General features: G+C 36.9%; 5 protein-coding genes and 1 long non-coding RNA gene across 11 annotated transcripts; 5 read left to right on the top strand and 1 right to left on the bottom strand.

The window, feature by feature from the left end:
- Positions 1–8829: 8829 nt before the first annotated feature.
- LOC130429782 (uncharacterized) lies at positions 8830–11576 on the top strand. Its single transcript, XM_056758565.1, has 4 exons — positions 8830–8964; positions 9374–9685; positions 10446–10733; positions 10999–11576. Exons 1-4 carry the CDS (start codon positions 8919–8921, stop codon positions 11148–11150), a joined length of 798 nt encoding a protein of 265 aa, XP_056614543.1. The 5' UTR covers positions 8830–8918; the 3' UTR covers positions 11151–11576.
- Positions 11577–12175: 599 nt separating this feature from the next.
- LOC130429863 (uncharacterized) lies at positions 12176–13689 on the top strand. Its single transcript, XM_056758688.1, has 5 exons — positions 12176–12306; positions 12482–12799; positions 13006–13290; positions 13371–13496; positions 13613–13689. The coding sequence occupies exons 1-5, from the start codon at positions 12237–12239 to the stop codon at positions 13687–13689; spliced, it is 876 nt and encodes a 291-aa protein (XP_056614666.1). The 5' UTR covers positions 12176–12236.
- Positions 13690–14434: 745 nt separating this feature from the next.
- LOC130429781 (SLAM family member 6-like) lies at positions 14435–32233 on the top strand. 3 transcript variants are annotated; one of them, XM_056758563.1, is made up of 5 exons: positions 14435–14502; positions 25241–25333; positions 30496–30739; positions 30945–31214; positions 31468–32233. In XM_056758563.1, exons 3-5 carry the CDS (start codon positions 30496–30498, stop codon positions 31668–31670), a joined length of 717 nt encoding a protein of 238 aa, XP_056614541.1. In that variant the 5' UTR covers positions 14435–14502; positions 25241–25333; the 3' UTR covers positions 31671–32233. The 3 variants fall into 3 exon arrangements, with proteins under 3 accessions (XP_056614541.1, XP_056614542.1, XP_056614540.1); XM_056758564.1 differs by having other exon boundaries at positions 30422–30739; XM_056758562.1 differs by having other exon boundaries at positions 25241–30293; positions 30422–30739.
- Positions 32234–33003: 770 nt separating this feature from the next.
- Positions 33004–37435, top strand: LOC130429780 (natural killer cell receptor 2B4-like). The gene is made up of 6 exons (XM_056758561.1): positions 33004–33126; positions 33394–33705; positions 34650–34937; positions 35063–35167; positions 35245–35312; positions 37166–37435. Exons 1-6 carry the CDS (start codon positions 33081–33083, stop codon positions 37211–37213), a joined length of 867 nt encoding a protein of 288 aa, XP_056614539.1. The 5' UTR covers positions 33004–33080; the 3' UTR covers positions 37214–37435.
- A 6359-nt stretch (positions 37436–43794) lies between these two features.
- Positions 43795–45100, bottom strand: LOC130429783 (uncharacterized). 2 transcript variants are annotated; one of them, XR_008907688.1, is made up of 3 exons: positions 45085–45100; positions 44123–44216; positions 43795–44018 (listed from the first exon to the last, which is right to left on the bottom strand). It is a non-coding gene; the product is annotated as an uncharacterized LOC130429783 (long non-coding RNA). The 2 variants fall into 2 exon arrangements; XR_008907687.1 differs by lacking the exon at positions 45085–45100 and adding an exon at positions 44530–44716.
- A 3020-nt stretch (positions 45101–48120) lies between these two features.
- LOC130429386 (SLAM family member 5-like) lies at positions 48121–52823 on the top strand. Of its 3 annotated transcripts, none has more exons than XM_056757919.1 (6): positions 48121–48248; positions 49396–49713; positions 49921–50202; positions 50283–50408; positions 50537–50659; positions 51662–52823. In XM_056757919.1, exons 1-5 carry the CDS (start codon positions 48179–48181, stop codon positions 50602–50604), a joined length of 864 nt encoding a protein of 287 aa, XP_056613897.1. In that variant the 5' UTR covers positions 48121–48178; the 3' UTR covers positions 50605–50659; positions 51662–52823. The 3 variants fall into 3 exon arrangements, with proteins under 3 accessions (XP_056613897.1, XP_056613895.1, XP_056613896.1); XM_056757917.1 differs by having other exon boundaries at positions 50537–50663; XM_056757918.1 differs by having other exon boundaries at positions 50537–50663; positions 50773–52823.
- The last annotated feature ends 5500 nt before the right edge of the window (positions 52824–58323 follow it).

Genomic DNA, 58323 nt, shown 5'->3' with positions numbered 1-58323 from the left:
TGTGTGTGTGTTTGGTGGTGGAATGACTATCTGTAGGTGACCAGATTTATAGATATGCTAACCGTGTTGTGCCTAAACTAGGGCTTCTGTTGTCTTACAGTATTGAAGATATGCTGTGAACTGGACATCCATGTGTACTGTAGATATTATCTAAATTATCTTTGGCTTATTTGTATCAGTACCTATTGTGTGATTGCTCCTGTTTGACATGTCGCTTATTGCTCCCTGACCTCTCTGTAATACTCTTTGGATAAAAGAGTCTACTAAATGACTAAATGTTAATGTAAATATATAGTTCTATCATTTTGGTTTTGTAACAATTTCTGAACCAGCTCATGCAGACCGAATGAGAAACCCAATTATAAAGCAGAGTTATATACACTGCCCGTTCAAAAACAGTCAACAACAGCATGAATTCAACTAAGCAAATAGGTAAGAGCCTCCCATTGGATTTGAGGTCTAGGTTCAACAACGTTATGTGCCCAGAGAATGAGGTCAGTTGACTGAATGACTCAAAGTTATGCCATCAATGGATTCTTTCCTTCCTGATGGCACGGGCAGATTTCAACATGACAATGGCAGGATTCATCGGGCTCAAATTGTGAAAGAGTGGTTAAGGAAACATATACATCATTTTCACTCATTGGCCACCACAGAGCCCACACCTTGACCCTATTGAGAATCTTTGGGATGTGCTGAAAAAGACTTTGCGTAGCGGGTAGACTCTCCCATCAATACAATATTAGTTTTATCGTTTAGATTTTGTAACAATTTCTGAATAAACTCATGCAGACCGAATGAAAAACCCATTTATAAAGCAGATTAGTTTTTGTTGAGAAAAACCAGCACATCTAAATTTTCAGGTGAAAGTCGAGTCTGTAAAGTACCCTAGGTATCGACAGAGACACTTACATACAGATGTCACGGTTTGTGAAGCAAACACTCAAGACAAGCAGATACTCCAAACTGGTATAATTTAATCCATAGAGACACAGGAAAAAGCACAACACCATAAACACATTCAACAGCGGACAAATAACAAGACCAAAGGAATAAGACAGTAAACAAGGGGTAGACAAGTGATGGGAATAGTGTCCAGATGATGGGGATCAGAGTTATTCTGCTATTTTTTTTATAATTGAGGAACATAAATTGCTGAATTGACGAAATGCATGCAGCAGGCAGTGAGTAGCTGGACTGATGCAACTCTGTCAAACACTCGCAATGCCCCGTGAAAAAGGATCTTTGTTAACGTTTTTACTTATGCTATTACACATGTATGTTTTCTATGTCTGCGTGTCAGCAGAGACCTTCTGTAGTACTTTGAAGAGGTCACATTTCTTATTCTTGACTGTCTGTGTCTTTTAAGTGTTTATTGTAATGGGTGACTTTTGTTGGAAAGATACTATATCATCATAAATCATCATAAATTACTGTATACAGAGGGATCTTCAACCCTGGACCTGGTGAACTACCGTCCTGCAAATTGCAGCTCCAACCCTGCTTCAGCACACCTTTCTGTAATTATCAAGCAACCCAGGTGTGTTTGATTGGGGTTAGAGCTGAAATCTTAAGGAGAGTAGCTCACCAGGAGCAGGGTTGGAGACCCCTGGTATTCAGCATACTGCATCTCTTAAATGTCGTACATTGCAACAGATATGTCTGCTTAAATATCACGCACTGTTAACAATAAGCAGTGGTTCGCGCCGACATACTTGCAATAACTTAAAAATGAAGGACTAGAGGTGACTCTTATTCTGCCTGGCAGAATTAAGACCGTACAGGATGGTGAGCGATGTGACCAATCGGGTGAAAGGGGCGTTACAGCACCGCCCACATGTACGAATCCCATATTGAGTCCGAAATCCGTTTTTTCATTTCGGACCGTTTACGTTTTATTCATTTGATATCCTATATTAAATAAATTAATGGAAACTGAAAGATGACTCGTTTTTTCATTTTTCGTTTAGTTCAACAAACGAAAAATTAGATTTCGCCCCGATTTTTCATTTTTCGTTTGTCGTTTAAAAAACGGATTTCGGACTCAATATGGGATTCGTACATGTGGGCGGTGCTGTAACGCCCCTTTCACCCGATTGGTCAAATCGCTCACCATCCTGTACGGCCTTAATTCTGCCAGGCAGAATAAGAGTCACCTCTAGTCCTTCATTTTTAAGTTATTGCAAGTATGTCGGCGCGAACCACTGCTTATTGATAACAGTGCGTGATATTTAAGCAGACATATCTGTTGCAATGTACGACATTTAAGAGATGCAGTATGCTGAATACCAGGGGTCTCCAACCCTGCTCCTGGTGAGCTACTCTCCTTAAGATTTCAGCTCTAACCCCAATCAAACACACCTGGGTTGCTTGATAATTACAGAAAGGTGTGCTGAAGCAGGGTTGGAGCTGCAATTTGCAGGACGGTAGTTCACCAGGTCCAGGGTTGAAGATCCCTCTGTATACAGTAATTTATGATGATTTATGATGATATAGTATCTTTCCAACAAAAGTCACCCATTACAATAAACACTTAAAAGACACAGACAGTCAAGAATAAGAAATGTGACCTCTTCGAAGTACTACAGAAGGTCTCTGCTGACACGCAGACATAGAAAACATACATGTGTAATAGCATAAGTAAAAACGTTAACAAAGATCCTTTTTCACGGGGCATTGCGGGTGTTTGACAGAGTTGCATCAGTCCAGCTACTCACTGCCTGCTGCATGCATTTCGTCAATTCAGCAATTTATGTTCCTCAATTATAAAAAAAAATAGCAGAATAACTCTGATCCCCATCATCTGGACACTATTCCCATCACTTGTCTACCCCTTGTTTACTGTCTTATTCCTTTGGTCTTGTTATTTGTCCGCTGTTGAATGTGTTTATGTGTTTATCGCTGCACGATAGAGAGCATCCTGACCAACTGTGTCACAGTCTGGTACGGGAACTGTTCTGTTGCTGAGTGCAAGGCACTGCAGCGGGTGGTGAAAACAGCCCAGCGCATCACAGGAACTACACTCCCTTCCATTGAGGACATCCAGAAGAAACGCTGTCTGCGTCGAGCTCGCAGCATTCTCAAGGACTCCTCTCATCCCGCTCATAGACTGTTTACTCTCCTGCCTTCCGGTAGGCGCTTCAGGTGCCTCCGGGCAAGAACCAGCAGACTAGGAAACAGCTTTTTTCCCAGAGCTGTTTCATTATTGAACTCTGCTCCCCACTGATTTCACTACCCTCATAACTTTAACTTAATGCTGCTATTACAATGTTTACATTGCACTACAGGGCTGCCATGCATGACGGAACTGTACACACCAGTACTTCATGTATCTGCTCTACCGGACTGTTTACACGCATCATTTGCACTCTATACTGCTCACTTGCACACCAGGAACATTACACTGAATGCTCATTTGCACTAATGGACTACTCTCATAACTGCATTAACTCATCTACTGCACTGTAACTTTCATAACTGCATTAACTCATCTACTTCACTGTAACCTTAATAACTGCATTAACTCATCTACTGCACTGTAACTTTAATAACTGCACTAACTCACCTACTGCACTGTAACTCATCTATTGCATTATTGCATCTATCGCATAACTAACTGCATCTACTCATCTATTGCACTATAACTTCAATAACTGCATTAACTCATCTACTGCACTGTGACTGTATATCTGCATCTACTCATGTATTGCACCGTACCTTTAATAACCACATTAACTCATCTACTGCACTGTAACTTTAATAACTGCATTAACTCATCTACTGCACTGTAACTGTATATCTGCATCTACTCATGTATTGCACCGTACCTTTAATAACCACATTAACTCATCTACTGCACTGTAACTTTAATAGCTAATGTCTGTAACTAATGCACACTCAAGTCACTTGCACTATTGTATAGTCTATATTGTTATCTGTTCATAACCTCCTGTACATTAATGTTCACAGTATATAGCCTTCTGTTTATATTGTTCATAGTACATACCGACTGTCATATTTTCATAGTACATGCCCATTGTATAGTATTTTCCTAATATTGTATTCTGTATTTATTCACACTGTATATCCTGCACTTGCTAATTGCACTTCTGGTTAGACCTAAACTACATTTCGTTACACTGTACCTGTATATGTGTAATGACAATAAAGTTGAATCTAATCTAATCTAATCTTATGGTGTTGTGCTTTTTCCTGTGTCTCTGTGGATTAAATTATACCAGTTTGGAGTATCTGCTTGTCTTGAGTGTTTGCTTCACAAACCGTGACATCTGTATGTAAGTGTCTCTGTCGACACCTAGGGTACTTTACAGACTCGACTTTCACCTGAAAATTTAGATGTGCTGGTTTTTCTCAACAAAAACTAATCTGCTTTATAAATGGGTTTTTCATTCGGTCTGCATGAGTTTATTCAGAAATTGTTACAAAATCTAAACGATAAAACTAATATTGTATTGATGGGAGAGTCTACCCGCTACGCAAAGTCTTTTTAAGCACATCCCAAAGATTCTCAATAGGGTCAAGGTGTGGGCTCTGTGGTGGCCAATGAGTGAAAATGATGTATATGTTTCCTTAACCACTCTTTCACAATTTGAGCCCGATGAATCCTGCCATTGTCATGTTGAAATCTGCCCGTGCCATCAGGAAGGAAAGAACCCATTGATGACATAACTTGATCATTCAGTCAACTGACCTCATTCTCTGGGCACATAACGTTGTTGAACCTAGACCTCAAATCCAATGGGAGGCTCTTACCTATTTGCTTAGTTGAATTCATGCTGTTGTTGACTGTTTTTGAACGGGTAGTGTATATAACTCTGCTTTATAATTGGGTTTCTCATTCGGTCTGCATGAGCTGGTTCAGAAATTGTTACAAAACCAAAATGATAGAACTATATATTTACATTAACATTTAGTCATTTAGTAGACGCTTTTATCCAAAGAGTATTACAGAGAGGTCAGGGAGCAATAAGCGACATGTCAAACAGGAGCAATCACACAATAGGTACTGATACAAATAAGCCAAAGATAATTTAGATAATATCTACAGTACACATGGATGTCCAGTTCACAGCATATCTTCAATACTGTAAGACAACAGAAGCCCTAGTTTAGGCACAACACGGTTAGCATATCTATAAATCTGGTCACCTACAGATAGTCATTCCACCACCAAACACACACACACACACAAACACACACACACACACACACACACTTCTCCCTCAAACATTTGCAAAACATAGTGATATGTAGATTCTCACAATTAGATAAAGCTGTTATTTTAAACTGGAAACAAAGAGTCAATGCCTAAACTAAAAACTAAAACAAAAGACAAATGCTAAAACTATTGTTAATCATACATACAGTGAGGGAAATAATTATTTGATCCCCTGCTGATTTAAGTTTGCCTGCTTACAAAGAAATGAAGGGTCCATCATTTTCATGGTGATAGACTGACAGATAGAGACAGAATATCAACAACAAAAAATCAGGGGGAAATGTTATATAAAGGTTATAAATTGATTTTCATTTCAGTCAGTGAAATAAGAATTTGATCCCCAAGCAAAACATAACTTTGTACTTGGTGGAGAAACCCTTGTTGGCCAGCACAGAGGTCAGACATTTCTGATAGTTGGTCACCAGGTTTGAACATGTGTCAGGATATATTTGAGTCCACTCCTCTGTCAATCTAGATAAGATAAGATTCAACCGATTCGTCAGGTATGGTGACCCATACCCGAAATGTGACCTGTGCTTTTAACCCATCCAGTGATTAGTGAGCACACACACAGCAAGTGGTGAACACACGTACACCCGAAGCAGTGGGCAGCTATCACTGCAGCGCCCGGGGAGCATGTAGGGTTAGGGTTAGGTGCCTTGTTCAAGGGCACCACAATCATTACCCGCCGGCCGTGAGGATCGAACCGGCAACCTTCTGGTAACGAGTCCGACTCTCTAACCATTAGGCCACGATTTATATCTTTAAGGTTTCTTGGCTGTCGCTCAGTAAATTGTAGTTTTAACCTCCTTCACAGATTTTCTATAGGACTAGGGTCTAGAGACTGGCTAGGACATTTAATGTGCGTCTTCTTAAGCCACTCTTTGGTTGACCATAGTGGTGGAGAGGTTGAAATGGGAGATACAGATTCTGTTGGCAGGCCTCTCTTATATACATAAGATGATTTAGGAGTACTGTCTTAAAGTGACAGGACTAATCTGTGGGCCATGTAGGCACATAACCAATCTTTGGGGCCAGAATTCTTGCTTGTTGGTAGGGGATCAAATATTTATTTCACTGACTGAAATGCAAATCAATTTATAACCTTTATTTCCACTGATTTTTTGGTTGATTTTCAGGTTCTATCAGTTAAAATAAACCTAAACATTATAGGTCCTGCATTTATTTGTAAGCAGGCAAACTTACAAAATCAGTGTTGGGATCAAATAATTATTTCCCTCACTGTACATACATACATGCATACTGTACATATAATTTACTCGGATCACAATAATTATTGGGGAGAAGAAAATTGATTGAATTTTTTATTTTTTGAATATAACTGATGGGGCAATTACGGTTAGTAGTAGTCATAATGGCCTAATGGTTAGAGAGTTGGACTTACATTTAGTCATTTGGCAGACGCTTTTATCCAAAGCGACTTACAGTGCACTTTATCAGGGACAGTCCCCCTGGAGCAACATGGAGTAAAGTGTCTTGCTCAAGGACACACTGGTGGCTGCTGGGATCGAACCAGCAACCTTTTGATTACCAGTTCAGTGGTTTAACCCACTAGACCACCATCTCCTTGTGACTTGTGACCAGAAGGTTGCCGGTTCGATCCTCAGGCCCGGCGGGTAACGATTGCGGTGCCCTTGAACAAGGCACCTAACCCTACATGCTCCCGGGCGCTGCAGTGATATCTGCCCACTGCTCCGGGTGTACGTGTGTTCATCACTTGCTGTGTGTGTGCTCACTAATCACTGGATGGGTAAAAAGCAGAGGTCACATTTCGGGTATGGGTCACCATACCTGACGAATCGGTCACTTTCACTTTCATGGCGTGAACTATTTCTCCTTAAACATGAATCGATGAATGTTCCCAATCATCTTTACAGAATGCTGTTTTAAGTTCAGCAATGTTCATAAACTTGTACTATAAAATTGTCGCTGTTGAAAGAAAATTATTTGTGATAAATTGACTTAAATTTCTAAAACATTTCAGGTCACATTTAGTTTGGTTACATGTGATGTTGTGAGAATAAAATAATTTTTTGCAGAATTAAATTTTGTGTTTTACAAACTAACATACACATCTGCATGCAGTTTCCCAACTGTGCAGATTCATGATGTTCCTTATGTGTGATGTTTGTTCTCAGAAATACAGCTACAACATATTCATACTTTATCTGTATGGAGAGTGGATAAATTAGATTGAAAGAGTCTGACACCCCCTCTTGTGGACAGCATTAAGAATTATGGCCATCATGGAATTTTTGGAGTTTGATCTAAATGATCTGTATCAAAGTTCGTGATATAGAGCCTATTCATCCACTTTTTTATAACAATAAACATTAAAATAAGTGAAAATTGGCCCAACTTGCATCAGGAGTAGACTTTGAACTTGAGCTAGCGCATAAAGAGAGAGCGCATTTAGGCCACGCCCACACCGGGGAAACAATCCAACCCACTTTCTATTGCGGGAAAATGCATCCTTGTCATTTCTGATTTATAACAAAAAACATAACAATGCCTAAACTGCTGTGAGACAAGGTGCACAGAAAACAAGAGAAAGTCCAGTGAGCACGTCCCTCTTAACCTAGCGGGTCTAAGATATGCGAGGCTGTCTGGTGGTTCAAGTAAACATATTTTAAAGTGCAAACACTTGTCAGTATCGCACTCGTACAGACTCTTAATCTGCTGGGTAGGATTAAGTCCGTACAGAATGGTGAGCGATTTGACCAATCGGGTGAAAGGGGCGTGACAGCACCGCCCACATGTACGAATCCCATATTGAGTCCGAAATCCGTTTTTTAAACGACAAACGAAAAATGAAAAATCGGGGCGAAATCTAATTTTTCGTTTGTTGAACTAAACGAAAAATGAAAAAATGAGTCATCTTTCAGTTTCCATTAATTTATTTAATATAGGATATCAAATGAATAAAACGTACACGGACCGTCACTGTTACTGACTGTCTGTTTGGGTACAGGAACATGAACAAAGTTTGTTGGAGGAGGCAGTGCACTACAGGGGAAAATAACAACCACTCATTAATGTTGATGTACGGTGACTTTGTCACACGATGTTGCAGTATAAATCAGGATAAGAAGTGTTTAAAAAGTGACTCATTGTTAACATGTTGTGTCAAGGGTTGTGTGTTTTTTCTTTATATTTGTTTCCTGTCTTCACAACAGAAACAAAAAATATTAATGGTATGAATCTTTTTTGTTCACTTGTGTTACAGTATGTGAAAGTCCAGTTCAGTTATAATATGACTGCAAGTCTGCATGATAAACCTAATTGTAAAAATATTGCTCTTGAGAAATTATATGTGTATTGTCCCCCCGGCTGTTAAATGAGATCTGCGCCCATGGGAGGGTAACCGAATTTTCATTTTTGGGGGAACTGTCCTATTATAATATATTAACACACAATAAAACATAATCGTGTCTATACTTTTAGTTTCAGTCATTGCACAAAATTGAACTTTAGGTTTTCTGATGTCAAAATGAGAGTATCGAGCAGACACACATCAGGTCTGTCTGCAGCCTGATATTATTTGGAGGTTTCAGAAAAGAGGCGTGATCACGAATCAGACTCTCAGCAGCACATAGTTATGATAGCACTTCTCACCGCTCATTTACTCTCTTAACTGTTCTGCGAGCTGTTGAAGAAAATGTATGCTGTGATTTTGTTCTGTTTCTCCTTGTGGAGTCTTTTTGGTAAGTATGTATTTTTTTAATCATAGTGAAATTGCTTAAAATCAAACATTTGATTATGTTGTATAAATATGGACGAAAACTGGCATTCAGAAATAGCAACTACCACATGAAGTAGAAAGTGAAAAATAAAAAGCAGATTTAATCAAAAGTTATATTTCTTCATTTTTATTTTTTTCTTTGTCATAAGCTGTTTTCAACAGGTTTATAATTTTTTTAAATTTCATGAATTTGCGTGTTTGACTTTGTTGTGGATAAATATTTTATTGACAAAATAGACAAAATGACTGCATACAGTAAAGAAAGCTTCTTAACAATTTCGACTTATTCATAAAGTATCGGTATGTGAAGAAAATATCTTGCGCTGATGACCACAAAGTGAACTGAAAATAAATTGTTGTGTATTTTACAGGTGTGTTTAGTGAGTCTGTGTCAGTGACTGAAGGAGATTCTGTCACTCTGTCTGTGGATATCACTGAAGTGAAAGATAGAATCTACTGGAAGTTTGGAGCTCAAGATGTTGTCATAGCTGAGATCAATGCAGTGAACAATAACAAGAGTTTATATGAAGACAGAGCTGATGGAAGATTCAGAGACAGACTGAAGCTGGATCACACTGGATCTCTCATCATCACAAACATCACAAACACACACTCTGGACTTTATAAAGTCATCAACACCAACACAGAGAAACAACTCAATATATTCAACATTACTGTCTATGGTGAGTAGAGAAGAAATGATAAATATCTAATGTATATATTCACATTTTAACATGTTAAAATACCTGCCATAATTATTCAAAAATATGACATTGGTATTATTTATTGGTGAATGTGTTGGAATGTATTTATGTAGTTCATTTTGTTAAAAACATTTGTTTTTTCTGATGCATTGATTTCATTTTAATATGATTACAAATGAACAGAACATTAATATGATATTTGTCCTGATATCTGTCCTGTGTGTCAGGATTTGAGATCATGCTCTGGGTTTTGTGTTTTATTGTTGTCTTCTGACCTCATGGCCCTATTGACTGTTTTCTTGGAGTCATGTTAGTGTGTCTGTTTGTGTGTCTGTGTCATGTTTGCGTGTCTGTTGTGTGTCTTTTTGTGATGTTTTGGTCTGGATTTTACCACTTGTACTGTATAGGTTTCCATTGCTTTCCATCTTCTGGAGCTACATCATGAATAATGTACCAGACTAGTTTATTTTTTGTTGCGATTCTGTTACAGTTTCCATTTCTGATATCAAAGTCAAGTTTATTTACATAACACTTTAAGAGCAACTTGTATCGACCAAAGTGCAGCACAATCAAACACTAAAAATGCATTCCAAAAGTGGACTCATGTGCACTGCTGTCTAAACTATGGCACTTTGTTTCCTCAATAATTACATTATTATACTTATTAATATTATACTTGATTTGGTTATTTACTGACCCTCTTATTTCTGGTAAACTTATTTGACTGAAATGTGTTCAGCTCGTCTGCCTGTTCCTGTCATCTCCAGAGACTCTTCACAGAATTCTTCTTCATCAAATTGTTGTGTGTTGTGTTCAGTGATGAATGTGTCACATAATGTGAGTCTCTCCTGGTACAAAGGAATGAGTTTATTGTCCAGCATCAGTGTGTCTGATTTCAACATCAGACTCTCTCTACCTCTGGAGGTGGAATATCAGGATACAAACACATACAGATGTGTCATCAACAATCTCATCACAAACCTCACACAACATCTCAACATCAATCAACTCTGTCACAAGTGTTCAGGTACATCAGCTGTGATTTTTGTAATTTATTTTCAATTTAATGTAATTCTGTTTTGTGGTACAGAATAGTCATACTTGAAATCTATAAAAGTCCACAATAAAGGCATTCAAGCAATGGAGTAATTTCTTGAGTAACTCATTCAGTATATATGTGTGAATCAATCAGATTTGCAGAATGAGTCACTTTAGTTGAGTTAAACCAGAGCAACTAACCTAGTCTGTCATAAGATTGTGATGAATAATAATATATCATTGTTTCTCTAAAGTCCTCTACTGCTGTTGTGGTTTTACTGAAGCTGTGATCCGATTGGTCATCTCTGCTCTGGTGTGTGTGGCTACTGTTGCTGTTCTGGTTTATGATGTCAGATCCAGAAGAGATGAACAGAAGAAGAGATCACACACTCAATTAAATGACTGATTTATTTGTCTGTCTATGATCTAAAAGAAATAAAGTTACATTGAAGTTGCACACACGCGCACACATGCACACAGATAAGTATAACATGAGTATATTCTGCTGTAGTTTTGTTCTCTATATATCAGGGGCTGTATAGAGAAACATCCTATGAATCATCTTTAGTGACCATGATGATTTTAAATTTGAGCCCATTTAAAATATTGAACTTCTCCAATCCTGACATAGAAGTCTCTGTAAGAGGGCCCCAGGTCCTTTATAACAGCTCTGCTTGCTTGCTCATGTGTTTATTGATCTCTTCCTGAAACCATTTCAGATTATTGTTATAGTGAGCAAATGTTATTGATTGTATCTGTGCTGAAATGTTGCATTGCTATTTGTGAGTTTTAAATATTTTATTAATAAAAACACAATATCTCAATAACAAGATTCAATGGTGTTTAAAATACAGAATAATATTCTAATATTACAGATAATATTCTGAACACGAAGAAACATATTTGGAAGAAAGCCTGTGACCAAAACATTCTAGGTCACTTTTGACTACTATAGTAAAAAAAACTATGATTAATAATAACCCACAACTATTTTCTAACATTTTCTCAAATATATTGTTTTGAAAGCCTGGAAAAAATGTCAACGGTGAATTTATTTTGAATCATTCAGAGCAGAGAAAAATATGGTTCATTCGTCACAGAGGCAAAGTGCAATAGAAATTAGTTTTGTTTATTTTAATGAATAAACTAAGATTAAAATCAAGAGGTTGTTGGCAAAGTGACAGACTGCAATGAACAAAAACAGTGCAGGTAACCCGGACGAAAATAAAGTTTTAAAAATTATGTAAAATACATAGTATTATAAAATTATAAATGTATCATATCATATATTATAAATATAACCTTCATCATAATGTCTTTAAACAGTTTAGGAAAACGGAGTAAAATGTTGAATACAGGTTGTGGTTTTAAGAACATTTTTAAAAAGAAACCATTTTAAGATGTGTTGCGTCTGCTGGGCGGACCATTGAAAAGAGTTCATAACTGGAGTCACACATCTGTTTGCTAAAACACGATTCAGAGCTGATATAATATGAATGTGTTCTGTGAGCTGTTGAAGAAAATGTCTGCTGTAATATTCTTCTGTTTGTGGAGTCTGTCTGGTAAGTTACGCATGTTTTTTGTATCTCTTTATCTTTGACATTTATTTATATGTTAACATTGATGGTGATTCTGTTTTCTGATTTTATTCATTACATTCTAAAAACTTTTTCAAATCATTCTGTTTTGTATTTACATAATCAAGAACGTTTCTAATTCTTCTTGTGTGATTTTCAGGTGTGTTTTGTGAGTTTGTGTCAGTGACTGAAGGAGATTCTGTTACTCTGTCTGTAAATCTCACTGAAAAACAGATGGAGAACGAAATCTCCTGGAAGTTTGGACATCAAGACATTACAATAGCAGAAACAGAAAAAAAGGGCAAGTTCCCCCGTTTATATGAAGATAGAGCTGATGGAAGATTCAGAGACAGACTGAAGCTGGATCAAACTGGATCTCTCACCATCAACAACATCAGAACGGATCACTCTGGACTTTATAAAATCATCACCACAAAGTCTGAAACACAACTCAATTTATTCAACATTACTGTCTATGGTGAGTGGACAATAACTGCTTCATATATTTCATAATATTGTGTTATTATTAGAAATAATATTAAAGTAGAGAAAGATTTTGCATATAGTGAAATCAAGACTTGTGTCCTGTCTCACGCTGTTTGATAAATGCAACGTATGTCATTTTATAATAAACATTAACTTGGCATCTTGATAAGCCTTTTTCTACACTGCTGTGTTTTGCAGCTCGTCTTCCTGTTCCTGTCATCACCAGAGTCTCTCCACAAAACTCTTCATCATCTTCAGTGTCAAATTGTTCTGTTTTGTGTTCCGTGATGAATGTGGCACATGTGAGTCTCTCCTGGTACAAAGGAAACAGTTTATTGTCCAGCACCAGTGTGTCTGAACACAGTAACATCAGCATCTCTCATCATCTGGAGTGTCTGGATGATTCTTACACATGTGTAGTGAACAATTCCATCACAAACCAGACTCAACATCTCAACACTGATGTCTGTCACAAGTGTTCAGGTGAGTCACGTGTGATTATTGTTCTGATGTGATCTAGAATCAGATTCAGTTCCAGTAAAGACTCAAATTATCCATTACAGAACCTTCACCTTTCACCTCCAATCATCTAGTCATCATCTGTTGTGCTGCTGCTGGATCTCTGATCATTGTAACTGCACTTCTGATCTTCTGCATCTGTAGAAAACACACAAACACAACCCAAGATGGTAAGTAAACTGTTATGTGATTCTATGAAGAAACAGTGTTGTAGAACAAAGGGAAAAATAATTCTCAAACATCTCTTGGTGTGGTAACATGTTTTCTGTCATAATTGTTCAAACAGGTCAAGCTCGTGAAGAGATCACTTATGCAGATCCGACCTTCCGCAAACGAAATGCACCCAAAGCGGTAAGATCATAAATAACCTCATGCCCAGACGTAAAAAAGGTATATGTTGCATGTCTGTCTGAACCAGCGGCATCAGTGCCTTATTACGGCCAACAATTACATCTTGAAGGTGTGATGAACTGGCCTTGTTTATTGTATTTTACTGTTGTTTGAGGTCTACTTATGATGTTCACATGGTTTTTACATTCAAAACCATCAAAATCAATAAGTAATAGGCTATTTTCTACCCCTGTTTTGAGGCTGCAGCTCTACAAACGAGCTGCATTGAAGACTTTACATTTGCATTTGTCATTTAGCAGATGCTCTTATCCAAAGCGACTTACAAAGAGTTTAGGGAGCAATACACAATATGTCATACAGGAGCCATTATACAGTGCGTGCCAATACAAAATAACTGGTTTCGACAAAAGCTAGACCACTACCTAATGAGAGAAAGAGTTAGTGTGTTTATCTATTTAATTATTTTTCATTTGTCTGTCAAGTATTCACAGAAGAGATGGGTTTCAAGTAGTTTTTTGAATGTTGTGAGAGATGTGGTTAATCGGACCGAGCTAGAATGAATGTTCCACCAGGAAGGAGTCTTATTGGCGAAAGTGCCCTTTTGTCAAGACAAAACAAAATATTTTGTAATTAAAGGTCGTTTTGTTAAGGCCTGCTCAATCTAAATATTGGTAAAATTAATGAGTAGTAATTTAACCCTAAATAAATGACTCACGCGATGACCTTTCAACTGACGACGTCATATGGTACGACTAATCAACGTCAGACGCCTTCCGTAGCTTTGCGCATTTCCAGGATAGCCTACATACTGTTGCCGGCTGCCAGGTAAGTGTTGTTTTCAGCGGAGCAGTGTATTTATTTTTATTATAAGTAGTTGCATTTCAGAAAAACGTGAAGAGAGCATGCACGGCTGTTGTGTGTGTACCCTGCTCCGAACTGACGTGACGTTAGCTGTAGCTAATGTTACTTCTACACACAACACTATTTAAACAAAGGTACATTTTCACTTCTTGAATCCATGTTTGCTGTTTGGGGGAGAAAAAATTCACGGGCGTCGAGGGGTCTTTTTATTTAAATATTAACACTTTGAACGATTATTATTACAGTATTTACAGTGCCTTCAAAACACTTGTGACGAGAAAAAGTTTTAATAAGTAAACCCTGTCAGTGTTTGGTCACAAATATCACCCAATCGTCAAGGCACGAAGGCAGCCCAGAGAAACAGATAGACAGCGTAATGGTTGTCTATTTGAATTATAAACCGAGACTACAATACTAGTTTCTCGCTAGAAATGCAATCAGAAGTTTCTCAAAGTAAAAATAAACGTGCATTTAAACAAAGCCATAATCCGGACGCCATTTAATTTTTTTAGTGTTAGCCTACATTTAACAACCATTTAATCAGTGCAGGGGAACGTTTAGCACTATAATAACACTGGTGTGGAAACTCCATTTTACATGTTCACTTTATTTTCTTGTTGGCATATATGTGCAGCTAAATTAAAAAAATATGCTGTTTTCATTGTTTTGAGGGGATGATGTTAATTTATTTTGATTGAAAAGTTAATATTTATTTATGTTTGGTCGTTTTTCTTTTTTAAAATCTTTCCTTAATTATAATAATTAAAAATAGTAATTAGTAAAAATAAATTTGGTAAGAGAATTCTCCATTTTGTCAAATTTTACAATAAAAATACACTGAGGCTATTACTGAGGCACATATTTTATTATTGCTTTTAATCTTGCACCAAAAATATGTGGAATTACTTTATTTTGTGACGATAATTTTGTTCCTAATCAAATATGAGTTTTTCATAATGAATTAGACAAAAAATACTCCCCCTCCATTGAACAGATTGGTACCGCCCAACCAATGAGTCGCACTTTCACCAAAACAACGCGAGTGGTGTTTCAATGGGACAGCACACGGGTAACTTAACGTACTCCAAAAATGAAGAGAAGCGCTGCACAGCGGACTATATTTAACTGCTCCTCAGAGAGGGATGCAAAAAAAATAAAGCATGTACTTAGAACGAGGTATGAGAATATTGTGTAATAATAGCTAAGTACACACCATATATGTTAGCTAGCTAATCCATTGCAATGTATTTATCTATAACTATCAGTAGGCCTATAACAAATTACCAAAGCAGCCATCTGTTTTGCAAAATTTGAATTTTTCAATAGTGTCTGTAAATATCAATGACAAAAGTATTCACATTGATGTTTGTTTTCTTCCTAAAATAATCTGACTCTTGAACGAATTGGATGAATTAATAATTTAAGTGGCTCACTCATTAAAACAGTGAATCGCGCTTTCGATACTTAATTTCTTTCTTTTTATAATCTCTTCTATGTTAGAATTTTATGAATGAGGCTTATACACGAATTTCATAACGTTATGTGGTGTATAATCTCTTAACAAGTTTTTTTTAACAGATTTGAGGTAAATATAGCAGCAGGGTAGAAAGTCAAATTTTCCAATAACAATACACATTAAAAAATAAAATAACAGGCAGCATACAACCCCAGATACATAGCACACGTAAGTCTGCAAGATGTCTGTTAAAGATCACTTTATCTGATAGACATCTATAAGATGTCAGTTAAACATACATTCTAAATCATTACATCTTAAAGACATCTTCTAACAGGAAACGTCCTATAGACGTATTGCAGATGAGCAAACACTCTAAAATATACGTCCCCGTGATGTTCGTGTGCTATCTGGGACGTTCAACCCCCCCAATGTTCAAACCAAATCAACGCCCTTGGCTGCATGCATTTACAAATCACCAGCAGTAAATATTGTGCTAGTGCTAGAAAGGTCCTAGAGATGTGATGACAACAGCTGCGCAGAGGGGGCCCAATTCGATTTTTTTCTCATGGGGCCCAAAATTCCTCGCGGCGGCCCTTGCTGCGCCATTCCTATCGGATCCAATATTGACGTCACAGCACTGCTTTTTGAGAAATGAAACGAGTAAACACTGTTTAATGCTTGCTCTGGTTCCGCACCACTTGTGTTACTTCATTACTGTCATGTGTGAACCAGTGGGCGGGGCTAGAGTAGTAGTCGTTGATATTCTTTCTGTGTGGAGGCGGTGTTCAACCTATCAGATAGGTGCATTCCAGAACCTGCCGTTCGCTGGGCCTGGTGTCAATAACAGATGTAATCTCTGTAACAAGGGCGATTTCAGTTCTGACACTTACATGATGAATCAAGGGAGATAGGGTCCAATGGGAAATGCAGGGGAAACTGGCACAGGAACAGATGAAACTGTGACAAACAACTTGCGTTGCAAACCTTGTGAAGCCAAAAAATGTATTAGTCACAAGAACCAACGACACTTCATATTCAAAAATGATGAAAAGCTACTGAATAGGCCTAGTTTACAATAGGTGAAAAGACAGCCCAGATTGTATATATACCCATATTGAATTCGGGCTACATGAAATTTTGAAGCTTCGGTCACGAGAGCCAATGATACTTTACATTCAAAGCTGATGCATAATTTTGTCGGGCAAAAATGGAGTGGTGGAAGATTTTTTTTATTTTCATAGGCCAAGCATAAAGTATATGATACTTAGACGTTTTGTCTATAAAGCTTTTGTCTTTTAAAATCTTTATAAATCAACACAGCATTTGTTACTTTTGAAGCCGAAATACAATCGGCAGAAGTAAAAAGCTAACACAAAGCTATGAACAGATTAAATCCACAGTAGTGTTGTTTTTGGCGGCCTGTTTTAATTTTAGTTTTAGTCAAGTCTTTGTATCAAGCTGTCAATTTAGTTTTTATTAGTTTGTCACATTCATACTCTTTTTAGTCCAGTCGACTAAAAGTCTGAACATTTTAGTCAGAATTATCCATGACATTTTAGTCTAGTTTTAGTCATTGAAAATTTTATTTTAGTCTCTTTAGTAATGCAATTCTATTTAACCCAGTCGGTATAGTATAAGTACCTAGTAGTATAGACAAAACCTAAGTTTCCTTTTAGCCAAACCCATTTCAAACAAGGTTCTCTTATTATATCATTGTTACATTATAGACTCAAAATACATCCATTCAGTACACGCAAGACGCTCTGATTTTAATTTACGCCCATCGGTGGTTGTAGGAATCTCTAGGCACGACACGATGAGATTCAATTACGATTCAGAGGGCTGCGATGCGATAATAAAATGATTCTCGATGCACCTTTCTTTTTCCTATACAAATTTTATTTTTCTTGCTGTGTGACTATTACAATCAAAGTATTTGTTGTAAACCAAGACCGATTTTACTTCCAATATTCTTAATAAAACAAATTGAAGTAATTCCGCTAGTCAACTGGAAGGTTACATTGGCCAGCATCGCAAAGAACCAACAGGAACAGAGTGACTGCCCTCAGTGCCCTTTAGTCCTTTTTTTGAACATGCACTGGATCTAGAGAGGTTTAAAGTTTGGTAGCATAGGCCAAACAGTTGGAGCACAAGTATAAATTGTTGGTTGTCATCATTAAAAAATGAAGTAAGTAAGTAAAAAATATGCAAGTGCAGTTTAACATGAAAAGGCAGGTAACTGACAAAATGCATTCATGTTACACACAGATGGATAAATTAGGGTAATTTAATCAAACTGCAGTAACTTTAGTAAACTACAGTAAAATTATTTGATAGTGAATTAAGATAGTGAATGATAGTGATTTACGACAAGGGCACTACAACTTTCACTAGCAAAAACTATAGTTCACTAAAGTATTTTTTGTCTGAGTGTTCAATTTAACGGGACTTTTATTTTGAAGGGTCTTTGGGAAAATGCTTGAGTTTTTGTGTTTGCCGATACCTTCACTCAAACAGTAAACTTTCCTAAAATAAACTCTCAGAGCAACTCTGGAGATAAAGTTAATTTGTTCATATCCTCATACCAGTGGCGGCTGCTGATCTTTTAAAGAGGGGAAGCTCATTTTCGGCCTAAATCATAAAAATTGTCCATTTATTTATATGTAAATTCTGCCCTACGTTCCTTTTCAAGAAAATGCTCTGTAACCCTGTCGTACCAACTAGGCGTCTTTTCCAGTGACTTGACCAGTGTCCTCTCAATGTCCAGCAGAGCTAGGCTGCTTAAACGGCCTTGGCCCATTGTGTTGCGGGTGTAGGACTTGAGACGCTTTAAACAGGAGAAGCTCCTTTCTACACCTGCAGATGTAGCTCCAATTGTTGCCACTAATGAGAACAGTTTGTAAAGCTGAGGCATTGCACTGTCCAACTCCATGTCTTTAAGGAACACCAAGTAATCACACAGCTTTCCCCTTTTACTCTGCAAGTCCTGATCTGAATACAGGACTTGAAGTTCAGACCTCAGTCTCCCTGAATCAAAGTGATGGCCATAACTTTTCAGGACACTTTGGAAGGCCTCCTCTGGAAATGCTTGTCTCATGTCATCAAATTTCCCTGGATTGACTAATTCTAAGAAAAGCATACTTTCCAAATTTGAAAAACGTCGAGGAATCTGCTCCAAGATGTTATCAAGGATGGCCATGTACAGATTTCTGTAGCGCTCTTGGGGATCCTGCAATTGGGTCAGACGGCGCTTTCTCATGGGCTCATGTCTTGGGTCTGTGAGATTTGCTGCTTTGGCATAAACAAATCTTTGACAAATGCAAGAAGAGACTCAATTCTTTTCTTGCAGTAAAGAACATCCATCGCTCTCTGCTGGACAATATCAAAGACCACATCAGTCTCAGAGAAGATTTGTTCATATGTGTACAACATGAACACAAACTCAAAATCCTCCAGTTTCCTCACGAAGCCTTTGGCACAATCCAGTGTATCATCATCCATTGTCGTATCTGCAGTGATGTTATCAAATGTCTGCAGGAGGCCATCATAATTGTTTGCCACAGTGCTCACTATCCGTGATGTGAAATTCCATCGAGTAGGAGCGTTTCTGGGCTACCTTGAGCAGCCTGCAGACTCCAGAAAAGACGTCCTCTTTGTGGATTTTGAGAAAAATGTGGCAAACCCAGAGAGTGATGCAAAAAAAAATCTGCACTCAGGCAAGCATTTGGCCCCCTGTGACAGCACCAGATTCAGTCTGTGTGCATAGCAATGCACAAACATTGCACTGGGGGCTATTGCTTTCACTTTGGCCTGCAGACCATTGAGAGCTGAAGCCATGACAGAAGCCCCATCATAGGTCTGTGCCACAAGCTTATCCTTAAAATTGTAGCCCTGCATGTTCTCATTTAAAGCATCAAAAACGAACTGAGCATCTCGCCCCCCAGAAACATCAAAAAATCCAATCAAGCGCTCCTGAATTTTACCTGCACTATCCACATAGCGAACAATGACAGAGAGTTGGGCACGGCAGGATATATCAGTGGTTTCATCCACCTGCCATCCAAAAAAGGGAGCATCCTGAATTTCATCTCTGATCTGATCAGAAATGGTGGCTGCAAGAGCAGAGATTAAGTCATTTTGAATAGTGTGTGACATACCAGAAAACACAGTTGAGGGCTCGAATTGTGTGGACAGGACAGAGTGATATTTAGCTAATGTTTCTGTGAACTCTCTGTAATTCCCCTTGTTGGATGATTCACTACTCTCATCATGTCCCCTAAAAAACAGCTCCTGCCGGCCAAGCAAGGATTATACATCAATAAGGCGGTTTAGGAAGGCCCTGTTTTGTTTAACAGTTTCATGCGAGCACCTTCATTGATTGCATGCTCAACCCTGATCCTGCCCATGCAACTTAATCTTGCACATGCACTCACATGTTCATTGCTATTTTCATGCCTTTTATATGTCCTGTCAAAGTTTGACAGATCTCCAAACCCCAATTTTGACCAAACAACACATCCATGAGATGGTTTCATCAAGACACATGGCCAGCAGTACATTTTCTTTTTCACAGCACTTCCAGTCAGCCAGCTAACTTTGTCATACCAGGAGAGCTGAAAAGACCTGTTACTTTTCCCTATCTTTTGCACTAAACCAATCTTAGGTGTTGATCTGCCCTGCTGTTTAATTCTAAGTTTCTCCTCGTAAGGAAGACTTTCTAATGGCTTTGCCAAAATCAGGTCGACAATATTAGCACTGTCTGCCATAGTGTGCAGTTTGCTAGCTGGCTAGTTCAGACTATATGAATTAATGAACAAACGATCTAATATAAATATATATATATATTTAACTCAACGGGAAGAAATGTGGGAATTATGAAAAACTGAAACAATAAATGTGGAGTGAAATTGTGTGAAATATACGATGAAGGTTGCAGCAGTTTGTCTTTCGACTACACATGCAAAATACGCGATGGGACTGAGTTGGAAATGGAGACACAGAGTGATACGCGTCATAATCTAAAGACCACGCCCACACCAACCGTCTCTTTGCATTGCGAGAAGCTGCCGCCTCCTTGTCATTTATGATTTATAAAAAAAAAAAAATGTCTAAAAGTTGATGTGACAATGTGTATAGCAAACAAGCTAAAAAAAACAAGAAATACGTTTTTATAAGCTGTCGACCCCAAAAAACAAGCGTTTTAGGACATAAAAGTGGATTAAAAAAGAGATGACAGACCCTCCAATCATCACGCAGAAGCTCGGAGTCCGGGCCAGCCCACTCCTCCATTCATCCCAGAGACACTGAGCGTCCGTGGGCGGGACATGTCCCGCAGCATTATCCAATGACCGTCTTGTTTCTAGGCACTGAAAAAAACTGTTTAAAGCAGACCCATTGAAGTCAATGGCCGCTGGGCTTCAAAAGAGTAATGCACTGTACGCTACGGAAATGAATGAGAAGGAAATCGAGTCTGGCGACCTAAGTAGCTGATTCTGAACGAAATTGTTTTCGTTCGAGATGAACGTATTTAACGCATTTTTAGTCAATAGAATGTTAACATAATAGTACATATATTTGACCATTCATTTTTTGACAATTATAGGGGAAGCTGAGCTTCCCTAACAGTCTTAAAGAAGTCGCGTATGCCTCATACAGTGCAGACGCAGATAAATCCTCTACCATCAATCGTGTTGTATGTTAAACTGTGCACATAATTCACCCAGACACGCAGAAGAGCCAGATGACGTTAAATAACTGGATTCCGCTCCGCATCTATGTTAAAGCATCAGATGAAATAACATTTCGTCTCGTTTTGGTCAAAACAAAAAAACAAAAAAGAAGAGCCATTTTAGCATAGTTTTTATTTTGTTCATCACATAGTCTCGTTTTGATTCCTCAACAATATTCCATTATACATTTAATTATAGTCATCGTCACATGACCAGAATTTGCATTGCGTCTTGTTTTAGTCACGTGATAAAGTTTGGTTGACAATCATATTTCGTCATAGTTTTCGTTGATGAAAGCAACACTAATCCGCGGTCACACCTGTCATTTTGCTCCATTGAGTTTCATTCATACACATTGCGAATGTGACAGACCGGAAACGCAAGCTTCTGCTACAAAGTTGTACATGCCCCCTACATTCCAAAGTTCAAGTTTGGTGAACTATGACCTGCAAATTGAAAATTCACGTGAAGACGTGGATACGCCAAGGCGTAACCTTTCTCTCCTCAGGGCGTGACCCTCCTCCATTCCTGGACTAGTTTCCTTATATCCTGCTCCCTGCCCATATTCGCAGCTGCATTCATCAAATATTTGTATCCTCCAACTGCAATAGTTGTGTCCCAGTTCGTGTGCTGCAACAATAAATGGTCCAGTCAGTGAAATCTAGCGCCAAGGTTGCGAATTTCAACAAACTGCTCACTCCACCCCTCCAGTTCGAAACACTACGACAGCTGACAGAACATGCCAAATTATATGCAGGGGGACCCGCAATGTATTTAGATGGAAAAAGCTCATTCAAAGGTGACAAAAACGGGTAACAAATGCGGGACAAACTACCTGGTACTTACACATGGAAACATTTAGGGGATTCACTCCCACATTTAAATGTGTTTGTCACTCCCCAGACTTTGCCGTGTTTTCCTATAACTTATCATACCTTGAACTTTGGTGATTTAATGTCAATTGTGGGACAGAACACCAGTCCTTATTTGCTTCTCCCAAAATAAGCCAAATGAATGCAAATTATTTCGTCCCACCCACAATTTTAAAGGTCACCTGTCATCCACTTTCTTTATCCGCCACTGCCTTCATGATGAGAGCATCGAAAGGGTCAAGGGTGTAGGGGGTCAAAATACGCTTCCTTGGAACACACTTCTGCGTCACCTTTCTGTGTCCATAAGGAGGCGCCATCACACTAAGGAATATACTCCGAGAATCATAGATGTAAAGTATTTATCAATTGTTCTTTTCGAAATATTTTGGTCTGAAGGGTCTTTCGAAGTTGCTAATTATTCAACACTTTGCTTTATCTCTTTTTGGCGACCATGTAATGATTTCAACAGAGCATTGGCTGTATCAGAAACGTAGGTGCCCATTTATTTTAAGAATGGAGCTGGCAGCAGAATTCTTATGAGAGAAGAATCTCCACTCCAGAGGGTCAATGTTGATTTAACATTAACTTTGTCTCCGATACAGAGTTGGTCCAGAGGCCAGGCCAAAAACTGTAGTTTGCCTGTGCCCTTAGAGACTATGATGCAGTTTATCAGGTGTCTTTTAGTTTACATGTTTACCCATCAGGCATATGAGAACTTTTCCTGGTGGGCCGCGTCTAAGCATGGGTCTGAACGTGAACGAACAGAGATCTCCCTGAACGAGAAATGCCGGCAGGGCAGAGTAGGGAACTGATAGAAGGCCGCTCTTGTCCAAGAAGTCCTGGGCCACTTTTTAGTCCTAGTCCAGCCCTGATCCTTACTCTTGTATTAAAACACTGTAACGCATCTTCGACCAATGAATTTCTATTCATTTTTGAGATTTCTAAAATGATCATGTCATTTTTAAATGATCTACAGTTATCAGAAATAATCTACAGGGACTCTATTGTTTGTGAATGTGTACAGGAAGTTCAGTTAGGGGCACAAAGGTGTGCATGCGTTGTCACGTATGTTCTGCATAATTTGACCGAAGTCACGCCATGTGACATCATCATATCGCACATTCCGTCAAAAGCTTTTCAAGTAGACAACGATACGCACGGAAACAACACAAAGCCATCTGATCTATGAAGAAGCTGCCGTGTTTACATCGGTGACAATAAGCATTTACCACGATTGAGTAAACGCAGTTTTCTTAAAAGTATGTAGTTCACTCATAAACATTGTTAATGTGAACTTAGGAAAGTTTTATATACTTCTTCTTTCTTTCTTTATATAGCACATAAAATACAACAGTTGTTTCCCAAGGTGCTTTACAATAATAATATAGAGCAGACAATCACATACAAAAACAACGCTAAAAGCAAATTAAACATCATAAAAGCTATCCAACGACTGAAAACCGACCCAGCCCCATCATATAGACCCCCACGACAAGTATACGCACACCTATGTTATCGCGGGACATTTCCATGCCCATAAACATGAAGCGTCGTGAAATTAATGTAAATTGTTGCTTGACCTGTCAGTCACATGGCCTCTTGGGTGGGCCTTGGTGACTTAAAGCGGCCAAAGTTAACAATCTCCCAGAGCTTCAGTATGAAGTTCTTGCTACCTGAGATGACCTTAATGTTAAGACATTCAGTGAAGATGATCAATTCTTGCATGAGTTTTTGCAATGGTTATTGAATTTTAATCTTTTTAAAAATTAAAGTTAATAATTATGTAAAGAGAACGTGAGAGACCCTGAAAGCATGTGCGTGAGAGCTTGCAACCCTGAGTTTGTGATTTAGCAGACATCTGCGGCCTAGTCTCCGTCTCAGATGTGACGCCCATGATCCATTGGCTTGAACCTTTGATGCATATGGCACACTTTTCTGGAAACACTTCAGCACGTTCGAAGTAGAATTTTGAATTTTCCAGGATGCAGATCTTGATTATTTAAAATGGATATTTTGTGGGACTTCTGTAAAGAGGATTAGAGATCAACAGAGCTGTTTACAGTTAACATGTGTCCCTCATTTAGAGTACATTATTCTTTATAACACAAGACATTTTATGCAAACTCCTGCAATCTCAATATTCTTAATATTCAGTAACATTCACTATTTTGCATCATAACAGATGTTAATTCTCGCATTCAGTGATGTCAATATGTTTGGCTGTTGAAGTCTTTGAAGTAGTTCAAGTGTCATGTGCACATGTGGTCCTAAAGTTTTTTTTCTGAGACCTCGAGCTGATTGACATTTGTGAAGACTTTTTAGCTGTGGCAGTGTATCAGCAGTCAAATCTCACACATACTGTATTTCTGCTGGCTTCAGTGTGTTAGTATGCAGATGTAAAAGATAAGATTAGCTTGGGTCAGCAGGCTGTGAGGACATTCAAGCCTTTATAATAATTAAAGACAATCAAAGCTTTTGATTATAATTAAATATTTGATTATATAATCAATATTATAGTATATTTTTAAATGCCTTATGACAGTAGAAAACAGATGATCAGATTGTTGTTGATAAATGCGTAATATTATCTAATATATATATAATAAAATGTAAGTATATGTGTGTGTGTTTTTATTGGTCAGAGAGCTGCAGTGGATGATGTGGTGTATGCAGGAGTCACGAGAAGATGATCAAACTCTGATGACCGTTTTGATTGTATTGTGCTTGTGTATTAGGTAGGATTAACTTTGCTTTCTTTCTTCTAATATACTTTCTTAAAAATGCTAAGGTGAATTAACCAAGAAAATGTTTTTGTTTGAGCCAACAAAGGGTTAAATAACCCAGTATTTTGGGTCTCAACAACCTTCCATGGGTTAATTTACAACCAGCAATTCTGGGTTTGTCTCTTTTTGGTCCAATGCTGGGATTAAAATAGCCCAACTTGTTTATTGTGTGATTTGTGTTTCACGTACACGATCTGTCTAAGTGATCTTTGATTATTGTGATCCTGAATGTAAATGTGGCAAATAATGTTAATGTTAGGGTAACATCCTACTGCAAAGTTTTAATCTAAAACACATTATTAACTAAACTCATCACTTCATGTATCTGTTTCGTGCTTGAGACTATCATTACAAACACATTCATTTCTCAATACAGAGAGAAATCTGTTGAGACTAGAGAGTGATATTTAAACCATGGATATGAGATCTAACATTTTGCAATCTTTGGAGGATGGATCATAATTTTTTTTATTTTGTAAAAAATTCAGTATTTTTTAGATGCAGTCATTAGATCATTGTGTTTGGTATTATGGCACTAAACTTGATAAAGTGCTTTAAAAAAAAAATCATTTGATATGAAAGCGAATTAAGACTAAATTTAAGTGTACGTTATTTTAAAACTCTCTGTTCATAACAAATGTATATTATAAATCTTCTCAACTTGAAAAAGCATAAAACACATTGTGGGACAAAGTGTTTGGGGTGTTAACTTCACAGTTTGACAGAAAACATGCAGGACCTTTGAGCAGAGTGATAAACACATTCAGTGTGAAAGAAGAAGACTGCAGCAGAGCTGTGAAGGCTAAACTGACCATGACCACAAACCCACCAAAATACATATGAGAACTTGATACGTGTCAGTTCTTCAGTTTATTTTCCACACACGTCTTCTTCTGTTGATCTTAATCTCAAAGCTGTTGATCATGAGATTGCCGCCGTGTATGTCTTCAGATCTCTAATAACTATTGTTTTTTTTACTGTGAAAAGCAGATTTATGTCTTTGGTTTAGTGATCAATGTCTCTCTGAAACCTCCAGTCATCTCCACAAACAAGTTTAATTTCAATTATGTATTCACTTTTAGCGTGTATCTATGCAGGGTGTTCTATGTGGTGTCCTAATGTGTTTTGGGTTGTTGTGCCATATTCAAGTTTCAATGACATTCCCATGAGATGTATAAAATAAATACTGTAGGCCTACATTCATATAGTTTAATGTTTTAGTTTCCAAATGCACTCAGTCAATGCAAAAACAAAGTCCCTTATAGCACACATCCAGTACATCTGGGAGACGTCTATTTGATGTCTGCAAGATGTGTTTAGTTTTTGGCTCATTTGCAATATGATTATATTTTGGCATTTCGCATAAATGTACATTATTTTCGCAACTGACTTATTAAACCACATTAAAAACTCGAAACACAGTGAGTTAGTCCCGCAACTGACTTAAATGCTCTTCTTAACATAAACTATTAACAGGCAGTAGAAGCAGAAAAGAAAGAGGAACTACATCATTATTTGTGGTAAATGAGCTCATGGAAAACTCAGGCCTTTAGCATCTCAAAGTGACACATGAAACTGACAGATCATTTCTACTGATATGAATGTGTTGATCATGTGTCCAAGAGCAGAGGTGAGAAACAGCAGACTATCTGAATATCAACATTAGAATTTGTACAATGAAAGTTAAACTTCCTTTACATTACAATATGAGTGGAATTGACAGTATAACCGAGGCCTTCTATCTTTACACTGCCATTAATATTAGTCTGTATGAACAGTGAAACAAATGTCAACCTTACCACAAAAAAGTACACGTCTACCAGCGGTTTTTACTAACAGCACAGATTTTAACATTTGGTGGTTCAAATACCATGTGAGATCTTTCTTCAAATTTGTAAAGCTTTTGTTTTATTGTTAGTGCATGTTTTTTCAAATTCAGGTAAATGCCATCTTCAAGATTGTCACATCAAAACTGTTCATGTGTCCATTAGGAACATGTGTCCTAATGGACACATGAAAATGAGTGTAAAGTAACTCTTTTATGTTCTATATAGAGGCATCCCTTCTCCATTCATTGGATATTATTGCTTCAGGAATGTGTATTTTATTTTACAGAAATCCTACAAATTTTACCGTCTCACAAAACGCCCGTCCTTTTTTGTTGCATGTTTGTTTCCTTTTTTTCATATACTGACATTTTTTTATTTTTGGACTCTTATCAACAAGGGTACATTAAAATATAAACAGATGGTTCAATATAATCTAACAATTTAATCTAACTAGATTTTTTTATTGTCCGTCATTTTGATTGACAGACTCCGTCATAATTAAAATCATAATTAAAATCCGTCATAATCTATTATTACCCGTCACTATGGTCCAAGGTGGTAATTAGTATGTTCGTGACGTCATCACGCTGTACTGTCATCTCGGAACTTGTTGTAATTTAAATACAACTGAATGCCCAATAAAGCCGTTGTTGTTTATATTAATTTATATATTTAGTCTTTTAATTCTTATGTGATTAGATCATGAAAAACCCAACACATGATGCCAATTTATATAGGCATATTACAGTTTTTGAAACCATATTCAAGCCCTTTCCAGATCAGTTTTTATTTTGCTCATATCTTGTATGTAACAAAAGTTATGAGTGATGTCGGCTGAAGCGCTTCGATGTTAAGGAACGGGATTTGGAGAAAAACGTGTTTAAAGTGGTGAAAATAAATGGACAGCAGTTATAACAAGTAAAAGTCTCTTAACAGTGGTAAGAGACTTACTCTAATAACAATTTAATAAAAAAAACATTTCCTGGTGTTGAAGTCTATAAAAATACTGTACAAAACCGTTTGAATAAAACGAAAGTAAGGAAAATGGTGCAGCGCACATTTAAAGAACGAGAGCTCTGCCATTATCACTACACAAGGTAAGTGACAAACATTACGGACATCAACTAATAAGCAGTGAAGCAAGTTTTAAGTTGTTTATCATGCGCATAGTGTCTGGACTTTCGATCATCACTTGTATGTTTTGCGATCGAGGTCCGGCTCGCATGAGTAGCGGTGCGTTGATGACTCCGGTGCTGCAGACTGGGAGCTCTGTCATCTCACGAAAACATGGTATAAAAACTTTGCATGCCATAGTTTACACAAGACTGTCGGGAAATGTGCATTAATACTTCTTCATTCTTCATGTTATGTGGTTTACTTTGATAGCAGATAGTGAATGGTCTTTCACGCGTCCCAACGCGACATCCTACGGGTTTTCTCAGATCGCATCACATATGTCTAGTCAGTAACAATGACAGGTGAAAACACGCATGTCGCATCGTGAACATATCACGCTCTAATGAAGGGAAACGGGGATTTACGCTTTCCCCTCATTGTGGTCCGCCAAAATGACGGACTGCCTTCAGATATTTCCGTCAATGGTAAAAAAATCCGTCAACGATAAAGAATTTTGGGTAAACGCGACTTCTAGGTCAAACACGTACAGGAACATCTGGACCACGGCCAATCAGAGGGGGGTCCGCCCTTCACTATCTCTGATTGGTTTAGACCACGGTATGGGCCTAATGTGTGTATGTTGTTGAATCACAGGGAGATTGCAATTGCGACCAAATTTGTTGCACTATAGAACCCTGCAATGCAAACGTCAGATTGTCCTACCAGTTTAAAGTAAACACACATAATTAGTTTACAGCGTAAATAGCCTATAAGATTATCCAACTAGTATGAAATAAACAAGTCAAATATACCCTGCCAGGTTTCTCGCGAGCAGTGACGACACCATCGGTAGTCTGTTTAGTAATTAAAAATGCGGCAGGAAATCGGTGAGAAGCTGTATTTTTATATCTCTTATTATGTCCGCTGAACCTGCTATTCAACCAAAGTTTTTTCATTTAGTCTCAACTGCATTATTCGAGAGCGGTCTTTTATATGCTATATTACTGTTACTTCCGTGTGGGACCTTTACTAAAGCGCTGTCACACATGCGCACATAACTGAGAGATTACCAGTAAAGGAGTTTACATGCAGAAAGTGTGAGTAAGTGGGAAAAAACTACATCTGCCGAGAGGAGTGTGTTTACACAATTTACGAGGTTTCCCTGATAAAGGAAACGCGTTTACAAGACCTTACTTGATATCATATTATTAGGTATAATCGGAGTAAAACTGTGCATGTAAACGCACTCGATGATGTGCGCATGACTGATAGGTCAATCTGACGGGTTGGATACAATTTCCCGACACCCGTTCCTGATGTTCTTTATGGCAGTCGGGAAAATAAAACGCTGCTCTCGGATGAATAAATATTAGCTTTAGTTAGAATCAGCATTTGCAGTTGCATATTGTTTCAAAAATACAATTTTACATTTGACTTCATGCTCCTGCATTGGATTTTTTTATCTTTTGTTATTATTTTATTACTATGTCTTGACTCATTGCGTAAGGACTAATAATGCTTCATGTGGCCTATTGATATTTTTTTGATGTAATATTTGATGATTTAATTCAAATTACTTTATCTGAATCTATTGATGTTATTTTGCGAGAAATCCCTAATAGGTTGCATGTGATGTGGAGATCCTTATTTAGATATGATACAAAATATATAATATAAAATACATTTTCAAAAGGTATTTGCACTAACAAGACATTTATTTTTTAGTATATTTTTCTTCATTACTCAAAGCTAACCGTTGAGGTTTTTTTGTCAGATCTGAATAAAAGTGTAGATCTGTTGTTCACTCGTCAGTAAAGGGGCGTGATCACGCTTTAGACTCTCAGCATCTCCTATATTATAACTCCTCCGTTCTTTCTGTTCGATTTATTATTTTAATCTGTTCTGAGAACTGTTGAAAAACATGTCTGCTGTTATTCTTTTCTGTTTCTTCTTGTGGAGTCTATCTGGTGAGTTATGTGTGTATTTGTTTATGATTACAAATCATTCTGAACTACGCAAATAAATGTAATGCAGATGATATGCCACAGAGTGAACAGACTTTTATATGAATGTAATTTTCAGGTGTAATTTTCAGGTGTGTTTAGTGAGTTTGTGTCAGTGACTGAAGGAGATTCTGTGACTCTGTCTGTAAATCTCACTGAAAAACAGATGGAGAACGAAATCTCCTGGAAGTTTGGACCTAAAGACATTACAATAGCTGAAACAGAAAAAAAGGGCAAGTTCCCCCGTTTATATGAAGATAGAGCTGATGGAAGATTCAGAGACAGACTGAAGCTGGATCAAACTGGATCTCTCACCATCAACAACATCAGAACGGATCACTCTGGACTTTATAAAATCATCACCACAAAGTCAGAGACACAACTCAATATATTCAACATTACTGTCTATGGTGTGGACAATAACTGATTAATATCTTTGATAATATTCTGTCATTTTTATAAATATTATTAAAGTAGAGAAAAATTTAGCGTTTAGTGAAATCAAGACTTGTGTCCATGTCTCACGCTGTTTGATTTATGCAATGTATGTCGTTTTATAATAAACATTAATTTGGCATCTTGATAAGCTCTTTTTCTTCACTGTTGTGTTTTCAGCTCGTCTGTCTGTTCCTGTCATCACCAGAGACTCTTCATCATCAAGCTCAAATTGTTCTGTGTTGTGTTCAGTGAAGAATGTGTCACATGTGAGTCTCTCCTGGTACAAAGGAAAGAGTTTATTGTCCAGCATCAGTGTGTCTGAACACAGTAACATCAACATCTCTCTTCATCTGGAGTGTCTGGATGATTCTTACACATGTGTGATCAACAATCACATCTCAAACCAGACTCAACATCTCAACACTGATGTCTGTCACAAGTGTTCAGGTGAGTCACATGTGATTATTAGTGTTTATTCACTTAGCTGATGAGGAAACTGGTTTAAAATGATGGGTTTTGTCATTCTGTTTAGTGATGCTGAAATTACACACTTATTATAATAGAACTTTAAAGTAAATCAACTTTACCAAAAGTCGTCATCACAAATAAACTTGCTCTCACCATCCCCAATTAGTTATTTGAATGTACTTAGGACAACTAACATTTTGTGAAGAATTATATTTCAGTTTTATTGTCACAGATGTCTCTGAAGAAGACCACATCTGCAAGTGTACTTTTACTGAAGCTGCGATCCGATTGGTCGTCTCTGCTCTGGTGGGTGTGGCTGCTGTTGCTGTTGTGGTTTATGATGTAAGATCCAGAAGAGATGAACAGAAGAAGAGATCAGATCAGAAAATAAGACCAGACATTGAGTTAAACACACTTGATTCAGCTGGTTCTTAGGGTCGGCCATCATTTGAATTTGATAAATTCTTGATTGGCAGTTTAAATTTAGTTTAAGTGTTAAAAAATGAAGCATGACATCAAACATTATTATATCAAGACGTATAGTCACATATGATCTTCTTTGCAAGCCTGTGAGGAGTGTTTTGAAGAGAAACGTTCCGTTTTATTAATTCTGTCAGATAACTGGGTTAAGAGAAAAAATACTACTTCACAGTTTAAGTGTTATATACCGGCCTGAGTTCCTGAGATCTGATGTTTAATGTTGCTGTGATGCATTCTTGTTTTTCTGTTTGTCCTTGTTTTACATTTTGACTTGAAATTGAATTTGTCCTAATTTTTCATCATCTTGTCATTTTGAACCTGTATGAGTTTTTTCTTCTTCAGAACACAAAAGAAGATATTTTGAAGAATGTTAATAAGTATATAAAAACATTATACTTTTTTACCCATCGACCTCTATTGTATGGACACAAAACCAATGCAAGTCAAGGAGTTCTTCAGAATATCTTCTTTCAATAAGTTGACATCCATTTAATAACTTTAATAAAGATAATCATGTACATTCTGTTATTGAATAATGTTTCATGCAAAACAATATTAAGGGGCAAATAGTATCTACACTCTTTATAAGTATCAATATTGTTTAAAAACGAATGCAGATAAAATAAAGCCATTTTTATATAGTGCAGAGCATATCGTTAAGTAATGCTGCAATTTTCACTAAATGGAGGCCATCAATATTCCAGCTTGTTGTAAATAGCTGCTGCCTTAAAGTTTCCATTAAAACCAAACCAATCCAATCCCCATTATATCAATTAAATCTATAAAATGTTTCTACTGTATAAGTGTGCGTTTTTTTAGGAGAGATTATAAACAGACACTCAAAACACAACAACACAAAACCTTTTCAATTGATTCGCTGTACTTGTTGTGTATTATTGATTTTGTCTCTTCGGTGTATTAATTGTATTTTTATAAAGACCATTTACTATCCGTTTGACATGTACACTGCTGTTTAAACTGTGCCACTCTTTTTCCCTCATTGTTATTATAATTATTATTATAGTTATTTTTATTTGCCTTACCTGCCATTATCTTTATTATTAAACAGCTAAATACATTTTGTAATCATGCTGCGTAGTTCGTTTAATGCACGCACAAATGCACGCACACGCGCGCGCAACTGACGTATCGACTGTAAATGAATAGTTTAAGGCAAAAAAACGAAGGTTCAGAGCTTTGCATGTGATGGGCGGTCAAATGAAAAAAAGCGGATTTGTTCACGAACTTCCGTTACACTGCAGAGCTTATTACACATCAGCAATGTCCTCTTTATTTATGTGGCTTTAAAGAGTGCAAGAACCCCATTTTATAACATTTTGGGATTGTTGCAAGCGGTTGAAGAACATGTCTCATTTTATTTTATTCTGTTATTGTTTGTGCGGTCTGTTTGGTAAGTTTGTTTTTTACATCTTCAAATTGGTACGTCAGGGATGATTTTTAGATTCAGGAATCATTTTGTTTTTCTAAAAATGTGAAAATTTTCAGTTCAGTTTGTCATGTGTTTATTTCATCATTCATTGTCATATTAATATTCATCGTGTTTATATATGTATGTTTGTGCGCGTGTGTCCATTTATAATGACGTGACAGACAGTTATTGCAAAATATTGTTGAGTTTAACTTTTTGTGAAGTAATATTAACTGTTTGTAAATCCAGGTGTGTTTAGTGAGTCTGTGTCAGTGACTGAAGGAGATTCTGTCACTCTGTCTGTGAATCTCACTGAAGTGAAAGATAGAATCTACTGGAAGTTTGGAGCTCAAGATGTTGTCATAGCTGAGATCAATGCAGTGAACAATAACAAGAGTTTATATGAAGACAGAGCTGATGGAAGATTCAGAGACAGACTGAAGCTGGATCACACTGGATCTCTCACCATCAACAACATCACAAACACACACTCTGGACTTTATAAACTCATCAACACCAACACAGAGAAACAACTCAATATATTCAACATTACTGTCTACGGTGAGTAGAGAAGGAAAGATACATTTCTAATGTATATATTAACATTTTAACATGTTAAAATACCTGTCATAATAATTTAAAATATGATAATTTTTTTATTTTAATGACATAAATATTTAATAATATAAATATTCATTGGTGAATGCATTGTGATGTAATTATGTAATTTGTTAATATATTTTTTTTCTGATGCATTGATTTCATCTTTATATGATTACAAATAAACAGAACATTAATATGATATTTGAATGTGTAAACTCAGTTATAGTGGGGTTTTGTCCCGTGTTCTGAATTCATGTTCTGGGTTTTGTGTTTTGTTGTTTTCTTCTGACCTCATGGCCCTATTGACTGTTTCTTGGAGTCATGTGCGCGTCTATGGTGTGTAGTTGTGATGTCTTGTTTTGGTCTGGATTTCTGTAGGTTTGTAGCTGGAGCTCCAACATGATTCATGTACCTGTATAGTTATATTTTCTGTTACGATCCTGCTTTGGTTTACATTTCTGATGTCAAAGTCAAGTTTATATATGAAACACTTGTTCCAAAGTGCTGCACAATCAAAGACTAAAAATACATCCAAGAAACACAGTAGTGACACACAAAACATTTTTACATACCTTAAAAGCAAAAAGTGTTTTCAAGTTAAGGTAAAGACAAAGAGAAAAGATAAATGTTGAGAAATTATTTGAAGGTGGATAGTGTAGGGAGGATGTAATAGCCAAAGATAATGAATATTCCAGAGCTTTAAGACCATGAGGTGCTTCAAAAACAAAACTTTATTTGAAATCAACTCTATTATTAATTTAACAGGTAGCCAATGAAGTTTGGCTAATACTGGGGAAATATTCTATGTGAAGGAGTCATGTGTACTGCTGTCTAAACTGCCACTTTGTTTCCTAAATAATTGAATTAATATTATACTTGATTTTATGTTGGTTATGTTTCAGCTCGTCTGCCTGTTCCTGTCATCTCCAGAAACTCTTCTCAATGTTCTTCATCATCAAATTGTTCTGTGTTGTGCTCAGTGATGAATGTGTCACATGATGTGAGTCTCTCCTGGTACAAAGGAAAGGGTTTATTGTCCAGCATCAGTGTGTTTGATCTCAACATCAGACTCTCTCTACCTCTGGAGGTGGAAAATGAAGACAACAACACATACAGATGTGTCATCAACAATCCCATCACAAACCTCACACAACATCTCAACATCACTCAACACTGTCAGACATGTTCAGGTGAGTCACATAATGTGATTTTTGTGTTTATTCACTGATGTAATCAAAGATTAGACTGACTTGTTTAATATTTATATTACCTGATGTACAATACATTAAGTTACTGACTCTTTATATTTGAACAGGTGTTATTCATATAGTTGTGATCTGTTGTGCTGTTGTTGGACCTGTGATGAGTGCACTTCTCATCTTCTGCATCAGAAAACAAACACACACACAACAACAACAAGGTAATTGTAAAACATCTAATGCATTTGTTTTTTTTCCTAATAAAGTTTAGCGTGTTTAATGTGTTTTATTGAAGCAGATCAGGCCGATGAAGATCAGATCACTTATGCAGATACAACGTTCTGTAAAAGTCAAACTCATAAACCGGTGAGATCATTCATGACCGTGTCTCTGTATCTGTATTTCAGTAATGTATCAAATTTAAACAATTGCCTTTTGATTTGTGTGTGATGTTTTTTTGAAGCTGTGTATGTGTGTGTGTGTGTGTGTGTGTTTGTTTGTGTGTGTTGTTTTAGACACCTAAGGAGTTTTCCTACACTCTAAAAAAAGGCTGGGTTAAAACAACCCAATCTGGGTTATTTTGGTAACCCAACAGTGGGTCAAATATGGACAAACCCAGCTTTGGGTTATTTTAACTCAGCCAGTTGGGTTAAATCATTGACCCAACATGCTGGGTTGTTTTATTTAAATCAACTATTACATTGCTGGTTTAAAACAAACCCAAAATGTTTGAAAATAATAAAAATAAAATCACAAAATTACTAGAGGCATCAGTAAGAATCAAAATTGAAGTTTTATTAAGGATCGAAATGCAAGACAAAAGGAATTCATAAAAACTTGCAATATTCTAATGCTCAATTAACAATAAAACGGCATATCAAACACTGCAATTTAAGTGATGTTGATATCTTTAAAAAAAATAAACATCAATAAATTACATTACATTAGATTTTAACATATGCATAAAGTGGCGCAAGTAAACAGAAATAGTTCGACAACTTTCCACTTAAAAAAATCATAACTTTACAAAATACAGTTAACAAAGTGGCACGAGTAAAATGCTTTAGGGCAATTCCAGCATTATGGACAAAAACACTCAGAGAAGGTATTTGTTACCAAAATACTGAACCATTTGTTTTTATTTCACTAAACCCTTGTTGATAGAACTGCACTAATATGATAAAATATCAATGAATCTATATACAAGATTTCTATCTTAAAGAAAGGAAATAAACAAGCGTTATGGATGTGAAAAAGGGACACCGTATTCGGGAGGCAACAAACTTTGTTGGATTTCTGTGAACTAAAATGAACAAACTTGAAGCAATATAATACCTGAACTTGAGGAGAGACCTCACACAGTATTTGAACCACCAAATGTAGATAAGGTGCAGTAAGTACAGTAAAACCTTTGGTAAAAACTTTTTTCATGGTATTGGTTGACATTTGCAGGAATGTATTAGTCCGAGAACTTTCCTCTTCATATAAACTCATATAAACGTCATAAAAAGTTTTAGTTCTTTCGGTTCCAGTACTGCTTAACCTGACATATCCACGGAGCAGTCTTACTAAAGAGGATTCTTTTCCTGGGAGTTTGTAGACAACAGTGTGGCTTGCACTTTTGGAAGTGGATGTTCAGCAGGAGGGTTTCTTTATCAATTTGTTCATCTATAAAGATAAAAAGAGACAAGAAAAGAGACAAGAGAAGAATGTAAGAAAACTGGCCTAACCATAGCACAATAGGTTATAATAAACATATAAAGAAGCACATTATAGCGTAAATAAATTACGTAACTTTCTAATTTTGTATTTTTTCTAGCCAATCAAAAACAAGAATCGATAAAAATTGTGGAGAAGATTTATGGCATTATAGGGATTAAAAAAATCAATAACACTTTAGTATAGGGACCAATTCTCACTATTAACTAGTTGCTTATTAGCATGCCTATAATCCATAATCCATAATCCAATCTATTACATAAACCTAACAACTACCTGACTAATAAGCAACAAATTAGGAGTTTTTTTGTGGGAAAAGTCGTAGTAAATGGTTTGTTAATAGCGAGATTTGGACCTTTGTGAAAAAGTGTGACCAAAAAATCAATGTGTGAATTTCAACAGGAATGTTTACAGTTTACATGTGTCAATATTTGTGTAATGTTTTGTCATAAATGGTTAATAATATAATAATGTGAAGTGTTTTTGTGTGTTTCTGTCAGAGTGTGCTGGAGGATGATGTGGTGTATGCAGGAGTCTTGAGAAGATGAAGATAAACTCTCTCTCCATAGACGTTCAGATTACAGTAATTTAACACACCTGTTTAAACTGTATTAAATGTCATTGAAATAATGCAATACAAGCAAACACTGTGAGTGGAGTTTATTTGTTTTCACTGCTGTCTTGATATGAATTACTGAAATATGAATGCACAAAAGATATGAAAAGAGAATTGTTTCTGACTACACGTTCTGACAAATGTTTCATGTAGATTGTAACATTCATTTGTTTTTACCTGTATATTACTTATTGGTTTTTATATTTGTATATTCAGTGACCTGTGCTATAGATAAATAAACTGCAATTTTTACATGTTTTCTTTTTCAAAATATCAAATAAATAAAATAATTAAATAACTGCATGTAAATCAGATAAAGATAAAATCTCTCAAATTTATGCTTTATTTGCTTAAATGGTTAAACATCTTAAATGTTCTTGTTTCACGCTGAATGTTTTTGTCAGATGAGGTCCAGCAAGTTTTATGTTTATTAATAATGATGTCATGGTGTGTTTAATACTGTTTAAAGTGTAGTAGATAGTTCTAAGTTTAATCAAACCACGTGACTCAAAGGCCACGATAAGCTTATGGGATCCAAACGAAGGCCTACAGTTGTGTTCAAAATTATTCAACCCCCAATGCTGTAAATGGTTTTAGGGAATTTAGTGTACATTTATAATTGTATTCAGAATGAAATCCTACAAGGACTTCTTAAAGAACCATATGCAACTAAAATGACATCAATTAGTTTTGTAATACAGTAGTAAATGTTTCTTATGTGAATTCTTCATTGACATAATTATTCAACCCCTTAAAGACTACCACTCTGAAGAACAGAGGTTCAATTTAGTGTTTTCAATCAGGTATTGAAAACACCTGTGGATATCAGGGAGCAGCAATAAAGCCTATTAAGCACCAATTAGGCAGCTTTAAAATGACTGTGATACTCAGCTCCTTCTAGACATTTACTGGTGTGGTTACAAACATGGTGAGGTCAAGAGAATGGTCCAGGAAGACAAGAGAACAGGTGATTACTCTTCACAGGAAGGGCAATGGCTATAAGAAGATTGCAAAGATGTTAAACATACCAAGAGACACCATAGGAAGCATCATTCGCAAATTCAAGGCAAAGGGCACTGTTGAAACGCTACCTGGTCGTGGCAGAAAGAAGATGCTGACTTTGACTGCTGTGCGCTACCTGAAGCGTAGAGTGGAGAAAAGTCCCCGTGTGACTGCTGAGGAACTGAGAAAAGATTTGTCAGATGTGTGTACTGAAGTTTCTGCTCAGACAATACGGCGCACCCTGCGTAATGAAGGCCTCCATGCCAGAACTCCCAGGCGCACCCCCTTGCTGTCCCCAAAGAATAAGAAGAGTCGACTGCAGTATGCCAAAAGTCATGTGGACAAACCACAGAAGTTTTGGGATAGTGTTGAATCTGGGATCTGATGAAACAAAATTAGAACTGTTTGGGCCCATGGATCAACGCTATGTTTGGAGGAGGAAGAACAAGGCCTATGAAGAAAAGAACACCTTGCCTACTGTGAAGCATGGCGGGGGGTCAATCATGCTTTGGGGCTGTTTTGCTTCTGCAGGTACTGGGAAGCTTCAGCGTGTGCAAGGTACCATGAATTCTCTTCAGTACCAGGAGATATTGGATGACAATGTGATGCAGTCCGTCACAAACCTGAGGCTTGGAAAACGTTGGACCTTTCAACAGGACAATGATCCCAAGCATACCTCCAAGTCCACTAGAGCATGGTTGCTGATTAAAGGCTGGAACATTTTGAAGTGGCCATCGCAGTCACCAGACTTAAATCCGATTGAGAACCTCTGGTGGGACTTAAAGAAAGCAGTTGCAGTGCGCAAGCCTAAGAATGTGACTGAACTGGAGGCTTTTGCCCATGATGAATGGGCGAAGATACCCGTAGATCGCTGCAAGACACTTGTGTCAAGCTATGCTTCACGTTTAAAAGCTTTTATAACTGTAAAAGGATGTTGTACTAAGTAGATTAGATTAGATTCAACTTTATTGTCATTACACATATACAAGTACAGTGTAACGAAATGTAGTTTAGGTCTAACCAGAAGTGCAATTAGCAAGTGCAGGATATACAGTGTAAATAAATACAGAATACAATATTAGGAAAATACTATACAATGGGAATGTACTATGAAAATATGACAGTCGGTATGTACTATGAACAATATAAACAGAAGGCTATATACTGTGAACATTAATGTACAGGTGGTTATGAACATATAACAATATAGACTATACAGTAGTGCAAGTGACTTGAGTGTGCATTAGTCACAGACATTAGCTATTAAAGTTACAGTGCAGTAGATGAGTTGATGCGGTTATTAAAGGTACAGTGCAGTACATGAGTTATTGAAGTTATAGTGCAATACATGAGTAGATGCAGTTATACATTTACAGTGCAGTAGACGAGTTAGTGCAGTTATTGAGGTTACAGTACAGTAGATGCGTTAATGCAGTTATTGAAGTTACAGTGCAGTAGATGCGTTAATGCGGTTATTAAGGTCACAGTGCAGTAGATGAGTTAATGCAGTTATTGAAGTTATAGTGCAATAGATGAGTAGATGCAGTTAGTTATGCAATAGATGCAGTAATGCAATAGATGAGTTACAGTGCAGTAGAGAAGTTGTTGCAATTATTGAAGTTACAGTGCAGTAGATGAGGTAATGCAAAACAATCAATTTCAGTGGGGGTTGAATAATTTTGAACACAACTGTATATGACGTCAACGCTTCATTTCACACAGACCCACGTGACTGCTTCGTACTTTAGGCTTGTTCGACATGATACGGCAGATCAGACAGGCGGATGACATCAAAGTACCGCGAGAGTGATCCGAAAGATATGTTTTTGTCGTTTTTCGAATCGCTCTCGAGCTGCTTTGATGTCATCAGCCAGATCTTGGGGTGCAGCATCAAGTCGAACAACCCTATTCAAAGGTATGAAAAATCACGACTCGGGCCTCGCGCTCATGGATTGTTCTAGTAACAGATTAACTTTAATAGTATAAATGTGCATGTGTATTTTTTGTGTGCATGCACCTGCATTTATTTACTTCCTATATTCATGAGTTTGACTTTCTGGACGGTAATTTAGCCATGATGGCAGCTTAGCCTTTAGACGGCGGTTTGGTATAATTTACAGAAAAAGGCAAGGGAAACTATTGTTAATATCACATGAACGATATAGGCTATTTTTAACAAATTTGGCATTAATCAAAACATATTTCATAAATCACTTATCAAATATAGAATAGTTACTAGTATTTTTAGCTAACAATATTTAGTGGATTCACTCTGGTTGTCTCTCCGGAAACTCTGCCATATCATAAACTTGTTTCGAGATCAACATTTACATTTAGCAGAAGCTTTTATCCGAAGCGACTTAGAGTTTAGGGAGCAATAACCGATATGTCATACAGGAGCAATAATAGAATATGTGCCCATACAAAGTTACTATTTCAACAAAAGCTAGACAAATACCTTTTGAGAGAAAGAGAGGGTACATGTTTTTTTCTCCCTCATTTGTCTGTCAAGTATTCACAGAAGAGATGGGTTTTAAGTAGTTTTTGAATGTTGAGAGATGTGGTTGAGCCGACCGAGTTGTGAATGAGAATGAACAGGAAAGCGATTTACTGCCCTTATGGGAAGGCAATACAAGACACCGCTGATTTGCTGAACGCAGGGATCTTGATAGGGTTTAGGAGTGTAGGAGAGTGTGAAAGTATGCTGGTGCAGATCTAGTGATAGTCCTGTAGGCGAGCATTGGCGGGCATATGGGAAGGGCATCCGTACCTGGCCTCTGCAGAAGCATCCAATTGCACCAAGTCTGGGTTTGACAGACAGGAGTGCGTGCCCTATACCAGCTCACCACATGCATAAAGGTACCTGCACGTGCTACCTTTCCTCAGTTGACATTCGCTTCTCATGACCTCTGGTTTACTTCTCAAAGCTCGTTGGTTGGACTTCACCGTTGTCTAAAGGAGGACATATCTCTTTATCACCCATTTTTTGTTAGGCTGCCCACCTTCCTTCGACTTTTCCACTTTTTTCTGTTATGTCTTTGTCTAGATCGGAGCTGGCCACTCCAAGGATAACCAGGCACGTGATGGTCCGTCCGCGTGTGTTAACCGAGGGATTCCAATCCCTTCTGTGTGTTTTGCATGGGTCTCTAATGAGCTCAGGAATCTATCGAGCTCCCCGTAAATTGTAGCCATTGCCTGACGCTTCCTGCTAAACTCCTTCCTCAGCTGGGCCGACTGTACCGGATCTGGGGATGACTGGTGCAGGCCTCCTCGGTTTGGGTTATCAGGACTCCATCCAGTCGTCCGTAACCTCTCAGGTTACTGCTTTCGCTGCCTTGTCACAGTCCATCCTTTATGAGATTCAAACATCAAACGGACGGGTTTACTAAGTGCTTCTGACCAGGAGAGGGACCTCCATAATGCCAGCCAAGCAGTCCAAGTTAGTGGGCCTTCTATGGCTCTCTCGGTGGTCGAAGAGCTCTCACTGTGGCTATATCAGTCAGGTCTCCCTGATAGGGAAAATAGCCAAGCTCTGTTTCATCCACAAAAGAGAGAGGGAGCGAGGATGCAATATCGCACCCGTCTCAGATTACAGGGTCGTTTGGCATCAGATATTCAAGTTTTGCCTCTGGGCTTTCTGAGAATGAGGGGGTTCATGAAGTGGTTCTTATCTCTTCATCTCAGCCCTTTATGCGTCCTTGGCCACTCTGTCACAGCGTTGCGCCGCTGGAGGAGTTTTACGCTCATGGTTCCCCTCTAGGGGCGAGTATGTAGCTTAAAGTGGTGATGACAGACGCATCCTTAACATGATGATGAGCCATACAGGAAGGCAAAGCAGTGAATAGTGTTTCACACTTCGCTCAGCCCATATAATTATTTGGAGCTCCTCACTGTGTGAAAGGCTCTGAGACATGTTTTGCCAACGATGGCCTTAAGTGCTGCTGTATGGGTTCTCTCCTCTCTGCCTGATAACGCCAACCCTGGCCAGAGTAAGAGATCAGAACATGACTCTGATTCTAATAGCACCTGGGTGGCCCAAAACACCATGGTTACCAGAGTTCACTCCTCTTCTGTATGCTCAGCCGTGCCCCCCCCCCCCCCATTACACACGGACCCCTGTCCCAGGCAAAGGTGAAATTTATATCCCCCACCCAAACAGGGGGGGCTCTCTGGGCCTGGCCCGTGAGAGGGTGATCTGACACACATTGTGGCCTCCCCCCGACGTGTTATTGCCATGATGCCAGGGCCTAGCCTGAGCTAACAAAACTGCATCAAAAACTCAAAACATTGAATTCACATAAAAAATATAACAATATATAATTCACATAATATCTGAATAATTTAAATGCAGTTCTTAAGTGAAATAAATAAAATAGACCGAGTAGTAGTGGAGAAGAAAGAGGAACTATATTTGTGGTAAATATGTCCGTTTACTGAGAAATGAGCTCATGGAAAACTAACAACTCTAGCATCTTAAAGTGACTGTAAAGCCGCCAAGCCTTGCTTGAGGCAGCTGAGGGATGGCGGACGGTGCTTTGCTTAAGTACGCGCACGCTTGACTTGCTTAAATAGAATGTCCACACAAGTTTGTAGAATGCTCATGGTTTTAGCTTTATTTTACTGTGTCTAGTCTTCATTTTGGTGCAAGCAAGATCCATACAACAGTCAATAAATCCACCAGTCTTTCACCTTTCCAAAGACTTACTTTAAGTGGTACAAATCCTAGCGTAGCGGTCAAAAAACTGTGTTCACCTTCCCCCCAGCAACACCTATCACCTGAGGGATGGTTCCCACCTATATGGTGCCCTCAATTAACAATGATGACCCCTACTGGACACACCATAAACCACAAAATGGCTAAATGGCTCTTACAGTGACAAATAAACCGATCGTTTCTATTGATATAAATGTGTTAATGTGTGAGAGAACAGAGGTGAGAAACAAACAGAACATATAAAATATACTCTGCGGCTTAGTGTGCGTCAGGTCATAGGCAAGTTCAAACATCCGAGAATAAACTGACCATCTTACTGAATCTGAATCTACTTTTATCTTTAATTGTTTGCATTTTTCTTTTTTGTAGATCATTGGCTTTCCAGCAATATCAAATATGTTATTTAGGCCATTATGAACTACAGTTGAAAATATATTTTTTATACTTTTTTTGTCAAATAAATCCAGTACACTAAAATAAACATGATGTGGTTACAGGGATATCTGGAGCTCGTGTCTGTATAATGATCTGAAACTCTTTTATAGACAACATGTAGAAAATGTTGTGTGTGTTCAGCTCTAGAATCATCCTGACCTTTCACCTCATCAGCTACAGCTCTTGTATACCATGTGTGATATCAACTCTGTTTTGTCTAAACACTATTGTTGTAAATTAAGTAAACAGCAACTTAAACTCTAGGCATATGCTACTTATTAATAAGCAAATTAGCCTTATACTATATATATTTTAACATGAAGACTTTTAATTTGTTTCTTTTCCGGAAAAAAGTCTGTCAGTGCCTGTTTCCGCCAGCAGGGGAATTTATTTTAAATAAACAAACAAAAGACTGGGGAAGTATTATTTTACCAAATCGATAACATATTTAAACATTTTAAGCTTTGCATTTTTACAGTGTATAAGATCACGTTGTATGTTTGTAGTCATCTTCTCAGCAGGTTAATCTCCCGGAAACACAGCAGTGAAGAACTGGTTCTCGTCATTCAGATCTCTACAGCGCCATCTGGTGGTTAATCAAGAAAACACACTCAAAACTTTCTACATTAATTATCAAATAATTTCTTATAATAATAATAATATGTGAGTGAAAGTGCGCAGGAAAGATACGTTGTATGTTTGTAGTCATCTTCTCAGCAGGTTAATCTCCCGGAAACACTGCAGTGAACAACTGGTCTCGTCATTCAGATGTCTACAGCGCCATCTGGTGGTTAAACCAGAAAACACACTCAAAACTTTCTACATTACTTGTCAAATCATTTCTAATAATAATAAAAATAATCTGTGAGTGACAGTAGACTGGAAAGATTGCGCTATTTAAATATCAGACTCCCACATGCGTGTCCAAACTACTGAAGTGTTATAAAGACCACTGAGACACAAATACTGTCACACGGACTGACATCGATAATCACTAGCTAACTGCTAGTACAGACAAACAAAGTGACAGAATTACACAGACTATGATATTCTAATACAATAACTACATTTATGTTATATTAAATACAAGACTGAACTTATTGAAAACCATCTATCGGGAAGGTTGACCCTCAGATCTGGTTCAGATGCATCTTAACCCTAAATTTAATAGCGTAAATTCAGTTAAGATCAAATAATACAAAGTTCGATTAAATAGTTCGAATACAATAACACGTCACGTTTAGCTCTTAAATGTCCAGCAGCTCTGGATTTCCACTGAAACCAGTTTTACTGAGATCTCAGCTGTAAGTGATTTATTGTGAACAGCAGGGGGCGCTCACACGAGATTTCCTGATTGGGTGTCATATTAGTATAGTGCATAACAACACTGGACTTTAAATGAGACGTAATGTAAGGGATCACTTTTAAATAACAGTAACAAGTAATCTCTAATGTATTACAGTTTGGAAGTAACTTGAACAACACAGACTATATGTCCTGTCTCATGATTCCAGGGCCCCTTTTCATTAAGGAAGTTCAACCAACACCGAGTTAAAATCTGAACTCTGAGTTGATTTACTCATATAATCGCTGAGTTTTCAGTTTCAGAACAGCTGATTTGAGTTCAATCCACTCTGAGTAAGTTCACTCACGGTTACGCGAGTGCAGCATGGCGATGAAAAGACATCATCAATTGAGTGAAGATAGCACGATTCCCCATGGCAACGACACGTGACAAAAAGCGCTCTGTTCATTTCTAGTCAATCGAATTGAAGGAACTGTTACAAGTGTACGGTGAATATGAGCACATATTCATATAAAAGAGCAACACAGCCACAGCAGCAAAAGAAAGAGAGTTGGCGTGGAAGAAAAGTGCTTCACGTGTTAATGCGCAGGTTTATATGTCAATCACTTTTATATTCATTTTGTTGAAACTGTGAAACTGTGAAAATGGGAATTATGTTTAACTCTCTCTGTCTCTCTCTCTCTCTCTCTCTCTCTCTCTCTCTCTCGCGCGCGCGCTCTCTCTCTTTCTCTCTCTCTCCTCTCTCTCTACAAAATTATCTTAAAGCACTTGATGATCGCTTAAGAAACACAAGATTAAGAGTTTGTGTCAAACATTCTGAGAGTGCAAAATGACAAGCCTGCTCTGGCTGGTAGAAGGAATAGTGTTATGTTGAATTGTTTATGCCCTTTGTCCAAAATTTGATGGAACTTATTAAGTTTTATTAAAACCTATTTGTTCTCCTGGACAGAGGTGCACTTGGCACAATATACTGTAGAGAATGGATCAGTTGAAACCCTTTGAAAAATGTCACAACCAAGTAAACGCCTAATAATAAGACACATGAATGTATTTCACATCCAATACTTATGTGTTTGTTCTTAATTTTTGATCGTCTAATAATCTGAATTAGGAACCAGCATCTTGTCAATACAGATGGCTGGCCTAGAAGACTGTTTGTTTAGAAGTATTGGGTTTTGTCCTGTGTGTTATAGGATCTGAATTCATGCTCTGTCTTTTATAATATTTGTTTTTCTGATGCATCGATTTCATTTTAAGGTTTTGTGTTTTGTTGTTTTCTTCTGACCTCATGGACCTATTGACTGTTTTCTTGAAGTCATGTGCGTCTGTGGTGTGTCTTGTTGTGATGTTGTTTCGGTCTGGATTTTACCACTTGTAGGTTTCCATTGCTCTGCATCTGTAGCTGGAGCTCCAACATGATTCATGTACCTGTATAGTTAAATTTTCTGTTGCGATCCTGTTTTGGTGTCCATATGTGATGTCAATGTAGCACTTTAAAAGTAACTTGTACCGACCAAAGTGCCGCACATATGCACTGCTGTCTTAACTAATCCACTTTGTTTCCTCAATAATTATATTAATATTATTGTCTTTATGATGGTTATTGACTGACCCTCTTATTTATGGTAAACTTAATTGATCGTTATGTTTCAGCTTGTCTGTCTGTTCCTGTCATCTCTAAAAACTCTTCTGAATGTTCTTCATCATCATATTGTTCTGTGTTGTGTTCAGTGATGAATGTGTCACATGATGTGAGTCTCTCCTGGTACAAAGGAGAGAGTTTATTGTCCAGCATCAGTGTGTATGATCTCAACATCAGACTCTCTCTTCCTATGGAGGTGGAATATCAGGATACAAACATACAGATGTGTCATCAACAATCCCATTACAAACCTCACACAACATCTACACTTCAATCATCTCTGTCACAAGGGTTCAGGTACATCAGCTGTGATTTTTGTAATTTACATTCAATTTAATGTAATTCTGTTTTGTGGTACAGAACCGTCATACTTAAAATGTATAAAAGTCCATAATGTAGGCATTCAAACAGTGGAGTAACTCTCTTGAGTAACTCATTCAGTAAATATGTGTGAATAAATCAGATTTGCTGAATGAGTTACTTTAGTTGAGTAAAACCAGAGCAACTAACCTCGTCTGTCATAAGATTGTGATGAATAATAATGTATCATTGTTTCTCTAAAGTCCTCTACTGCTGTTGTGGTTTTACTGAAGCTGTGATCCGATTGGTCATCTCTGCTCTGGTGGGCGTGGCTGCTGTTGTTGTTCTGGTTTATGACGTCAGATCCAGAAGAGATGAATAGAAGACACTCAATTAAATGACTGATTTATTTGTCTGTCTATGATCTTAAATAAATGAAGGAACATCACTTTGTTGTTCATGCACACACACATATATAATAAACAATGTTAAGTAAAACATAAGTATAATCTATTGTAGTTGTGTTCTCTATAGAGCAGGGGCTGTATAGAGAAACATCCTATCTCAGGATCCTCTTTACTTAAAAATAAGAGCCCATTTAAAGTGTTAAACTTCTCCGATCCTGACATAGAAGTCTCTGTAAGAGGGCCCCAGGTCCTTTATTTCAGTTCTGCTTGCTTGCTCATGTGTTAATTGATCTCTTCCTGAAACCATTTCCGATGATTGTTATAGTGAGCAAATGTTATTGATTGTATCTGTGCTTAAATTTTGCATTGCTATTTGTGAGTTTTAAATGTTTTGTTAATAAAAACACAATATCTCAATAACAAGATTCAACGTCATTCAAAATTACAGAGTTGTCAAAACCCCAAAATGAAAGTACTCGTCTTTTAGCTGTAATATTCATATCACGAAGAAAAATATTTGTAAGAATAACTGTAACCAATTCATCCTGGGTCACTTTTGACTACCATAGAAAAAAACTGATCAATAATATCCCAGAACTGTTTTACCACGTTTTCTGAAATATCTTCTTTCGAGTTCTGCAGAAGAAAGTCACACAACTTTGAAATGACAAGAGGGTGACTTTTTTATTTATTGTAGTTTAAATGTCATAAGTTAAACCATTTTGAATCATGCAGCGCATGGAAAAAGTTTTAATGAACAAACAAAAGTTAAAATCAAGAGGCAGTCGACAAAGTGACAGACTACAATTCGAATTTCTTTTTTTATATATATACAGTATAAATATGTAATAAATAATTTAAAATATAGATATAATAATTAAATAAAATACATAATATTATACACATACAAGTCATCATAATGTCTATAAACAGTTTAGGAAAACGGAGTAAAATGTTGATCACAGGTTGTGGTTTTAAGAACATTTTTTAAAACGAAACCATTTTAAAATGTGTTGCGTCTGCTGGGCGGACCATTGAAAAGAGTTCATAACTGGAGTCACACATCTAAAACACATCAGAGCTGATATTATATGAATGTGTTCTGTGAGCTGTTGAAGAAAATGTCTCCTGTAATTTTCTTCTGTTTGTGGAGTCTGTCTGGTAAGTTACGCATGTTTTTTGTATCTCTTGATCTTTGAGATTTATTTATATTGTCATGAAGCAGCAAGGGAGAACCCAAATGCAGGCAGACGGTGGAATTAACAAAGAATTGATTTAAACAAGAAAAGACAGGAACAAAAAAAACCCAGGAGGGGGTTGACAGGACACGATGGAAATAATAGGAAACGAGCAAACAGGAACTAGACTAACTAACACTAAACTAAACTACACTAGACATAAACTAAACACTTACAAAGACTCACGCAACAGTAACAACAGGAACAGCAATCACGGCAAACATCAAAGGAAACACAATAGTGGCACACTGGAAACACATATCATGGGCGTAAATCCCAGGGGGGACGGAGGGAACATGTCCCCCTCTATCCGAGTGTTGTCCCCCCTCGATCAAGTAACATCGCCTTCGCTATTGTCATAAATATATTTATGTTTACCTAAACTTATTGTGTAATTTGAAGAAAATACAAACGCAAAAAATGCGTTAATAGTTTAAAAACTGTTGAGTTCCCCCTCCCCTGCCTCTCACAGTGGTTTGGCCCACTGCCTCCTCTCCACATTCATCTCACCTGCGTTTGATGTACGGTGGCTTTATCAGACGATGTTGCAGTATAAATCAGGATAACATTTTAATAGTGTTCAAGTGTTAAAAAAGTGACTCAGTTTAAACATGTAGTACCATGGGTTGTGTTTTTATATTTGTTTCCGGTCTTCAAAACAAAGACAAAAAATATGTAAATAGAAAAAACTTTTTCGTTCACTTTTATTATGTGAAAGTTCAGTTCAGTTATAATATGACTGCAAGTCTGCAAGATAATCATATAAACCAACCAATGCATATTGTTGTTTAGTGTCGTAGAATTTTGACTGTATTATTTGTGTCCCCTTCAAAAATTGCTCTTGAGAAATTGTGACCGGGCACAGGACAATGAAACATGAGGATTATTTAAAGGGTAACAGACAAAGGATTATTAACAGGGATCAGGTGACAGGGTTAAAACACTGTGAAAGCTGACGAGGAAACGAGATGGCGGGGACAAAAACCATTATCCATTAACCATTAAAAAAAAACATGTTTTTGTACTTACATAATCAAGAATGTTTCTGATTCTTTTTGTTTATTTTTCAGGTGTGTTTTGTGAGTTTGTGTCAGTGACTGAAGGAGATTCTGTTACTCTGTCTGTAAATCTCACTGAAATACAGATGGAGAAAGGAATCTCCTGGAAATTTGGACATCAAGACATTACAATAGCTGATACAGAAAGAAAGGGTAAGTACCCCCGTTCATATGAAGATAGAGCTGACGGGAGATTCAGAGACAGACTGAAGCTGGATCACACTGGATCTCTCACCATCAACAACATCAGAACGGATCACTCTGGAACTTATAAAATCATCAGCAAAACAACAGGGAAACAACTCCATATATTCAACATTACTGTCTATGGTGAGTGGACAATAACTGCTTAATATCTTCCATAATATTCTGTCATTATTAGAAATATTATTAAAGTAGAGAAAGATTTTTCATATGGTGAAATCAAGATTTGTGTTCTGTCTCACGCTGTTTGATTTATGCAATGTATGTCGTTTTATAATAAACATTAACTTGGCATTTTGATAAGCTCCTTTTTCTTCACTGTTGTGTTTTCAGCTCGTCTGTCTATTCCTGTCATCACCAGAGTCTCTCCACAAAACTCTTCATCTTCAGTCTCAAATTGTTCTGTGTTGTGTTCAGTGATGGATGTGTCACATGTGAGTCTCTCCTGGTACAAAGGAAAGAGTTTATTGTCCAGCATCAGTGTGTATGAACAGAGTAACATCAACATCTCTCTTCATCTGGAGTGTCTGGATGATTCTTACACATGTGTAGTGAACAATCCCATCACAAACCAGACTCAACATCTCAACACTGATGTCTGTCACAAGTGTTCAGGTGAGTCACATGTGATTATTTTTCTGATGTGATCTAGAATCAGATTCAGTTCCAGTAAAGACTCTTTTTATCCATTATAGAACCTTCACCTTTCACCTCCAATCATATAGTCATCATCTGTTGTGCTGCTGCTGGATCTCTGATCATTGTAACTGCACTTCTGATCTTCTGCATCTGTAGAAAACACACAAACACAACCCAAGATGGTAAGTAAACTGTTATGTGATTCTATAAAGAATCAGTGTTGTAGAACAAAGGCAACCATATAGTCATATAGACTTTTCAAACATCTCTTGGTGTGGTAACATGTTTTCTGTCATTATTGTTAAAACAGATCACGCTCGTGAAGAGATCACTAATGCAGATCCGACCACATCAGTGGTATACTACACTCATTTTTAGATGAGGATACCCTAAGGACATCAACCACCTGGCAAAATCAGGAGAGCCATGTACAGTATGTACGTACACATATACATAAATATTCATAAAACTATCGCACATTTGGCTGTTATGTTGTGGTTAGATGGCGCTTGCATTTAGTTTGTGTTCTTGACAACTCTGTTATAGATTCTCAACGATGGTGACAATGAAATGAAAAGCTTCATGCTGCAATTCATGCAGGGCCACATCTTTCCCTTTATTTGCTTTTATTTTCATTGCTTTTTAGATTTAGTCAGTTGTTTTGTGATGTTGTGGTTGATTTTCATCATTGTTAAGATGCGTATGCTGATTCTCGATGTCTTAGTGTGTAGTCAAATTTTTATGTGCGTAACGCTTTTAAAAATTCTTCAGAACATCAGATGGCCAAAATACTGATGGGTATTATAATGTTGGATCAAATAACAGCACAATCACTTCATTTATGACAACATTCAATCAGGTGGAAAAACTTATTTGTAATGACCAAAAAGGAGATCAAATTAGCTCATTTTAATTACTTTAGGTATAGCATTTCCACCAAAGTCACGTAAAATTAAATTAAAGTGCAACTTCAGATTTTGAGTCTTTTTATTGTGGGTAACAACACATTCTGGGCTGCCAATGGACAATTTTCCCATTCTTAGCTTTCAATCAACTTATCATTTGCAACCGCAAATAATGTTAAAAAATTTTGAAGTGTCAACAAAGGATCATTATTTGTTTATTCATACTGTATTTCGGCTGGCTTCAGTGTTAGTATGCAGATGTAAGAGCTAAGATTTGCTTTTTTCAGCAGGCTTTTCAGACTTTCAAGCTTTGTAATAATTAAAGATAATAAAGCATTTGATTTTGATTATTATCAAATATTTCATTATATAATCAATATTATATATTAAGTAAATGCCTTATTACAGTATAAAACAGATGATCAGATTGTTGTTAATAAATGCTCAATATTTTACGATGTATCAATATTACATAACGTTATAGGATTATATATCATATATATAATCATGTTTGTGTTTGTATCTGTCAGAGAGCTGCAGTTGAAGATGTGGTGTATGCAGTAGTCACGAGAAGATGATCAAACTGATGACCGTTTTGATTGTATTGTGCTAGTGTATTAGGTAGGATTAACTCTGTTTTTCTTTTCTTTAAATATACACTCTTACAAATGCTGAGGTAAATTATCCAAGAAAATGTTTTATGAGTGAGCCAACAATGGGTTAAACCAGCAATTCTGGGTTTGTCTGGTCCAATGCTGGGTTGCAAATAGCCCAACATGTTTATTGTGTGATTTGTGTTTCACGTATACGATCGTTGTCTAAGTGATCTTTTATTGTGATCCTGAACGTAAATGTGGCAAATAATAATAGTTAATGTTAAGATAACATCCTACTGTAAAGTTTTAATCTTAAACACATTATTAACTAAACTCACCACTTCATGTATCTGTTTCGTGCTTGAGACTATCATGACAAACACATTAATTTCTCAATACAGACAGAAATCTGTCGAGACAAGAGAACTGTATTTATTTGTTAGATGCCGTCATAATATTACTGTGGTTGGTATTATGGCACTATACTTGATAAAGTGCTTTTTTGTTCATTACAAATGTTTATTATAAATCTTCTCAACTTTAAAAAGCATAAAACACATCATGGCACAAAGTATTTTGGGAGTTAATTTCACAGTTTGACAGACAACCTGCAGGACCTTTGAGCAGCGTAATAAACACATTCAGTGAGAAAGAAGATGGCAGCAGAGCTATCAAGGCTAGAATGACCACAAACCCCCGAAGACCAAAATACATATGAGAACTCAAGGCATGTTAGTTCTTCAGTTTTTTTCCACACACGTCTTCTGTTGATCTTTATCTCACAGCTGTTTATCGTGAGATTGCTGCAAGTCCCTTATAGCACACATCCAGTACATCTGGGAGACATGTATTTGATGTCTGAATTTAGATCTGCAAGACGTGTTTAATTGTTTGGTCATCTGCAATATGATTCATTTACATTTGTGCATTTGCCATAAATGTACAATATATTTGAAGTTCTTAACATAAAACTACTAACAGGCAGTAGAAGCAGAAAAGAAAGAGGAACGACATCATTATTTGTGGTAAATGAGCTCATGGAAATCTGAGGCCTTTAGTATCTCAAAGAGACACATGACACTAACAGATCATTTCTACTGATATAAATGTGTTGATCATGTGTCTGAGAGCAGAGGTGAGAAACAGCAGACCATCTGAATATCAACATTAGAATTTGTTCAATGAAAGTTAAACTTTATTTTATGTATCATGAGTGGAATTGATAGTAAAACCGAGTCCTACTATATTTACAATTTCAATAATATAAGAATGAACAGTAAAACAAATATATACAATACCAGATCTGACAGCTAGGCCGAAACCCAGCCCTGGCTTTATTTCATCAGGCTGCTAAGGATGGACTCAACCATTGTCCCCTCACACAGGCCTATAACCCAGGCAATAACTTCTTGGGGCATGAGGGTGATTCGAGAGTACTGTATATGCCAGACATCTTTTAAGAAAATGTACGTGCATGTAACACTTACAATTATATAGAATATTTGATCTCTAGCAGATGTATTACAGACGTAGGTGTTAGCTGGGATATGAAGATGTGATAAACGTAGCTGCAGGACACATGATCCAGACCACCAATCTCAGGCCATAAATGAAGGCTAACCAATACGGTTGAGTTTGGATAACGCTGCCAATAGTTTTTGTAGCTTATGTTATTTTCGCATACATTTTGGTGACTTGTGTACAGTTTCTGAATATGCATAACCTGCATTTTTATGTAGTGATTATTTTTTTATATTGCTTTCTATTTTACTTGATATTATATTTACTTAATGTTCATAATATCTACATAATCAATATCTGTTCAGCTTTTAACAAAAACTTAGGCACAAAATATAGACTTTAAATGTAAAATATACTACTTTACATTAAAATTGAAGGTGTTGAATTTCTTATATGAACGAACATGTCTTAATTAAGAAAAGAAGCGTTTACTCTTAGTACCATTTTTCCATGTCTTCCTGGAATGTTGAACCAAATGTAAAGGGCTCTCTGAGACCTTCCAGGTGTACCATGAGACAATGAAGGGCCATTTCCTTGTCCTCTTCGTCCATAGCGAGGAAATGAGGCTCTTCCTTCGGCCTGAGACTGGTGGTCTAGATCGTATGTCTTAAAATGAGTGGCTGCGGATGTTTACACGTGCGTCAGGTTTAGTCAATAAAAGAAGAATGATGACGTAACCACACAAAATAAATGCATATCTATAAACAATCATCTTATAAAAGAAACCTGTTTTCACGTGTTTACATGCATATTAATAAACAGTCTGTGCAGAAAACCGTGTTTTCATAGAGGTTTGTTTGAGACTTAGGTTTCTCGCGTGAGTTATGTCGCCATCAATAGATAAATCCTTTATAGGTTGCATGTGATGTGGGCATCTGTATCTATATTTGATACAGTATGTGATATGGGTAAAAAATTGTCCGTAGGGTGTGAGTGCGTGAGTGAATGAGTGAGTGTGTGTGCCCTGCGATGGGTTGGCACTCCATCCAGGGTGTATCCTGCCTTGATGCCCGATGACTCCTGAGATAGGCACAGGCTCCCCGTGACCCGAGGTAATTCGGATAAGCGGTAGAAAATGGATGGATGGATGGATGTGATATGGGTGATGGGCAGTGGAGGCCTACATCAATATTTTTTAGGGCTTACAGGGCTCTGATTACACATATGCCTTATTTTGGGGCAGAATTGCAGGGCATTGTGTTTTTGAAGTGCTTTCTTTCTTGTATGCACTTTTTAAGAATTCACATTTTTGGCAAAACAAAAGTTATTTCGAAGGAGTCGTATTGCACCCTCATTTTTAAATGTTTATATAGATGTATATTTGTCCTAGAAGAGTTCATAAAGCTTTTCCACCACTCCAGAAGCTGTGGTGTTAGCTGCTGGTTAAACATGGAAACACACTTTGACAACTATGTTTTCATTCTGGATGTGTATGTTCATTAAATCCACAAGTTTTAATAAAAAAAGTTTAATCAATGCTTGGCAGAGTGTTTTCAGTTTTTTTTATAGTAATGAGTCATTTCAAAAGTTTTGACGTATGCCAAGAAATGTCCTGGTTGGTTTGTCTGTTCGTAAAGCAGCTTTGGAAACTATTTCTGCCACATACGGTTTCACTGAGTTTTGCAGAGAAAAGTCAATTTACTGCTTAAAATATGAATTTGATTTACGATTTTTCATGTGAATGTAGGCTTGGTTATTGATTTCCTCAGCTCCAGAACCTAGCAGGTTAAGAAAGTGCTTTAGATATAGAGATTAATTTGTCAGGATTGATGCTGGTGCTCTATTACCATTTTTATTTATTTTATAAATAAACTAAAGATTATTGTTGTTAATCAAGTAAACAGTAATTTAACCTGCAGGCATATCTTACTTATTAATAAACAAATGAGCCTCATACAATATATTTTATTATGATGACTTTTAATTTGTTTCTTTTCCGTCAAGAAGTCTGTCAGTACCTGTTTCCGCCAACAGGGGAATGTTTTCAAAACAAACAAACAAACAAACGGCAGGGGAAATAATTATTTCACCAAATTGACAACATATTTATACATTCTAAGATTAACATTTTTATAGTGTATAAAATCACGTTGTATATTTGTAGTCATCTTCTCAGCAGGTTAATCTCCCGGAAACACCGCAGTGAAGAACTGGTTCTCGTCATTCAGATGTCTACAGCGCCATCTGGTGGTTAAACAAGAAAACACACTCAAAACTTTCTACATTGCTTGAATATCTAGAGCTCGTGTCTGTATAATGATCTGAAACCCTTTTATAGACAACATGTAGAAAATGTTGTGAGTGTTCAGCTCTAGAATCATCCTGACCTTTCACCTCATCAGCTACAGCCCTGTTTTGTCTAAACACTATAGTTGTAAATGAATTATAAAGGCCACTGAGACACAAACACAAGTCGCAGGGACTGAGAGCGACTAATAAACTATAGCTAACAGCTAGTACAGACAAATTAAGAGAAAGAATTACACAGACAATGATATTATAATAAATTAACTTCATTTATGTGATATTAAAAACAAGACTAAGTGATTGAAAACCATCTATCCGATGGAGTTCATCTGCTGTACCGCCACCTGCTGGACTGGAGTGAAGTGTATTAACCCAAAGGTTTTGATTTCAGTTAAGGAAAATAATAAAAACTTCATTTTATTCATGAAATTATTCGAATACAATAACACGTTTATCTCTTAAATGTCCAGCAGCTCTGGATTTCTACTGAAACCAGTTTTACTGAGATCTCATCTGTAAGTGATTTATTGTGAACAGCAGAGGGCGCTCACACGAGATTTCCTCATGGGTTGTCATATTAAACACTGGACTTTAAATGAGACGTTATTTTATTACAAACCCTCTTCAGAGTTTTCAAGAGTGTAAGGACCTGATTCATTTAACATTTTAGTGTTTTTTCAAAAAACAACAGGCTAATTCCCTCGTCTCGCCAGAAGATGGCGCCCACAGCGCTTCCAGAGCACCGAGTGTCCGGATTTACTCACTTGTTTTCACCCTCCTTAAAGTGAACTACATTAGTGAGCTAATGTAGGGAATAGTGAATAAGGGTATATTGTATTAATGTATTTTTGATAAGCATGATATGACATGTAAAATTAAACAGACAATACAATTCATTAAAATGTAAATTTTCTTGAATTTACACATTATGTTAACATATTTAATGATGAATGTGTTTTTAAAAAATACGGATTAAGATGTGACATATTTATGTCAGGTTGAAATATTTTCAATGAACCCTTTTTTAATTTCATTTAGTGCTGCTGAGTAATGTATTCTTTGAGGCCTGCATGGTGTAGTAGTTACTTACTACTTTTTAATAACATGTGTACGCTGATTCTTGGTTAATCCACTTCTTCATTCATCATTAGTTCATGTGGAAGTATTCATTCAGATATTAGTAAATTATTATTTATTGTTTTAAAGTGTTACCTGTTTGGACACTTGACACTCTTTTATTCAGAGTTTACAGTATAGTCATGGTTTTATTCCTGGGTTTCCAAAATTGTTAAACTTTAGTATTCATCAGTGAATTATCTTTTAAAAAATATATTCAGAACATTCATAAGGAATGGAAATGTTATTAATCGCTCATTATTCATATGATCATTTATAAAAAAATTCCCACCGAAATCACAAACCACACATTTATCTGCAAACACAAAAATCGACAATTTTAATTGTAAATTCTTAATTTATTAATAATGACATACTGTATATTGTCACATTGAAGCATTTTGAACACAAAACTAGCATGTGTTTACTGTCATAACAGCAATTACAAAAGAATCAGTTTATCAATTAAAGGACAATAATGATCAGACGCAAACACTTATCAATACTGTTCTCATTTAGTGAATCTAAAGTCTAAAGTGAAATAAAAATGAGATTCATTCAAAGCAGAACAGATCATGAGGTAGTTAAACAGTTTTGTTACTGTAGATGTTGATGATGTGACAGATGGGATCCTGAAAATCTATCAGCGAATCAAACTACATCTTCTGCTTACTTCAACAAAGGCATCACAACTGTTGTCGATTCATTTTCTTTGGTTCCTATTGGATATGTCAGAAAAGTAAAAAGTTAACTTGTCAACATAACATTTATAAATGTCATTTACAGTATTATTTAAACAAGATTCGACAGTAGCATTATGCATTGGTTTATTTCTAAATTAATGTAAATGACATCTCTACATTCTTTTAATAATTGTTCTTTCACTCCACTGAAGTGCACAAATGAACATGCATTCATGTGAAAGATGTGAGCAGATTAAACAGATTCAGACTGCTAAATAATAAATTGTAAGAATGTAAACTTCTTATGTCCCCTTGTCTAAACAATATTCTACGGTTGAATAGTCTAATCGACGGAACACACAGAGTTTCAGGATCCTGGAGACAAATTTTGACACAGACACAAGTGCTTGTTCAATCAGAGTCCAATGTTTATTGTTTTCGGACTAATATTTATAAGTTTGAAAAAGGAGGTTGTCATATAAAACCACCAAAACAGTGGAAAATCACCAGACGTTCTGTCCTGAACAATCAGATATGATTACGAAATACATATTCAATATTGCAGTATCAAAACAATTGGTCCCTAGATATCATTAGGAACCTTGAGATGGAGAACAACAGCTACTTATATCAACATAAGACAGCATAAGACATGATACAACTTTCAACGAGGTTAAACAACAAGAAAGTAAGGAGCAAATATTATGAATAGAAGTGAATAATAAAATAAAGGAATGAATACATATGATGAATATTGGAATAAACACAGATGCAGTATTTGTGGAGGACAGGACGAAATCCAGATTCTCACATAAATATAATCTACGATAAATACAACATGTTACAAATTAAATCAGAATCAGAAGAGCTTTATTGCCAAGTGTGCCTGCACACACAAGGAATTTTCTTTAGTGTTGGAAGCTTCTAGTACAGACATTCAACACAATGACGAAACAAATATAAAAAGATTTACAGTCTAAAACATTATAAAATATGCAAATATAAAATTAAAAAACTATTGTGCAGAAA

This window comes from Triplophysa dalaica, chromosome 10 (genome assembly GCF_015846415.1).
Source record: "Triplophysa dalaica isolate WHDGS20190420 chromosome 10, ASM1584641v1, whole genome shotgun sequence".
In the NCBI taxonomy this organism is placed as follows: Eukaryota; Metazoa; Chordata; class Actinopteri; order Cypriniformes; family Nemacheilidae; genus Triplophysa; species Triplophysa dalaica.
Note: the sequence above shows the minus strand (reverse complement) of the source record. Positions and strands in the feature narration are given on the sequence as shown.

Coding starts and splice junctions, on each gene's coding strand:
- LOC130429780 (XM_056758561.1), top strand. CDS start 33,081: ATGTCTCATTTTATTTTATTCTGTTATTGTTTGTGCGGTCTGTTTG. Junction 33,127..33,393: donor TTGTTTGTGCGGTCTGTTTG/GTAAGTTTGTTT, acceptor TTGTAAATCCAG/GTGTGTTTAGTGAGTCTGTG. Junction 33,706..34,649: donor ATTCAACATTACTGTCTACG/GTGAGTAGAGAA, acceptor GTTATGTTTCAG/CTCGTCTGCCTGTTCCTGTC.
- LOC130429781 (XM_056758562.1), top strand. CDS start 30,248: ATGTCTGCTGTTATTCTTTTCTGTTTCTTCTTGTGGAGTCTATCTG. Junction 30,740..30,944: donor ATTCAACATTACTGTCTATG/GTGTGGACAATA, acceptor TTGTGTTTTCAG/CTCGTCTGTCTGTTCCTGTC. Junction 31,215..31,467: donor TGTCTGTCACAAGTGTTCAG/GTGAGTCACATG, acceptor TTATTGTCACAG/ATGTCTCTGAAGAAGACCAC.
- LOC130429863 (XM_056758688.1), top strand. CDS start 12,237: ATGAATGTGTTCTGTGAGCTGTTGAAGAAAATGTCTGCTGTAATATTC. Junction 12,800..13,005: donor ATTCAACATTACTGTCTATG/GTGAGTGGACAA, acceptor TGTGTTTTGCAG/CTCGTCTTCCTGTTCCTGTC. Junction 13,291..13,370: donor TGTCTGTCACAAGTGTTCAG/GTGAGTCACGTG, acceptor TATCCATTACAG/AACCTTCACCTTTCACCTCC.
- LOC130429782 (XM_056758565.1), top strand. CDS start 8,919: ATGTATGCTGTGATTTTGTTCTGTTTCTCCTTGTGGAGTCTTTTTG. Junction 9,686..10,445: donor ATTCAACATTACTGTCTATG/GTGAGTAGAGAA, acceptor AAATGTGTTCAG/CTCGTCTGCCTGTTCCTGTC. Junction 10,734..10,998: donor ACTCTGTCACAAGTGTTCAG/GTACATCAGCTG, acceptor GTTTCTCTAAAG/TCCTCTACTGCTGTTGTGGT.
- LOC130429386 (XM_056757919.1), top strand. CDS start 48,179: ATGAATGTGTTCTGTGAGCTGTTGAAGAAAATGTCTCCTGTAATTTTC. Junction 48,249..49,395: donor CTGTTTGTGGAGTCTGTCTG/GTAAGTTACGCA, acceptor TTTATTTTTCAG/GTGTGTTTTGTGAGTTTGTG. Junction 50,409..50,536: donor CACAAACACAACCCAAGATG/GTAAGTAAACTG, acceptor TTGTTAAAACAG/ATCACGCTCGTGAAGAGATC.